Source organism: Oncorhynchus mykiss, chromosome 23, assembly GCF_057628025.1.
Source record: "Oncorhynchus mykiss isolate SJ-2025 chromosome 23, ASM5762802v1, whole genome shotgun sequence".
Taxonomy (NCBI): Eukaryota; Metazoa; Chordata; class Actinopteri; order Salmoniformes; family Salmonidae; genus Oncorhynchus; species Oncorhynchus mykiss.
In genome coordinates, this window is record NC_143044.1 from 5,714,231 (window position 1) to 5,786,319 (window position 72,089).

The following is a 72,089-nucleotide window of genomic DNA, read 5'->3' on the forward strand; positions in this document are numbered from 1 at the left end:
GGTTGTGCCGTGGCGGAGATCTTTGTAGGATATACTCGACCTTGTGTCAGGATGGCAAGTTGGTGGTTGAAGATATCCCTCTATTGGTGTGGGGGCTGTGCTTTGGCAAAGTTGGTGGGGTTATATCCTGCCTGTTTGGCCCTGTCCGGGGGTATCATCGGATGGGGCCACAGTGTCTCCTGACCTCTCCTGTCTCAGCCTCCAGTATTTATGCTGCAGTAGTTTATGTGTCGGGGGGCTAGGGTCAGTCTGTTATATCAGGACTATTTCTCCTGTCTTATCTGGTGTCCTGTGTGAATTTAAGTATGCTCTCTCTCTCTAATTCTCTCTTTCTCTCTTTCTTTCTTTTTCTCTCTCTCGGAGGACCTGAGCCCTAGGACCATGCCTCAGGACTACCTGGCATGATGACTCCTTGTTATCCCCAGTCCACCTGGCCGTGCTGCTGCTCCAGTTTCAACTGTTCTGCCTGCGGCTATGGAACCGTGACCTGTTCACTGTGATAACTATTATTTGACCATGCTGGTCATTTATGAAACATTTGAACATCTTGGCCATGTTCTGTTATAATCTCCACCCGGCACAGCCAGAAGAGGACTGGCCACCCCTCATAGCCTGGTTCCACTCTAGGTTTCTTCCTAGGTTTTGGCCTTTCTAGGGAGTTTTTCCTAGCCACCGTGCTTTTACACCTGCATTGCTTGCTGTTTGGGGTTTTAGGCTGGGTTTCTGTACAGCACTTTGACATATCAGCTGATGTAAGAAGGGCTATATAAATACACTTGATTTGATTCAGTATCCTCTGTCTCTGTACAACCCTGTGTGGATGAACCAGTGAGAGCTGGTCAAAGCTTTTTGCCATTCTCAGTGCAGGAGGTACATAAAACCCTGAAATCCTAGATCAGAGAAAGCCTGCAGGTCCTGTTCTTCTTGAGCCCTACTTTTTAAAACTGGCAGCTGATTTCATAGCTGAACCACTTATATATCTGTTCAATCTAACCCTGGAATGTAATGAAATTCCAATGATCTGGAAATCAGCATTTGTCCTTCCACTTTCAAAAGGGGGAGACTCTTTTAAATAATTATAGGCCAATCTCAAAGCTGTCACCTCTGGACAAAATACTTCAAACTGCTAGTGAAAATAGTTTTTATGTGTCTCACTTTTTATTGATCTCTCTAAGGTTTTGATACAGTTGATCATGCTATACTGAGGCAGAGATTGTCGAGCGTAGGTCTTTCGGAGCATGCAGTTGCATGGTTTGCTAACTATCTGTCTGATAGAACTCAGTACACTCAATTCGATGGGCTCATGACTGTAAAATTGTCTGTCTGTAATGGTGTGCCCCAGGACTCGGTACTCTTATTCACTATTTCTATAAATAATTTTGACAAAAATGTGCAAAATGCGCAACTTCACTTTTATGCTTATGATACTGTTATTTATTGTTGTGCCTCGTCTCTCACAAAAGCTTTCCAGAACTTGCAAGCTGCTTTTTATACTGTTCAACATACCTTGCGTCAATTGAAGCTTATCCTCAATACTGACAAAACTAAAACTAATGGTGTTTTCTTATGCAAGAAATAGAACAAAAAAAAACTGTACCGGGTTACCTTCAAATGAGGCATGTGACAATTGTGGGGGTCATAGAGCAAAACAGACAATACCATGGTGTTCGTGAGAATCTTGCCTTTCTATAGTGCTTTGTAGCCCAAACGGTTCAGACACCAAATACCGAAGTTGGCACATTAACGATATAGACTTCAGCCAGGCTTGTGGGGGTCAAAGAGAAAAACGGAGAACACCATCATATTTATGAGAGTCTTCATTGCTGCGGGAGGGAGGGGTGCTGAGGGTGCTGCAGCATCCCCTGGTAAAGCACGATAAAAAGTATACATTTGCACTAGGCCTTTATTTCTCATGAATGAGTGGAGAAAACAGCTTTCCGACCAACATTGTTTTCCTCAGAACCCCCTGTACAACACTTCCACTGTTGGTTGGCACAAATACATAACATTTGGTAACTTTTAGTTGACTGCAACCAGTAGCCTGAAGTGTACTGTAAAAATACAGATTTTTTTTAAGTGTAGCATTTCGTGGCATAAAGGAAAACATGGAAAGGCAAAGAACATGATTGTTCTTCACAACCATTACAGGAGTAAACCATTACAGGAGTTAAAAAAAACTCCTGAGCAGTAAAGAACCCAACCTAAAAAATTGTTACACATATCACCCCTGACAAAGAAACCCTCAAGAACCTTTTTTGAGAGTGTAGGTGCAATGACATTCCATCAGACATCAGAAAAATGAGACATTGACGATTATAATAAATACTGCTTTGATGTCATACAAGCAAGCCAAATACCCGCAGGTCCAAATGTGCACTTTACATTTCCATATCATAAAACTCATGTCATATAGTGTCAACATTTATGATCACTATGGTTGAGGTACAGTTACAAGATGACATGGCGTCATACCCCTGGTTGTGTTTGTCTATTGTGAAGAACATTTACCTCGGCACACGCACCTGAATGCACTTATGACTCCTTTCTATACCACCAAAACTATTATCTATTTCCTTGAATGGTATTGTGAAAGCCTAACACCGAATATCATATTTTATAACTTAGCTAGTCATGTTGGCAATAGAACAGGCTTTCAAATGATTCCCAATCGACCCAGATTGTGATTTATAATGGAACTGTGCACACTTTAGAGAGGTGTGGCCACTTGGAGACACCAGTTAGTCCTCTCACTCAAACTCTTCAGTCTTGTGCCAGGTGAACTGTTGTGTCCTCACCTTTAGTCTAATACATGATCATAATATCAAAACTGTTCCCTTTGAATTCATATTTCATATGTAAGAAACAATTACATTTAGCCCTTGCCAATTTCCACGAGTGTAAAGAGTTAATTGCAGGGTACTTTGGATTGAGTTTAACAGGTATCATTATAATTGTCAATGGAACAGTACTTTAATTGAGCACTTGAACAACACTCTCCTGAGCAATCTGTGTGTGTGCGTGGCAGGAAGCAGATACAGCGTAAATGTTGTGTTTCTAATTAGAGTTTGAAGTACATAGGCCACATTTGATTGAAGTGGGCTGTGTGCAGACTGCCACTAAGTAACAGTCTTTAGTCACAGCTGGCCTAGTTTTTTTCTTCTCTCTCTCTCTCTCTCTCTCTCTCTCTCTCTCTCTCTCTCTCTCTCTCTCTCTCTCTCTTGCTCTTGCTCTCTCTCGCTCTAAATATTTTGAAAAATGAGTCGTTGAGGATTATGAAAAAATACAGAGTCCAATGGCGGCGAGCTTTACACCACTTAAGCCGACGCTTGGCATTGCGCATGGTAAACATAGGCTTGTGTGCTTTGCCATGGAAACCCCTTTCATGATGCCCCAGGCAGTTATTGTGCTGATGTTGTTTCCAGAGGCAGTTTGAAACTCGGTTGTAAGTGCTGCAACCTAGGACAGACGATTTTTACGTTCTACGCGCTTCAGCACTCGCCGGTCCCGTTCTGTGGCCTTGTGTGGCCTACCACTTTGCGGCTGAACATTTCCACTTCACAATAACAGCACTTACAGTTGACCGGGGAAGCTCTAGCAGGGCAGAAGAGACTTGTTGGAAAGGTGACATCCTATGACGGTGCCACGTTGAAAGTCACTGAGCTCATCAGTAAGGCCGTTTTACTGTCAGTGTTTGTCTATGGAGATTGCATGGCTGTGTTCTCAGCAACTGGTGTTGCTGAAATAACCAAATCCACTATTATGAAGGGGTGTCCACATACTTTTGTAAATATAGTGCATATTAAAGTTAGAACTATTAGAACTATTAGAAAATACAAAGTTGTTTCAGCCTTGAATACGAGTGGCCAAAATGGCGAGAGTAGTCTAGTGTACTATGGAAGCAAACATGAACCACAGTAGTCAAAAAAATCGCAGAGGGCAATATGCCCACTAGATGACAGCAAAGGAACCACTAAGACCCCACAGGAATGGTGAGAAATCCATATCTTTAAACCAGGGTACTTAGTGGCCTGTAGTTTGGTAATTCCAAAACTTTCCCTTTCTTAGTGGCCTGTAGTTTGGTAATTCCAAAACTTTCCCTTTGGTTTAGCTGTTTAAGGCGGTCCCCTTTTCTAATTGAGGCTGGAACATGGTCGAGACCCATATCTTTTAGGGATTCAGGGATGGCATGATGTAAGGACTTGTAGTTCCTTGTCATGGGGTCGTCTTCATTGCCTGCCCATATTGCATACTTGTGTTCGCTAAACTGTCCTAAAGGCGTCTCTTTGTCTGTCCAATGTAAAATACCTTGCACTGTGGACATTCCAATCTGTAGACGACATGATTGGTTTTACATTTAATGAAATGCTTGATTTGATACTCTGTGTTAGAAGCTGTGTCAACAAAACACTTTTTCTGTGCAATATTTCTGCAATAATTGCACTGGTTGCATTTGAAAGAGCCCCTGGGTTTGTGTTCTAGCCAAGTATTTTTTATGTATTTTTTTAACCCCTCCACCACCACCCCTCTTCAGAGGACAAATATCTTCATTTTTTTTTACAGCTTTTTTGATACATATGCATACATTTGACATATACATTTGACATATACATTTTACATACATGGCACTATTATATATAACAACAATACATTACCAAACAAACTCTTTAATCCCAACCCTCACCCACTCTCAACCCATCCCACCGATCACCATGGACCGCCCTTGTTTGGTTTCCATGTGCCATATATTTTTCAATTGTGCTGTGATGTTTTACAACATGTTTTAATCTTTCCAATCGTATATTATCCACAGACTGTGAACTGAAGATGAAAACCTTTCCTATGAGTATTATTATCTTTATTATTGATTGGCCATGGCTTTCCAGATCGCCCAACACTGCTATTTGTAAGGTTAATTTTAAGTGCACGTTGTGATTGTTTAACCATTCCTGAACCTGTGACCAGATTCAAGCTACATAGGGGCAATACCAGAATAAGTGATCTATTTATTATGTCGCTTCGCAACAAAATCTACAGAGCTGAGATTGTTGTATTCCCCATATATAATATAATATAGTGCCGCCACCATATAAACACCGTATCTGTGTACTCCCTGATGAAGGCCATGCAGCCGAAACGCGTAAGATTTTTAACATTTTGGTTCCATTAAACATGCCTTACAAATAAAAGCATTTTAATAAATCATATGAAGAGTGCTTTGGTCCTGCTTTCTTTTTGATGACCAATTAACCCCTTTTACAAAAAAGCACCTTCTACCTACAAAGACCTACTAAAAAAGGAAATAGTGTCTCAACTCTGATTCCCGGCAGTACTGTGGGCATGGAAGGGAACACAGAGAATGGAGTTCACAAGCGCTGATGAAGCCCTGAACAGGCCGCAGGAAACCTTTCCAGGTGAAAGAGAGCCCAGTACCCCAAGCAGAGGCAGAAGCGGAAAAACAGATAAGCACACTAGGCTACATACAGTGATGCCCAAGGCCAGTTTATCACAAACTGAGAAAATATTCCTTCCCTCTACCCCCAATACAATCTAGACTCTATTGTCCCCCAAGTAACTGTCATTCACTAGGAAGTAGCGATAGAATTAGCCAATGCCAATGAGATACATGGACATTGAAAAGAAAATATAAAAGTCAATAATTGTCATATGGGCGAGAGGTGTGTGTGGGCGAGAGGGTGTGAGTGGGTCTATGTGTGGGTATGTGTCTGTACATATGAACGGGAGAGTGATTATGAATATATGTAGGAAGGCAGGAGTGAATGGGTTTACGGAGGCTTAGGGTATAAGTTGAGTGTGAATGAAGGAGAATGGATGAGTAAGCAGATGCTTAGAGGGGTGTAAATGTGTTTGAGAGAAAGGGAGGGGGGAAAGACAAAGGTTGGGAGGAACTTGGCCTGGATGAGTAAGGGAGGGCAAGGAGGGAGGTTTTGATAAGCTTGGTTTGGGGGGGGAGGGGGGGGGGTAAAGATGGGAGGTGGGGATAAGCTTGCCTTGGGCATTGTAAAGGGTGGAGAACAGGGTGGGGGTGGTGGAGAGAAATAAGGAAGGACTTAATTATACTACAATGCAATTGCATTTCATTTTTTATGACTTGCCCCATTGTAAAATGAGTAAGAGTTCTAGACAGATTAGGAAAGGATGTTGAATCGTTATCATTCCTTGTTTACCATTGTTTACCATTGCTCACCCTCCGATCCAACAGGTCCCAGACGTGCTCAATGGGATTGAGATCCCGGCTCTTCGCTGGCCATGGCAGAATACTGACATTCCTGTCTTGCAGGAAATCACACACAGAACAAGCAGTATGGCTGTTGGCATTGTCATGCTGGAGGGTCATGCCAGGATGAGCCTGCAGGAAGGGTACCACATGAGGGAGGAGGATGTTTTCCCTGTAACGCCCAGCGTTGAGATTGCCTGCAGTGACAACAAGCTCAGTCTGATGATGCTGTGACACAACACCCCAGACCATGATGGACCTCCAAGTTGATCCCGCTCCAGAGTACAGGCCTCGTTGTAACGCTCATTCCTTCGACGATAAACGTAAATCCGACCATCACCCCTGGTGAGACAAAACTGCGACTCGTAAGTGAAGATCACTTTTTGCCAGTCCTGTCTGGTCCAGCGATGGTGGGTTTGTGCCCATAGGCAACATTGTTGCCAGTGATGTCTGGTGAGGACCCGTCTTACAACAGGCCTACAAGCCCTCAGTCCAGCCTCTCTCAGCCTATTGTGGACAGTCTGAGCACTGATGGAGGGATTGTGCTTTCCTCGGGCAGTTGTTGCCATCCTGTACCTGTCCCGCGCAGGTGTGATGTTCGGATGTACCAATCCTGTGCAGGTGTTGTTACACGTGGTCTGCCACTGCGAGGATGATCAGCTGTCCGTCCTGTCTCCCTGTAGCGCTGTCTTAGGCGTCACACAGTACGGACATTGCAATTTATTGCCCTGGCCACATCTGCAGTCCTCATGCCTCCTTACAGCATGCCTTAGGCACGTTCACGCAGATGAGCAGGGACCCTGGGCATCTTTCTTTTGGTGTTTTTCAGAGTCAGTAGAAAGGCCTATTTAGTGTCCTACGTTTTCATAACTGTGACCTTAATTGCCTACCGTCTGTAAGCTGTTAGTGTCTTAATGACCGTTCCACAGGTGCATGTTCATGAATTGTTTATGGTTCATTGAACAAGCATGGGAAACAATGTTTAAACCCTTTCCAATGAAGATCTGTGAAGTTATTTGGATTTTTACGAACTATCTTTGAAAGACAGGGTCCTGAAAAAGGGACATTTCTTTTTTGCTGAGTTTATGATTTAATGGGGGTTATTGGTGAGAATGGATAGGGACTACAGTATATCTAAGGGATTTGGATGGGGTGACTGGGAGGGCATCAGACACTTCTCTGAGTGTCACAACTTCCGCCGAAGTCGGCTCCTCTCCTTGTTCGGGCGGCGTTCCGGGGTCGACGTCACCGTTCTTCTAGCCATCGCCGCTCCACTTTTCATTGTTCCATTTGTTTTGTCTTGTTTCCCCGCACACCTGGTTAACATTCCCTAATCACACTACATATATATTCCCTCTGTTCCCCGCCATGTCTTTGTGTGGAATTGTTTAGTTATGTGTTTTGTGTGACGCACCAGGCTGGTTTTTCCCCGGGTTCTGTGTTTAACCCAAAGTATGTTTAATTGTTAAACATTTGCATTGTTGTGACTGTTGTTGCGCTTTTCACTTTTGCGATTGGCTGGAGGTTTTTGACTATAAGACTGCCACTATACCCTAATGTAATGAATAAGTTAATACAAATCAACCATAGTGGCAGTCTTTCAGCAAATGTATGTACACTGTGTGTACAATGTAATATAATATCATAACAACGCTTAAAAGCAATAGAATGGTAAAAGTCTTATCAGGTTTGATACATATCAATCAAACAGCGTTTATTAAAAATAGACACAAACAAATACAAGAACATGTTTTAGTTTAATACAATATGCAAAAAACAAGATATACATTCATCAATAATTGCTGTCGATGCCAAAAAGGCTTTCTACCATCTTAAATCACCTGTTCTATTCAAAACGTTGGAAGCCTTCAACTATCCAGCTGAAATAATACATTTTATAAAAATGTTGTATTAATGTCCTACAACAAAAATATACACAAATAATACATGATCTGATGAAATTGCTTTAGAAAGGGGCACAAGACAGGGATGTCTCCTCTTCCTCCTCCTGTTTGCACTGCCAATTGAATCGCTTGCACAAATAATTAGACAGGACCCAAAGTGTAACGGGTATTAGTATTGGTAACATTAATAGAAAATAAACTTATTTGCAGATTATCTCCTGATATCCCTGACCAATATTGAAAACTCAATGCCCCTTTGCTAAAAATATTTTCAGAATGCTCAAAAGTAACGTGGAAAATACGAAATAGAAAAACCACAAAAAAATATTAAATACTTAGGATGCTTAATAAATGACAACAAACAAAAAAATATATAAATATAACTTTATTCCAATACTCAACAACATGTAAACAGATCTAATTAAATGGTAAAATCAATACCATAAATCTTACAGGTAGAATAAAGCTATTTAGACTGACATGGCTGCTAAAGTTAATTCTTTAAAAAAGTATACTCTGTCATAACTGACTTTATATGGGCAAATACAATTCATAGAATACAAAGGAACGTTTTACATCTTCCTTTGTTGAAGGATGGTTGAAGGTTGGTTTTAACTTTGACAGTACTTCTGACATATAGTTAAATGCACGAAAGAGGAACAATATGTACATATTTAAGATGTGCATGCTCATCCCCAGAATCTTTTTTACGTGTCTGTTTTCAAAGAATAAAGCTAAGAACATGAAGAACTTCATAGTTAAGAACACGATAACAATATGGAAGATAATGAAACGTATTTTACAAGAACCAATATCTCTTCCTAAAAACTCAACCCTTTGGAACAATCCTTAGATAGCTTTTCAGAATTCACAGATAAATTGGTCCACGTGGAAAACTAAAGGCATAGAAACCGTAAATGACTTGGTAACAGGAAATACATTTATTTCCATGACAGAATTAAAAAGTCATTTCAAATACACGCAAGTTACCCTTTGACATATCACAACATTTTGATTTGAAATCTTTTGGACATCAGAGCAACCTTGAGGGAATAGTTTAAATAATGTTTGTAATGAAATACGTAAATCATTTTTCAATATGTTGTATAAATTGTAAAAAAAAGATTTTCAGACCACAATGTTGAGGATAACAAAGCCATAACTAAAGGCCTTATGTAATGTATAATGCATGGTCATGAAGGATTTACTCAAGTGATAATGCCCTCGAAGCCGGTGTTTGGAGGACATATTGACACGGTTTGCAAATCCAATGCCAATATACCCTCCAAACACCGGCTTCTCGCTTGTTAGCGAGTCTATTCTCCACTCACCCTATGTAGATATTGCAACTGTAATATTCTCAAAAGGATGAGGTCAGGTCATGATTGGGAGAAGGTGACCTGTATTCTCTATTCTCTGTGTCGTGTGAACATTGTGTTTGTGTGATCAGCCTTATTTTCTAAAGATGACTGATGCCCAAATCCACACTGAGATTCACCCGGTTCATCTGAATCTGTGTTGTTTGTCCCTCACTCTCAGCCTTACCGCACCTGGACACAATAAACAGAACGGGTGATGGAGAGTACCTGTCAGTGTTTGGACTAAATAAGAGTACAGACCCCTCTGATGATTTATGGAAGGTCAATAAAGATCCCTCAGTTAATTGTTAAATGGGAGTCGAACGGGGGGGGCTGTTTTGTTTTGCTGCATCATTGACCGTATGTACAGGGCTGACAAAATAAACACATACAGTACCAGTCAAATGTTTTAACACACCTACTCATTCAAGGGTTTTTCTTTTCTACATTGTAGAATAATAGTGAAGACATCATAACTATGAAATAATACATATGGAATCATGTAGTAACGAAAAAAGTGTTAAACAAATCAAAATATATTTGAGATTCTTTAAAGTAGCCAACCTTTGCCTTGATGACAGCTTTGCACACTCTGGCATTCTCTCAACCATATTCACTTGGAATGCTTTTCCAACAGTCTTGAAGGAGCTCCCGCGTATGCTGAGCACTTGTTTGCTGCTTTCCTTCACTCTGGGTCCAACTCATCCCAAACCATCTCAATTGGGTTTGGTGATTGTGGATGCCAGGTCATCTGATGCAGAACTCAATCACTCTCCTTCTTGGTCAAATAGCTCTTACACAGTCTGGAGGTGTGTTGGGTCATTGTCCTATTGAAAACAAATGAAAGTCCCACTAAGCGCAAACCAGATGGGATGGCGTATTGCTTCAGAATGCTGTGGTAGCCATGCTGGTTAAGTGTGCCTTGAATTCTAAATGAATCAGTGTCAACAGCAAAGCACCCACACACCATCACACTTCCTCCTCCATGCATCACGGGTGGGAGCCACACATGCGGAGATCATCCGTTCATCTACTCTGCGTCTCACAAATACACAGTGGTTGGAACCAAAAATCTCAAATTTGGACTCACCAGACCGGTCTAATGTCCATTGCTTGTGTTTCTTGGCCCAAGCAAGTCTCTTATTCTTATCGGTGTCCTTTAATAATGGTTTCTTTGCAACAATGTGTTGCTGCCTTGCTATTTGTTGTCTTAGGTCTCTCTTTATGTAGTGTTGTGTTGTCTCTCTTGTTGTGATGTGTGTTTTGTCCTATATTTATATTGTATTATTTATTTATTTTTATCCAAGGCCCCCGTCTCCACAGAATACCTTTTGCCTTTTGGTAGGCCGTCATTGTAAATAAGAATTTGTTCTTAACTGTCACGACTTCCTCTCCTTGTTCGGGCGGCGTTCGATGTCATCAGCCTTCTAGCCATCGCCGATCCACTTTTCATTTTCCATTTGTTTTGTCCTTGTCTTACACACCTGGTTTCAATCCCCCAATTACTTGTTCATTATTTAACCCTCTGTTCCCCCATGTTTCTTTGTGAGTGATTGTTTATTGTATTGCGGTCTGTTATTGTGGCCTTGTTTTCATTTGACATGTATTGTGTTTATTGTTGAGTAAAATTGAGTACATTACTCATATCTGCTGTCCTGCGTCTGACTCCTTTACACCAGCTACACACAGACGCTTTACATTAACTGACTTGCCGAGTTAAATAAAGGTTAAATAAAAATAAATTAGACCATGAAGGCCTGATTCACGCAGTCTCCTCTGAACAGTTAATGTTGAGATGCGTCTGTTCCTTGAACTCTGTGAAGCATTTATTTGGGCTGCAATTTCTGAGATGCAGTTAACTCTAATGAGCTCTGGGTTTTCCTTTCCTGTGGCAGTACTCATGAGAGCCAGTTTCATCGTAGCGCTTGATGGTTTTTGCGTATTGACTGACCTTCATGTCTTAAAGTAATGATGGACTGTCATTTCTCTTTGCTTATTTGAGCTGTTCTTGCAATAATATGGACTTGGTCTTTTACCAAATACGGCTATATTCTGTATACCACCCTTACCTTGTCACAACACAACTGATTGGCTTAAATGCATTAAGGAATGAAAGTCCACTATTTAACTTAACAAGGCACACCTGTTAATTGAAATGCATTCCAGGTGACTACCTCATGAAGCTGGTTGAGATAATGAGAAGAGTTTGCAAAGATGTCATCAAGGCAAAGGGTGGTTACTTTGAAGAATCTCAAAAATAAAATATATTTTGATGTGTTTAACACTTTTCTGTTTACTACATGATTCCATATGCGTTATTTCATAGTTTTGATGTCTCCACTATTATTCTACAATGTAGAAAATAGTAAAAATAAAGAAAAACCCTGGAATGAGTAGGCGTTTCCAAACTTTTGACTGGTACTGTAGATATAATCAGCATTGTTGTCAAACCCGCCTCTGTCTGTTTGGATCATGTTGTAGCTATTGCAAGCCCCATTTGTCTCAGCGCAAGGTGTAAAGGACTATAGAAGTAAGAACAGAATAAAGTCTGTGTCTAATGTAATGGTGTGTATTATTTCTTAGCGTGTATTAATGTTGGTATTGTTCCCTAACATCCCTTATTGATCTACTGTATCAGTGTATGTCACCTCCTCCCACTACACAGCTTCTATCATGTGACCCAGAACAGTGACCTAATGTTAAAATGTCTTCCTGAAAGCAACATTTATCCAAGCAGTTGTCTTGAATGAGTCACTACTAAACAAGGCTAGCATTCAGTCTCAATCTAAATCAATAGCCTGGGGACTCGTTGTTGTTATACTGTTTGCAGTATTTCGTGGGGAGTTTACACTCCACTTGATCTCACACTTGTTGCTGTGTCTCTGGTGAACAGCAGTGGAGAGCTGATCGAGACCATGTTCCATTGAACTGGTGCAGAGATTGAAAGTGACGTTGACCATGGCAGTCTGGCTCCCCTCCCTTCTGGTTCACAGTAACTTGAGAGAAGTGAGAGCCGAGAGGGAAAGAGGGAGATGTGTTGCAGGAGTGGAGGGGGGGAGAGGGGAGGGTTGTCTCTCTCGCTGTCTCCCTCTCTCTCTCTACCCTTTCAGTGAATCTAATTCATCAAGGTCTAGTGTGACCCAGGTGTCCCTGATGTCTATTCAGGCCACTTTAATCCACAGCAATTTGTCCAAAGTGTCAAGTTAAAGCATAAATGCAATATGGCATAGGGGACACGCTCTGTAATATCGTCATAATGAAGGAGGTAATGGGACCATGCGTGATCTCATATTGTCCATAATAGCTAGTTCAATGTAACCCGGGTTAATGGAGATGGGATTGGCTCACAGAGACGACATGCATGGAGAAATGTACTCACACATATCAACACGCACAACAAAGGACATTTTCTTTTGAAAGTGTATGCAATAAGAAAGAATAGAGACAGGATTAACCTGTCTAGGACTGAGCGGAACCCCGTTCCGCTAGCAGAACCCCTCGCCAACAGCCAATAGAATTGCAGGGCGCCAAATACAAATCAACAGAAATCTCATAAATCTAATTTCTCAAACATACAAGTATTAGGCACCATTTTAAAGATACAATTCTCGTTAATCCAGCCACAGTGTCTGATTTCAAAAATGCTTTACAGCGAAAGCTCCACAAACAATTATGTTAGGTCACCACCAACTCAAAGAAAAACTCAGCCATTTTTCCAGCCAAAGAGAGGAGTCACAAAAAGCACAAATAGAGATAAAAATAATCACTAACCTTTGATGATCTTCATCAGATGACACTCATAGGACTTCATGTTACACAACACATGTATGTTTTGTTCGGTAAAGTTCATATTTATATAAAAAAAATCGTATTTTACATTGGCGTGTTAGATTCAGTAGTTCCAAAACATGCCGTGATATTGCAGAGAGCCACATGAATTCACAGAAATACTCATAATAAATGTTGATGGAAAATACAGCTATTATACATGAAACTTTAGATACACTTCTCCATAATGCAACCGCTGTGTCAGATTTCAAAAAAACTTTACGGAAAAAGCCTAATCTGAGAACCGCGCTCAGAGCCCAAACCAGCCAGAGAAATATCTGCCATGTTGGGTAGTTAACATTATTCATAAAAAGCATTATAAATATTCACTTACCTTTGATGATCATCAGAATGCACTCCCAGGAATTGCAGTTCCACAATAAATGCTTGTTTTGTTCAATAATGTCTATTTATGTCCAATAGCTTATTTTGTTAGGGAGGTTGGTGAACAATCCAAAAGCGCGATCTGGTCCATTCGGACTAAACGTTCAAAAAGTTATATTACAGGTCGAAGAAACTTGTCAAACTAAGTATAGAATCAATCTTTAGGATGTTTTTATCATAAAAGTTCAATAATTTCCATTGTCTGTAGAATTGCACCAGAACGAGAGCAACCTCTCAAGTGAAAGCGCGTGACTGAGAACGAGGCTGTAGGCAGATCCCTTAGTAAAACATCTCCCATCCGGTCCCCCTTCACATGAGCAGCCTGAAACCACGTTCTAAAGACGGTTGACATCTAGTGGAAGCCTTAGGAAGTGAAAAATAATCCATATCCCACTGTGTATTCGATAGGGGTGAGTTCAAAAACTACAAACCTCAGATTTTCCACTTCCTGTTTGGATTTTTTCCGGTTTTGCCTGCCATATGAGTTCTGTTATACTCACAGACATCATTCAAACAGTTTTAGAAACTTCAGCGTGTTTTCTATCCAATACTACTAATAATATGCATATATTAGCATCTGGGACTGAGTAGGAGGCAGTTCACTGTGGGCACGCTGTTCATCCAAAAGTGAAAATGCTGCCCCCTATCCCAAACAAGTTTAAGATGGAAGACTTTGGTAGAAATGTTGTACACCATAAGCACAATTGTAAATGTTTTCCTTGTTATTGTCTGTGTATGTACTATGGTATATGTTATCTTACAAAGGATGGTGCTTGTTGAGTTGTTTCTGTTCTTGATTCATGATTCATAAATCTAGACAGCAACACAACCAATCATTGCTTTTAAAAAATATATTTTAATCCAATACACATTTTTTTTCTAATAACTAGTGTTCATGACCTTGAACTCTTGTAAATAGCTGAAGACAAAATAGTTGCATTAAAAACAGCAGAACAACACTCAACATGCCATGGTAAGTATAATACAAGACACACTGTTGCAGGAGCATGATAGTCAGGGCAAGAGTGACATAATTCTAATTGGGGAGAATGGGCTCGTGGTAATGACTGGGGCAGAATAAGTGGAATGGTATCAAATATACAGTATCAAAACACATGGTTTCCAGGTGTTTGTGATGCCATTCCATTTGCTCCGTTCCGGCAATTATTATGAGCCGTTCTCCTCAGCAGCCTCCACTGAGATGGAGCTGTAGATGCAAATGCTGTAGTCCATGAGATTGATGTGGTAGTTGTAAACATATTTTGAAGCTATACACTGTTTGTGTACAAAGACTCAATGACAACAAAAACATGAACAATGTAGTATTACATAAGATTTGACAGTGCATAAGTTATATATCTCAATAATCAATGAGTATGAACAGCAGGAAATCTTACAGATTGTGCCTTTAAGCATCTTATGGTCAACATACACTACTGTTCAATAGTTTGGGGTCACTTTTTTTTCACCATTAAAAAAACATCAAATTGATCAGAAATACAGTGTAGATATTGTTAATGTTGTAAATGACTATTGTAGCTAGAAACGTCAGATTCTTTATGGAATATCTACATAGGTAAACAGAGGCCCATTATCAGCAACCATCGCCCCTGTGTTCTAATGGCACGTTGTGTTAGTTAATCCAAGTTTATAATTTTAAAAGGCTAATTGGTCATTAGAAAACCCCTTTGCAATTATGTTAACACAGCTGAAAACTCTTGTTCGGGATAAAGAAGCAATAAAACTGGCCTTCTTTAGACTAGTTGAGTATCTGGAGCGTCGGCATTTGTGGGTTCGATTACAGGCTCAAAATGACCAGAAACAAAGACCTTTCTTCTGAAACTCGTCAGTCTATTCTTGTTCTGAGAAAGGAAGGCTATTCCATGTGAGAAATTGCCAAGAAACTGAAGATCTCGTATAACGCTGTGTACTACTCCCTTCACAGAACAGAGCAAACTGGCTCTAACCAGAATATAAAGAGGAGTGGGAGGCCCAGGTGCACAACTGAGCAAGAGGACAAGTACATTAGAGTGTCTAGTTTGAGAAACAGACGCCTCACAAGTCCTCAACTGGAAGCTTAATTAAATAGTACCCGCAAAACACCAGTCTCAACGTCAGCGAGGTGAAGAGGTGACTCCAGGATGCCAGTTGAGGACTTGTGAGGCTTCAGGGTCCTGACAAGTGAGCACATCTTCTATGCGAGGCAAAATTGCGCCTCATTAGCTCATTGTTTTGGATGTAGCCAAATAAATGTCACTAGAAAACGGCTTACAAAAATGCATCTACTTTGCTGTTATTCTGGCTGTTATTCCGTAGCTGGCTAGCTAGCAATCAAGGGATAAGAACGTTAACAGCCATTATGGCAATGGAACATTTAGAACGAATGAACATATAGAACGAACGTCCATATCTACAGAACAAAAAGACTGAACGACTGGGTCATGTCTCTGGCAACAGAAGCGATAGAGCGAATGACCAGCCGGCTTGGGTAGGAGACCTAGATTTATGCTGGGACTATATCTTGTGGAAGGATGAAATTAATCCAAATAATGTTAATGAAAATACGTCAATAATTTTTGGAATATGTTGGTGACCTGTTGTATTAAAGTGATAATGTGCTCGAAGCCGGTGTTGAGGATATATTGGCACGGTTTGTCGCCAATACATCTTCCAAACTCTGGCTTGTCAGGCATTATCATTTAATTGTTACATTCAAGGATGGTGCAGCACAGAATGGTAAACAAGAGACGCTGTCATATGTGTACAGGAGTTAGTTAAAGAGAAATGAACACAAGTTCAAATACATCTGAAATACACTATTGCTGACTGTAGGCCCATGCTTTGTGATGTGATCCTCATTGTACAATGGTTTTGTGCACATTGCTACAGCAGTTATCTACGCTAATGATAAGCCGAGAAACTTGGATTTACTGGACCCAGTCACAGTGCCCATATACAGTATTTCTTGACAATGTACAGTAATAGAGTGAAGAAAGTATTCTTTGTGGAATCATGATAAATATACAGTCCCTCTATTTCCCAGCAGAGCCAGCATGGGGTCAACTGTACTAAGTCTCATTGACTGTCTTTGTTTGGAATGAAAGCTTTCCCATCGAGTCTGCTCAATAAGAGAACAAAAAAAAGGTAGTGAAACAGCATGGAAAAACAATAATCCCTCAGCAGTTGCCATCGCAGGGGCGTCAAAGGGGAAAAGAGCTAAAGATGAGTCTGGCTCGTCTGGATTAGAGCGAGATTCAACAGACGCCCCCTCCGACAACCTTGATGATGCAGGTGGTGGAGTCACAGGACCAGTACACACTCAAGTTGTACAACTGATGTACAATGCATTTGGCACAACCGAGAGTACATCAGTTGTACAAGCTGAGTGTACTGTTAGGTAGTTAATGACAATAGGCCTACCAGAACACAAACAACTCACAACTCAAGTAAAGGGGGATGGAATCAGACAAGTAAATTGTCTATTTACAACCGTAACTTCTAGCTTATTGAATTGCTCCTATTTAATCACTGTCAACAAACATTTAATGTCCTTGTCATAATGATACGTAATGATGGAGGGGGGTTAAAGCCCCGGTGGAGTCAAAAGTGTGATTTTTCTGTTTAATACTTATTTCCACACTAAGGTTGGATTAATACTGTGAAATGTAGAAAATTATGATCATTTACTTTTAGTACTAGAGCTGTTTGAAAAGATGGCCTGATATTTCAGCCTGTTTTGGTGCGATGGAGTTTTGGCTTGCCTGGTGACATCTCCAGGCGGTAAATTAGTCGATAGACCAATAAGAAAGAGGGATTTCAATAACAGGTATTTTTTAGTTTTCCAATCCCCACTCAGACCACTCTCAAACAGTCCTAGAAAAATTATTGCTTGAGAAATTGCTCTTTGCAAAGAAGCTATTTGGGTGTTTTTCTTCAGAAATGATTTGATATTGAGATCAAAACTGCTGAATTGAACCTTTAAAGTATAGCACTTTTCGAAGTGCTGAAATAATCTTGTATTGTATTGGGAAGGGGCTAACAAGGGAGGATTAGGGGGCCATAATTGTATGAGAGGCCATGGAATCTAGGGATTACAGAATCAGGACCTTGGTTTAACCCTCATCCTACCGACTGGGGTCCTTTTGAACCCCGGAGGCATATTTTTGATCATAGTCCGAATGTGGTTTATTCAGTTTTTCAAATGTTTCATGACTTTGTCAAATGTACGCCTTTCCTACGCACTTCTCAGGAGTTCGTTTTCAGACTTACCTTATGCAGGTGCGTAATGGACTTTGCAGGCGTGGTTCCCTTCCGCATGCTGAATACATTTAATTCAACCTCTGAACACAGTCCCACTTGCTGGCTAATATATTTATTTATGGAGTTTTGATTCAATAGGGTTTCAGTACATTTATCTTAAGCCATCCCTTTAAATAGGGGGTACCTTTAATTAGATTTTTTTTCGGCAGACTCACTAGAATACATAGAGAAAACTGGTTCAGAATATAGATATCAATGAAAGAAAATCCATCTACATATATGCATATTCGTCTCCGTTTCAGCACCAACTGGTAGATTTAAAAATACTCTGATCTTGTAGATTATTTCGGCACATATTTGGGTTAGGAAAATATGCTTCATTTAGGGGTTTGATTCATCCTGCAAGTTGTCATATTAAAGTTCAATCCATTAAATATTGGAAGGTGGAAAAAAGTGTATAATGGGGTTTGAACAATAGTCCTATAAATCTACCCTAATCCTCACTAATCTTGGAACTGTATGACAACGGTCCAGTCGCCGTAAGCCAGGCTCCAGGTTTAACCTGGTACATATAGTCCGAGTCCCATAATGATATAAATACATGTCCCCAATTATTGCACAATGTTAGCCTAAAATTATCCACTAATGCGGACGTGACAGAGGAAAGAAAGGTATAAACGGAATGGAATGTAATGAAGCCAAAATCACCTAATGATCCAAAATCACATAATTTGCCTATACAGTCGTTGCCAAAAGTTTTGAGAATGACACAAATATTAATTTCCACAAAGTTTGCTGCTTCAGTGTCTTTAGATATATATACAGTGGGGCAAAAAAGTATTTAGTCAGCCACCAATTGTGCAAGTTCTCCCACTTAAAAAGATGAGAGAGGCCTGTAATTTTCATCATAGGTACACTTCAACTATGACAGACAAAATTAGAAAAAAATCCAGAAAATCACATTGTAGGATTTTTAATGAATTTATTTACAAATTATGATGGAAAATAAGTATTTGGTCAATAAGAAATCAACTGTGGGAGCAAGTGGGAGCAATTATTAGGAAATGGAAGACATACAAGACCACTGATAATCTCCCTCGATTTGGGGCTCCACGCAAGATCTCACCCCGTGGGGTCAAAATGATGACAAGAACGGTGAGCAAAAATCCCAGAACCACACGGGGGGACCTAGTGAATGACCTGCAGAGAGCTGGGAACAAAGTAACAAAGCAACACACTACGCCGCCAGGGACTCATATCCTGCAGTGCCAGACGTGTCCCCCTGCTTAAGCAAGTACATGTCCAGGCCCGTCTGAAGTTTGCTAGAGAGCATTTGGATGATCCAGAAGAAGATTGAGAGAATGTCATATGGTCAGATGAAACCAAAATATAACTTTTTGGTAAAAACTCAACTTGTCGTGTTTGGAGGACAAAGAATGCTGTGTTGCATCCAAAGAACACCATACCTACTGTGAAGCATGGGGGTGGAAACATCATGCTTTGGGGCTGTTTTTCTTCAAAGGGACCAGGACGACTGATCCGTGTAAAGGAAAGAATGAATGGGAGCATGTATCGTGAGATTTTGAGTGAAAACCTCCTTCCATCAGCAAGGGCATTGAAGATGAAACGTGGCTGGGTCTTTCAGCATGACAATGATCCCAAACACACCGCCCGGGCAAGGAAGTGGCTTCGTAAGAAGCATTTCAAGGTCCTGGAGTGGCCTAGCCAGTCTCCAGATCTCAACCCCATAGAAAATCTTTGGAGGGAGTTGAAAGTCCGTGTTGCCCAGCAACAGCCCCAAAACATCACTGCTCTAGAGGAGATCTGCATGGAGGAATGGGCCAAAATACCAGCAACAGTGTGTGAAAACCTTGTGAAGACTTACAGAAAACGTTTGACCTCTGTCATTGCCAACAAAGGGTATATAACAAAGTATTGAGATAAACTTTTGTTATTGACCAAATAAGTATTTTCCACCATAATTTGCAAATAAATTCATAAAAAATCCTACAATGTGATTTTCTGGATTTTTTTTCTTCTCATTTTGTCTGTCATAGTTGAAGTGTACCTATGATGAACATTACAGGCCTCTCCCATCTTTTTAAGTGGGAGAACTTGCACAATTGGTGGCTGACTAAATACTTTTTTGCCCCACTGTATATGCTTAGTTGCAGTCAAAACAGCTCATTAAAAGTATGTCAGTATGAATACTTGGTAGAACTGTAATACAGAAACCAGCTACCCTCTAAATGTACATATAGTGTTGTATTGCTGTGTATTCTTCGAAAAATAGTAATTCTACGGGAAGTGTTATATAAATACATTAATTCCTATAAAATCCTCCAATATTCTAGATGTGCAACTTGTTATGGTATTTGGGTTGCTATAACATTTGGTTTGAAGTGACTGAAGATTTGAGCATGCTTTCTGAAGCCTACAGCCATAGGCCCTACCACTGCCATTGTTTCAATTAGCAACTATGCTCATGCTGGCTTTGGGGTAAGAAAATAAAGAAAACGAAGCCATATTGTTGGTCATTGTCTCACAGGTTCAATGGATTAATCACTTTTTAAAATTAAGTATATTTCAAATGTTGGTGTACTGCCCCTTTAAAATGCCAGTCATTTTTACCAAATAAGACTAAATGTATATTTACATCAACATTCTAAAAACGAAATGATAACACAATCAAATGATGGTAAATTGGCTTAATAGTACTTGTGGATTGTATTTTGGAAAAGAGCTGCACATTATTTAAGTGACATGTATATTCTTGTTTTCTAGAATATGCAAATGACCTGTAATTTTGTGAAAAGTATTTATTTTATTTACATATCTAATGATGTTTTGATAATAATTAATTAGATATTTTGCTATGATTGTTGCTTTTTCCAATAGTTTCTTCTTGGGGTCAAAATTACCCCAGTTGGTAATCCATGTCTGTGAAATATATTGGTGGTATGAGGGATAAGGGAATCCTTTGTGGAGCAGTGTCCACAGAAAACATGGACTAAGGTATTGAGGAGGGAAGAATGCCCCCTACTGGCACTCTAACACAATTTCCAAAAGCATCTGGTCTCCTACCCTAGAGATCAACCAGGCCTGACCCTACTTAGCCTCAGATGACTTTCAGCAGATAGATGCAGTCAGGGTGATCTGGCTGCTTGACATACATGAAAGCATTATGTCCCTCTTTTGGGCTACGGTTTCCCTCCATGTCTACTAATACATAACAAGTCAACCAGGGAACCCTTGTGGTTACACCTGGCATCTTTAAACTAACACATACCACAAGAAGTTGGTGGGTAAGAGAAGATGCATCTGCATAGCAATGGAAGGGGAGGATGAAAAGGCAGTGAGGACTGGAGGAGAGTTCAGGGGTGGGATAGTCTTCTGTTGGTCTACATGGGGCAGACTTTGTTCTCTGGGATTGGCAGCTGGACGAAGGAGCTGCACTTGCTGGGGGATGCCTCCTCATTCTTAGGCTGGGTGTTGCCGCAGACTGTGATGCGTGCTGCTATGGCTGACATCTCGCCCCCCGTGCAGCTCTCCCCCGTCATTCCTAGTCGCTCCGACGTTGCATTCATGTTCTCTGGCGCAGGCTTGCCGGTAAAGAGCTGAATCAGGCACTTCCTGAACTGGAAAAAGGTCAAAGGGTATTAGAACAGCCAACCGAAAAAGAAAATACAGGCAGTGAAGGCATTGGCAATGAAATAAACTTTATTTTGGAGTTCAAAAAGCATATTATTTGTATCTTAATGTGTAGTCTTCTGTTTGGTGCCATTTGAACAGGACCCAGGTGATATCACACTGCCAGGCAATGTGGATATCGGAACTGTCAGGATACTTTAGCTGTGCAGGTAGGAGATATTTATCATACTTATCAAGAGATGCCCAGCACATAACTGCAACACTGCCATAGCTCCACTCAGGAGAATGTTGCACCACCTAGAGCATCCGGACTGGTTGCATCACTGCCTGGTATGGCAACAGTGTTGTTACCTACCCTTACCACGTAGGGGCGGCCCGTCAGGAAGTCCAGGATCCAGTTGCAAAGGGAGGTGTTTAGTCCCAGGTTCCTTAGCTTATTGATTAGCTTTGAGGGCACTATGGTGTTGAACGCTGAGCTGTAGTCAATGAATAGCATTCTCACATAGGTGTTCCTTTTGTCCATGTGTGAAAGGGCAGTGTGGAGTGCAATAGAGATTGCATCATCTGTGGATCTGTTAGGGCGGTATGCAAATTGGAGTGGGTCTAGGGTTTCTGGGATAATGGTGTTGATGTGAGCCATGACCAGCCTTTCAAAGCACTTCATGGCTACAGACGTGAGTGCTACGGGTCGGTAGTCATTTAGGCAGGTTACCTTAGTGCTCTTGGGCACAGGGACTATGGTGGTCTATTTAAAACATGTTGGTATTACAGACTCGGACATGGAGAGGTTGAAAATGTCAGTGAAGACACTTGCCAGTTGGTTAGCGCATGCTTGCAGTACACATCCTGGTAATCCATCTGGCCCTGCGGCCTTGTGAATGTTGACCTGTTCAAAGGCCTACTCAAATCGCCTGCGGAGAGCGTGATCACACAGTCGTCTGGAACAGCTGGTGCTCTCATGCAGGTTTCAGTGTTATTTGCATCGAAGCGAGCATAGAAGTCCGTTAGCTCGTCTGGTAGGCTCATGTCACTGGGCAGCTCTCGGCTGGGCTTCCCTTTGTGGTCTGTAATGGTTTGCAAGCCCTGCCACATCCGACGAGCGTTGGAGCCGGTGTAGTACGATTCAATCTTCGTCTTGTACTGACGCTTTGCTTGTTTTATGGTTCGTCGGAGAGCATAGCGAGATTTCTTATAAGTTTCCGGGTTAGAGTCCTGCTCCTTGAAAGTGGAAGCTCTAGCCTTTAGCTCAGTGCGGATGTTGCCATGGCTTCTATACGTACGGTAACTGTAGGGACGGCGTCATCGATGCACTTATTGATGAAGCCAATGACCGATGTGGTGTACTCTTCAATGAAATTGGAGAATCCCGGAACATATTTCAGTCTGTGCTAGCAAAACAGTCCAGTATCTTAGCATCTGCTGGTGCTTCCTGCTTTACATTTTTGCTTGTAAGCAGGAATCAGGAGGATAGAATTATGGTCAGATTTGCCAAATGGAGGGTGAGGGAGAGCGTTGTACGACTCTCTGTGTGTGGAGTAAAGGTGGTCTAGAGTTTTTTCCCCTCCAATTGCACGTTTAACATGTTGATAGAAATTTGGTAAAACGGATTTAATTTTCTCTGCTTTAAAGTCCCCGGCCATTAAGAGCGTCGCCTCTGGATGAGCATTTTCCTGTTTGCTTAGGGCGGAATACAGCTCATTGAGTGCGGTCTTAGTGCCAGCATCGGTCTTATTATCTAAAATAAATCATGGATTTATTGTGAAGGTCTGCATCAGTGGCTTGTAGTCTATGCGTGGAAGCCAGGAGATGCTAAATGTGTTTATGTTAATTAACGGTTAATTACAGTGAGACCGACAGTTATTTGTTTGACAATCACCGGCTGACAAAACTTTGTGACTGTCACAGCTCTACTCATATCTTATCAATAGATCTTATCAACTTATACATTACAGTGCATGGCGAATGCTGTTAGTTCTATTAGAAAAGAGAAAGTAGATTATTTTTCCACTTGGAACCGGCAAGTTCGATCAACATTATTCATGGTTCCCTCACACGTAAAGGTGGTGTAATTATGAGAGAATTAAGTCAAGGTCAGAATACGGTGTATCTGTAGGCATTTTGGTCCGCCTCTCCTTCGACGGAAGAAAACCGTAACACTCACAGCAACAGTCGCTTTCAAACTAGGGATTTTGTGGCTAATTAAGGTAATTCCGCTCATAGATTATGTATGAACTACACATTGACACATCCAGCCTAAAGAGAGAGTTAAAAAAAATATGAATCACCAAAGTACAGGAGTGTGTCTTTAAATCAGCCATGGGGGGCAATTTAATGCAAGATTCATCTTCTTTTTTATTTTATTGTTGACATTTCTATCCTGTCTATCTATGGATAACAGGGTTGACGTTATGCTTGTCCCACTCAGTTTTACACCACAAAACACCTGCTTTTACGCTATTATTTCATTACGCTGGTATTTCATTTGTAAGAGAAAATGAAATACTAATCACATGCAATAAATAATAATGTTCAGAAATAACTGTCAAAACAATAAAATAACTAGTGCTTTATAATAATGGTGAAATAATAGAGTATTTTTGTGGGTTAATCTTCATAGAAGTCACAGAGGGTGCATGGAGGGACATGTTAAAATGCAGAATTTTGACACTTCAACCAACTTTATTCTTATTGAAAATTGGTGCATAAATTGGTGCATATTGTGGGATTCTGTGTTTTACATTATATCCATTACCATATATATGATTAAATGTTGGCTGTGTGAAGTATCTGCATTTGTGCACTTGAGCATCATCATGAGATTAAACAACTGCTTGCTACATCTGCTTGCCTGTTTGTGTGTGACAAGAACTGAGCAACATGCTGAGACTGCTGCATGTTGCAAAACTGTAGATAACAGCCCAGCAGATACTTTGTCCTTGTGTTTGTATGTGACAATATTGAGCACATGGTGTGACTTGCTGTATCTTACAAAGTTGTGGTTAAATCGGGAGGGGTGGTCATCACGTGGTTTAACTGAGATGGAAAAATACTGAACAACACAATAGCAGGAACTGAGCAACTGTTATAACTAGGGGGTGATACCAGAACAGTGAGAATCTATACATCGACAGAGGGTGGACTCCAAGAAGCGCCAAGAGGCGGGGACCAGCCTGAGCGCCTGAGATAGGCTGAGCAAGTATAAACCACGCTCAGCCTCTACTCTGATAGACATAGTTCCAACCCTTCTGTTGGCTTATCACAGTATATGAACAGCTGTTTTCTTACATCCTGTCAGTTCCCTGTTCTGCCCTGCGTGGTATTACAGTGAGCCCGTATATACAAAAGTTGCATTTGCCATTTATTGCTTAGCTAATAAAAATACAGAGTACAATCAGTGACTCAGTGTTATAACTTGTTCTGATACCAGATTCGAATTGACGCGACCCTAACAATATTTTTTTTTAAAGTGGAACTGACAGTGTTTTGAACAGACAATCATAAATATCAAATTCCCATTTTATGCTACAAAACCAACTTCATAAAAGGGATTTTAAAAATAGGTTATACTTGACTCAAAATTCCATGACGTACAGTAAGGCATTGTTGGCAGAATAGATGGATGCAGATCAATGCATGATCAATATAATTCACCAATACATTTCTTGGTAGTCCAAAAAATGTTGCTATGAGGTTGTCAATCACAGCTGGCCTCGTACATTGTTTGCTGTCTCCACTCATTCGGGATGCACTGTTTCAGTTTCGATGACTCAACATTTTGGACAAAAACGGACGTAGGCTGCGAATGTCAATACAATCAAACTAGCAAGGGCAATGACCACAAGTCAGTCATAACGTGGCTAATAGGCTAGCACATCTTTTTATGTAGCTCTTTATTTAGTAACCTAAAAACCTGGAGCCTAATGTTAGCTAGCTAGCTGCTGGGAAGATGTCATGTGATTAGAAGAATGGGTGAGTAACTGACTTTTTCCCCTCATATCGTTTTTTCAGTGGCTACAGCTAGATGCAGGTGTAAAGAAATATCTAATCGCTTTGCTAGCTAGCTAGCTAGCTAGTTAGCTATGCTGAACTTGAACGACTGTTATTCACTTAGCATATCTCTTGCATTTGTAAATTCCCTCTGGCTATCTGCTATGATTTCAGAATACTCTCATCTGAGTGTGCCAGAGCGCATAATATAATAATGGATGAATTTACGAACGCGCAACACCCGCTGAATATGACCAGTGTAAATGTATTAATGGTGGATTTGGAACTGCCTTCATACACAAGTTGGTGCTTTCAAGGAGAAACCTAATTGAATCAATATGCCTACAGAAATGCATACCAGGGTTAGTTCGACTGATAGCCTTGTTTGCAAAAGCCAAGTGAGAAAGTGCATAGACCTTGGAATTGGTATTTTCTTTTTTCATTTTTTAAATCTGTGAGTGTTATTTGAAATGATATTTTCACTAAAAGCATCTGGTTTCCCATTCTTAGCTACTCTTGGCAACTTGGGTGCCTGATTTTTTTTTTTACTTTAGCATGCACCAAAAGTGAATTTTCCTTATCACACAGTTTAGTGACAAACTGTAATAATACTTGTATTGCATGTTTACCTCTGCTTTCAGTGTTTCTTCAAGGCTGGCTCACTGACTTTTAAGGTGATTATTCATCTCTAGTATATTTTTCTATACAATTTTCAAACTTCAAAAGTAGGCTCTGGTCTTCTGTGACTGACTGTAGCTGGGTAAATTGACCTTGATTACATCCTCTAGTTTGGCAGAAATCTTACATTTCATATTCTCACTCTCATTCAGTGAGTTAACAGCTATCAAGAGGTTTTTGCCAGTCATATCTTTAACTGAGGGCCATATTCAAATTTACAGAATAACTCAAACATGATTATTTTGCTAAAAGAAAATACTAATGTTTATGGTTGACAAACCAACGCTTACAGTGTGAAACCAAAATAAACAGCATGTTAACGCTGTTTTAAACATATCGCTCAAACTGTAAGTGGTTTTGATTGATTAAAGCCCTGAGATTTTGTCTGGAGTCAATTAGAATGGATGAGTAAAGTATTTGATTGAACACTTCTAAGCTACACATATACAGTGCCTTGCGAAAGTATTCGGCCCCCTTGAACTTTGCGACCTTTTGCCACATTTTAGGCTTCAAACATAAAGATATAAAACAGTATTTTTTTGTGAAGAATCAACAACAAGTGGGACACAATCATGAAGTGGAACGACATTTATTGGATATTTCAAACTTTTTTAACAAATCAAAAACTGAAAAATTGGGCGTGCAAAATTATTCAGCCCCTTTACTTTCAGTGCAGCAAACTCTCTCCAGAAGTTCAGTGAGGATCTCTGAATGATCCAATGTTGACTTAAATTACTAATGATGATAAATACAATCCACCTGTGTGTAATCAAGTCTCCGTATAAATGCACCTGCACTGTGATAGTCTCAGAGGTCCGTTAAAAGCGCAGAGAGCATCATGAAGAACAAGGAACACACCAGGCAGGTCCGAGATACTGTTGTGAAGAAGTTTAAAACCGGATTTGGATACAAAAAGATTTCCCAAGCTTTAAACATCCCAAGGAGCACTGTGCAAGCGATAATATTGAAATGGAAGGAGTATCAGACCACTGCAAATCTACCAAGACCTGGCCGTCCCTCTAAACTTTCAGCTCATACAAGGAGAAGACTGATCAGAGATGCAGCCAAGAGGCCCATGATCACTCTGGATGAACTGCAGAGATCTACAGCTGAGGTGGGAGACTCTGTCCATAGGACAACAATCAGTCGTATATTGCACAAATCTGGCCTTTATGGAAGAGTGGCAAGAAGAAAGCCATTTCTTAAAGATATCCATAAAAAGTGTTGTTTAAAGTTTGCCACAAGCCACCTGGGAGACACACCAAACATGTGGAAGAAGGTGCTCTGGTCAGATGAAACCAAAATTGATATTTTTGGCAACAATGCAAAACGTTATGTTTGGCGTAAAAGCAACACAGCTCATCACCCTGAACACACCATCCCCACTGTCAAACATGGTGGTGGCAGCATCATGGTTTGGGCCTGCTTTTCTTCAGCAAGGACAGGGAAGATGGTTAAAATTGATGGGAAGATGGATGGAGCCAAATACAGGACCATTCTGGAAGAAAACCTGCCTGGATCCTGGTCTTCCTGACCAGGTGGTGAGGGTAGGCAACAACACCTCCGCAACACTGACCCTCAACAAGGGGCCCCTCGGAGATGTGTGCTTAGTCCCCTCCTGTAATCCCTGTTCACCCATGACTGCGTGGCCACACACAACTCCAAAACCATCATCAAGTGTGCTGAAGACAACAGTAGTAGGCCTGATCACAGACAGTGATGAGACAGCCTACAGGGAGGAGGTCAGAGACCTAGCAGTGTGGTGCCAAGGACCAAGGAACTGATCGTGTACTACAGGAAAAAGGGGGGAAAGCACAACCCCATCCAAATCGACGGGGCTGTAGTGGAGCGGTTCGAGAGCTAAAAGTTCCTTGGTGTCCACATCCCTAAGGACTTAACATGGTCCACACACCCGCACAGTTGTGAAGAGGGAATAAAAGTGCCTCATCCCCCTCAGGAGGCTGAAAGGATTTGGGCATGGCCCTTGGATCCTCAAAAAGTTGCACCATCTAGCGCATCTTGACTGACTGCATCACCGCTTGGTATGGTAAATGCACCGCCATTGACCACAAAACGCTACAGAGGTTGGTGTGGACGGCCAAGTACATCACTGAGGCTGAGCTCCCAGCCATCGAGGTCCTCTATATCAGGCGTTGTCAGAGGAAGAAGGCCTGAAAAATTACCAAAGACTTCAGCCACCGGAGCCATAGACTATTCACTCTGCTACCGTCCGGCAAATGGTACCAAAGCATCGGTTCTCGAACCAAAAGGCTCCAGAACAGCTTCTCCCTCAAGCCATAAGACTGCTAAATAGTCTGGGTAACCATTTAATTATGCATTATTATTATTTAATCTGCATTGACACTATCTTGCAATGACTCTGTGCACCCTTACAAGACTATATTTACACTATATATACACTGCTCAAAAAAATAAAGGGAACATTAAAATAACACATCCTAGATCTGAATGAATGAAATATTCTTATTAGATACTTTTTTCTTTACATAGTTGAATGTGCTGACAACAAAATCACACAAAAATTATCAATGGAAATCAAATTTATCAACCCATGGAGGTCTGGATTTGGAGTCACACTCAAAATTAAAGTGGAAAACCACACTACAGGCTGATCCAACTTTGATGTAATGTCCTTAAAACAAGTCAAAATGAGGCTCAGTAGTGTGTGTAGCCTCCACGTGCCTGTATGACCTCCCTACAACGCCTGGGCATGCTCCTGATGAGGTGGCGGATGATCTCCTGAGGGATCCCCTCCCAGACCTGGACTAAAGCATCCGCCAACTCCTGGACAGTCTGTGGTGCAACGTGGCGTTGGTGGATGGAGCGAGACATCATGTCCCAGATGTGCTTAATTGGATTCAGGTCTGGGGAACGGGCGGGCCAGTCCATAGCATCAATGCCTTCCTCTTGCAGGAACTGCTGACATACTCCAGCCACATGAGGTTTAGCATTGTCTTGCATTAGGAGGAACCCAGGGCCAACCACACCAGCATATGGTCTCACAAGGGGTACCTAATGGCAGTCAGGCTACCTCTGGCGAGCACATGGAGGGCTGTGCGGCCCCAAAAAGATATGCCACCCCACACCATGACTGACCCACCGCCAAACCAGTCATTCTGAAGGATGTTGCAGGCAGCAGAACGTTCTCCACGGCGTCTCCAGACTATCACGTCTGTCACATGTGGGCTGTAAGCACAACACCCACCTGTGGACGTCGGGCCCTCATACCACCCTCATGGAGTCTGTTTCTGACCGTTTGAGCAGACACATGCACATTTGTGGCCTGCTGGAGGTCATTTTGCAGGGCTCTGGCAGTGCTCCTCCTTCTCATCCTTGCACAAAGGCGGAGGTAGCGGTCCTGCTGCTGGGTTGTTGCCCTCCTATGGCCTCCTCCACGTCTCCTGATGTACTGGCCTTTCTCCTGGTAGCGCCTCCATGCTCTGGACACTACGCTGACAGACACAGCAAACCTTCTTGCCACATCTCGCATTGATGTGCCATCCTGGATGAGCTGCACTACCTGAGCCAGTTGTGTGGGTTGTAGACTCCGTCTCATGCTACCACTAGAGTGAAAGCACCGCCAGCATTCAAAAGTGACCAAAACATCAGCCAGGAAGCATAGGAACTGAGACGTGGTCTGTGGTCCCACCTGCAGAACCACTCCTTTATTGGGGGTTTCTTGCTAAATGCCTATAATTTCCACCTGTTGTCTATTCCATTTGCACAACAGCATGTGAAATGTATTGTCAATCAGTGTTGCTTCCTATGTGCGCAGTTTGATTTCACAGAAGTGTGATTGACTTGGAGTTACATTGTGTTATTTAAGTGTTCCCTTTATTTTTTTGAGCAGTGTACATTCACACTACACTTACACTCTCACACAAACCCAGACACATTCACATGTAGCCTCAAAACTACTACATACATACAGTGGGGCAAAAAAGTATTTAGTCAGCCACCAATTGTGCAAGTTCTCCCACTTAAAAAGATGAGAGAGGCCTGTAATTTTCATCATAGGTACACTTCAACTCTGACAGACAAAATTAGAAGAAAAAAATCCAGAAAATCACATTGTAGGATTTTATTTGCAAATTATGGTGGAACATAAGTATTTGGTCAATAACAAAAGTTTATCTCAATACTTTGTTATATACCCTTTGTTGGCAATGACAGAGGTCAAACGTTTTCTGTAAGTCTTCACAAGGTTTTCACACACTGTTGCTGCTATTTTGGCCCATTCCTCCATGCAGATCTCCTCTAGAGCAGTGATGTTTTGGGGCTGTCACTAGGCAACACAGACTTTCACCTCCCTCCAAAGATTTTCTTTGGGGTTGAGATCTGGAGACTGGCTAGGCCACTCCAGGACCTTGAAATGCTTCTTACGAAGCCACTCCTTCGTTGCCCGGGCGGTGTGTTTGGGATCATTGTCATGCTGAAAGACCCAGCCACGTTTCATCTTCAATGCCCTTGCTGGTGGAAGGAGGTTTTAACTCAAAATCTCACGATACATGGCCCCATTCATTCTTTCCTTTACACGGATCAGTCGTCCTGGTCCCTTTGCAGAAAAACAGCCCCAAAGCATGATGTTTCTATCCCCATGCTTCACAGTAGGTATGGTGTTCTTTGGATGCAACTCAGGATTCTTTGTCCTCCAAACACGACGAGTTGAGTTTTTACCAAAAAGTTATATTTTGGTTTCATCTGACCATATGACATTCTCCCAATCTTCTTCTGGATCATCCAAATGCTCTCTAGCAAACTTCAGACGGGCCTGGACATGTACTGGCTTAAGCAGGGGGACACGTCTGGCACTGCAGGATTTGAGTCCCTGGCGGCGTAGTGTGTTACTGATGGTAGGCTTTGTTACTTTGGTCCCAGCTCTCTGCAGGTCATTCACTAGGTCCCCCCGTGTGGTTCTGGGATTTTTGCTCACCGTTCTTGTCATCATTTTGACCCCACAGGGTGAGATCTTGCGTGGAGCCCCAGATCAAGGGAGATTATCAGTGGTCTTGTATGTCTTCCATTTCCTAATAATTGCTCCCACAGTTGATTTCTTCAAACCAAGCTGCTTATCTATTGCAGATTCAGTCTTCCCAGCCTGGTGCAGGTCTACAATTTTGTTTCTGGTGTCCTTTGACAGCTCTTTGGTCTTGGCCATAGTGGAGTTTGGAGTGTGACTGTTTGAGGTTGTGGACAGGTGTCTTTTATACTGATAACAAGTTCAAACAGGTGCCATTAATACAGGTAACGAGTGGAGGACAGAGGAGCCTCTTAAAGAAGAAGTTACAGGTCTGTGAGAGCCAGAAATCTTGCTTGTTTGTAGGTGACCAAATACTTATTTTCCACCATAATTAGCTAATAAATTCATTAAAAATCCTACAATGTGATTGTCTGGATTTTTTTCCTTCTCATTTTGTCTGTCATAGTTGAAGTGTACCTATGATGAACATTACAGGCCACTCTCATCTTTTTAAGTGGGAGAACTTGCACAATTGGTGGCTGACTAAATAATTTTTTGCCCCACTGTACATAACACTTACATGCGTACCGATGCTACACACACACACTTTCACACTCATCATATGCTGCTGCTACTCTGTTCTTTGTTTTACTCTTATTATTATATATCCTAATGCCTAATCACTTTACCCTGCTTTTATGTACATTTCTACCTCAAATATCCAGTACCCCTTTTTTTTAAAACTCTGCATCATTGGGAAGGGCTCATAAGCAAGCATTTGACATTAAAGTCTACACCTGTTGTATTCGGCGGATGTGAGAAATAAAATGTGATTTCGTGATGCCTCTAAGCAATGTGTCAGTTGAGTGAGACTCCTCACAACTTGTCAGAGAACTGGTGGGCATTTTTCCTGCTGAACAGTGCCAAATTGTATTTCGTCTTCGCCGACAAACGCATAAATTATCATTGCTTTTGTTTGGGCGGTGTCAGCCGTGTAATTGCGTTAAAGCTGTCCAATCAGTAAGCGGCTGTTCTTGTGGTAGTTGTAATGAAACCACACCCTTCCTTAAATCTGACCCGCGTTAGAAGTTCCAAACAAGAAAGTGTAGGCTATATCGAAATAATGAAACTCAAATGCAATTTCAGTAAACAAAATAATAGGGATTTATATCAGCCTAATCAAGGTGTAGATTACATCACACATTCCAGTATTTGAACTTGTAACATGGCTCCATTGTAACGTGGCTTTAATTAAGTGCATCCAATGGCATGTCCACGATAGGTAACGCCAGGAACCGCTTGTGGATCTGACAGCTCTAACACAGTTACACATCTGACACTGGCCAAACAAAAGCAATGACAAACGATGTGTTTGTCGGCTAACCCGTGTTACTGCTGATCTGATTGCATCCTGGCCTTATTCCCAGTACACCTGGGAATGGCTGTCTAAACCATTGGACAACATTAGCAGAAATATAGCCTATCCATAATCTGTTTATTTTCCAGTGAAATGAATAAACAGAGAATATAAAGAGAATATCATCAGTAGCAATGTGTTCAGGAGGAAAAGAGTGAGATACCTGTTTGTTCATGAAGACGTAGATGACTGGGTTGTAGACTGCGGCCGTCTTGGAGAAGAAAGCGGGTGCAGCAGCAAGTCTGGGGTCCAGGTAGATGGTGGGACAGGCTGTGACAATGATGGAGAAGGCGGCGTAGGGCGTCCAGCCCACCATGAAAGCCACAATCATCACCACCACCATGCGTGTCACCTGACGCTCCGGTTTCTTGGCGTTACCCAGCCTGCCATGGGACACCTGAGGGTTACGTGAAAACAAACACCTTCGGTTATTGAGCTAGAAAGTAGGCCGTGTGAGTTTATTTAAAGTATTATAAGAACTTAACTGAAAGGCTTGAATACACCAGGACGTTGCATCCACTCCCAATAGTTCCAGTATTTTATAAATGGGAACTGACCTTTCTCAGCTTCTGTAGGAGCTTCCCATAGCAGTAAATGATCACCCCCAGGGGCATTATGAAGCAGGTCACAAAGAAGGTGATTATGTAGGTGTGATTTGAAATGTTGTTGGAGTACCTGAGGAAAGTAGAACATAAACATTTTAATGACATTTCCAGCATTTGCTACATGGCCTGGTCTTATGGCTGAGTCTGTATTTAAAGTGATAGTTCACTCTTATTAAGCTCAAGTTGATTTTCAAACTGTTTTTATATAGCAATGTCCAGTATCTAGCATTTTTTGAGCCAGACAAGAAATTTATAAAATGGTTTGTAAAAACACCCCAGGAATGTCAAAAACAAACTAAATCTCTAATCTTTCAAGTTAACTGCTACTTTAAGAAGGGGCCATCTGTAGTTGTTGCATCCATTTTTGAGCTGAGTGTACAAAACATTAAGGACACCTTCCTGACATCAATAAGGGATCATAGATTTCACCTGGATGCACCTGGTCAGTCTATGTCCTGGAAAGAGTCCTTAATGTTTTGTACACTCAGTGTATACCCATTATTAACTTATAAATGCCTCATGAGCTTAGTTCAACTGTCACACCCCATGAGAACCCAACATATAAGCTTGTTTTTCTCCAATGTTTGTAAACATTGTAAATGTAAACAACCCCTGTTTAGCCTCAAAACATGGTTAAAACAATCATTTTTGATATCATGGGCGGTCAGTCCTTGCATCCATAGCTCTGTGTATTAATCTGAGAGTGGCTACATTTATCCAGGCCAATGCCTCAGCCTTTTACCAAAACATAGGCGGGGTGTCTCTTTATTATTGTTTCAACCTTAGATTCAGCCTTTAAGGACACCGTAAAGGTGCGTGACATAATGTTGACAGAGGCGGAGGGTCGTATTGGACCGTTCAGATAGGCTTATTCTGCTTTGTACCTCATTTGAGATTAAATTAAAGTGGGAATTCTACAGCTGAAGCAAATCTATGGGACAAAATTGGGGTCCCAGGGGCCAGTTGATGGAAGACTAATTGTGTAATTTCCATTATAAATACCTGTTACCGATACCAAAGGTGACAAGCTGGGGATTCATTCACACAGAACCAGAGACAAAGTCTAAATCAGAGTTTAGGGAGGTGCACCTAACTAAAATGTCCCCACCCACAGTCCTCCAGGCACCCTACTAGTTTAGATTCCCAGCCTAACACATGCCTTATCGGCCTGTCACAGCCCATAGGTTTTAAGGATTTGAGGGGATTTGAATGGAAGTCAACGCAATACTGCGTTGTAAGGTGGAACACTGAAAGCAATTCTATCACGGGTCAACATAACATACTGTACACTCTAATCAGCATAATTTTTCATAAAATTCATAACTTTCACAATGCCTAGAATTGAAAAGTGTACCTCTTTTTAATATTCTGAATCATGTGAATAGTGTGCATTCAAATGCTACTTGGGTTGAATAAACAAATGAGTGGATGCATGTGGACCCCTAGATCTGTTTCCTCAGTCCCTGCTGGGAAGTCAACATGACCCAAATGTTTTCTGACAGAACACAAGCTGTGTATTCGCAGAGGGACAAGTTAGGACACGGATATATTATGTATATCCTTGAATGTGGCTAATAATTGCATTGTTGACTGTATTTCACTGCCTTAGCGTTGGCTCTCTCAATGGACCAGAGGCAGTGCCCATCAGCCCCCCTACCTGCCTCCCTTTGATTAGCAATGCTTAACATCATTACCATGATCTCTAGGAGGGTACCCCGTAGGGCCAAATTAGCTTGGCTCCTTGACTTGAAAGTGTTTTTCCATTGTAAAGGTGAGATAATTTCGCAAGGTGCAATCAACCAAGTTACATACACAAGGCTTAGTCTTAACCTTAAGCTAGTAGTTATATGAAGAGTTTAATTTCAAAATGCTATATATCCACTTTCAGAAATGTTGGTAAATTAGCTTTTATTATTTAAAGAAATTATGAAAGAGGTTGGTCTGTTTTTTCACTGTCTAATCCGGGCATGGGGTTGTTGATGACAGACGTGTTTGTTTAAAATATATCACTTGATGGTTTCATTTCAGAGAGACAATCTTTTAATTTGCAAAATGCTATACAGTGGAGTCCAAAACCTGAAAATGAATAAATTAAATAAATAATTTTAAATATTGAGCATTATTGTATGCTCCAAAACATTTGAAAAGTATGTTATTTTATACTAATACCATTGCACTGAAAAAACGACTTAATTCTCAAAAAGGTAGGGATCAAAATGATTGACACCCCTGTTTTCAATACCTCGCAATAGCTCACCTTGCGAGGATTACAGTCATACTTGAATTGTGGTGGCATTTGCATCCCTTGGCTTTGCAACCATGAAAAACACTTTAAAATGACAAATAGTTACACATCATTCATATTTTATTTTAAACAGTATTGCAACTCCTTCATACTGCAAAACTTTACCTGAAGGCATTGTTCAAAGTACTAATATATGTAATAAGTATGTAATATATTGTATAGAGCGGGTATTCCCAAACTGAGGTGCACGCGCAATGCTGTCGGGGCTACGGCAAATAAAAAATTTAAAAAAAAAATATATATATATATATATATATTTTAAAGGTTTTATTATCTTCACATTTTCAAACAGTCCATTTATATTTTCCAACAGGGCTATGGTTTCATTCTCGCCTGGTTGGCCTCATTTCACTGCCAAAAATAAAATTAAACCATCTAGTGTTCAGCGAAATAACAACACAATGTCAAATACAGGTAGCCTAGTCAAATAATGAACATCCATTTACATTAACCGTTACTCTCTCGCGGGAATTTCACTATGTAGCCAAAAGTAGCTGCAGCTCATGTTGGTATCTGTACTGGTGGCGCAAAAGCCATGACAGGGAGACATAGTGGAGTGGTAACGCGCGTGCAAGCAGTTGCTCCCGACGCCACTCGAGTACACTGCAGCATCCACCGAGAGACTCTTGCTGCCAAGGGAACGCCTGAGAGCTTGAAAGACGTTTTGGACACTACGGTGAAAATGGTTAACTTTGTTAAAGCAACTGCACCATGCAATGATATGGGCAGCGGCCATGTAATGCTTTTACGACATACAGAAGTACGCTGGTTATCAAGAGGCAAAGTATTAACACATTTTTTTTAAATTGAGAGATGAGCTTAGAGTTTTCTTTACTGACCATCATTTTCACTTGTCTGACCGCTTGCATGATGACGAGTTTCTCACACGACTGGCCTGGGTGACGTTTATTTCTCACCTGAATGATCTGAATCTAGGATTACAGGGACTCTCTGCAACTATAATCAATCTATTAAGAAGTTTATTCCTACATTAACGAGGACAACACACAGGTCTTTCCATCATTGTATGATTTTTTTTGTGTGTGTGCAAATGAACTCAAGCTTACGGACAATGTCAAATGTGATATAGCGAAGCACCGGAGTGAGTTGGGTGTGCAATTACGCAGGTACTTTCCCGAAACGGATGACACAAACAACTGGATTCGTTATCCCCTCAATGCCTTGACTCCAGTCCACTTACCGATATCTGAACAAGGGAGCCTCATCGAAATTGCAACAAGCGGTTCTGTGAAACTGTAATTTAATCAGAAGCCACTGCCAGATTTCTGGATTGGGGGTGCGCTCAGAGCATCCTGCCTTGGCAAATCGCGCTGTTAAGACACTGATTCCCTTTGCAACCATGTACCTATGTGAGAGTGGATTCTCAGCCCTCACTAGCATGAAAACTAAATACAGACACAGACTGTGTGTGGAAAATTATTTAAGAATGAAACTCTCTCTAATACAACCCAACATTGCAGAGTTATGTGCATCCTTTCAAGCACACATTTCTAATTAACCTGTGGTGAGTTATTCACAATTTTCTATTAACAAATAAAGGTTTTATATGTAAGATGATTAAATAAAGAGCAAAATTATTTATTATTATTATAATTTGTGCACTGGTCCTATAAAAGCTCCTTGTCACTTCCCAGGAGCTGGGTTGTGACAAACTCACACTCATTCTTATGTTTAATAAATGTATCGTATAGTGTGTGTGTGTGGCAGGCTTTCAATGATGGCAAAAAACAACATTTGAGAGTGCGCTGACACTGGTGCTAGAGCCAAGTTTGGCATTACTTCCTATGCACTGAACGGTGCTGTATGAATGCTACAGAGTGATGCTGAAGTAAATGCTTTCTAATCAACATTACCTTGCTCTTGTATAGAATTAACACCATACAAAACAATAATGTGTATCCCTTCACTTCTTACAAAGAAATACATGGACCTTGAGCATTTCCTCCAGTGACAAACTCTTATCGGGGAGGGGTCTGTATTAAAGAAAATAATTTGCTAATCACACCCTTCTAGTATGTCATGAATTTGAGGATTCCATTGATAATTGTGTGTGTATACATTTTTTTTAAATGGTATTGGTGTTACTTGATTTAAATGAAGGGAAATTACAATGTGAGCAAAATGATTATGATAATACGTTTGTCAATTCTTTTTTTATGGGTTGATGAATTCCATTTAAGAAAATCCAAAATGACCTAAAATGTGTCATTGGGGTTCCTACCGCTACTGTTGGTAAATTACAACGTTATCATTATAGTAAAAAATGATTTAAAGTCATTAAACTGCCATATTAGTTGATTAAGAATGGGCAGACTTACCCAAAGGCATTTAAATAAATACAAAATGCCATGCCCAAATGCCACTGCAATTCAAAAATGACCCGTTTGTGCCTGCGTGCGTTTATGATACAAACAGGAGGTCGAAGTTGCTGCCTCTCACCAGTTTGGCTCGCAGGTGGTGCCGATCTTGCTGACTGTGTAGCTGCACCAGCCGAACACAGGAGGGATCGTCCAGATGAAGGAGAAGGTCCAGACAAACAGCAGGCCCATTGCCGCATGCTTCCCCCTAAGACGAACATTCCCCAGAGGCCGGCAGATCACAAAGAAACGCTCGAAGGACAGAACTGCCAGGGACCACAGAGCCACAATCCCTAAGAGGAGACACAGACAGTCTGTAGGGCCCAGAAGAAACATGTCTACCCATTTGGCTGTGACTATATTCATTAAAATAACAATGAATTACACACATCTTCATTAAAAACATGATCTTGATAAGTAAATTAATACAATTTCATTCTTCCACCAGAATATATAATCCGGACAAAAAAATCTGTGTTAGTTATTTTGGTCATGTTTCCACAGACACGCACCAGACGTAAATCATGTTTGCATAGTTGCTACGTAAAATGACTGCTCGTCCGTTATCAAAAATGGTTGCTATGCAGGCAGACTATAGTTGTTGTCGCTAGCTAGCTAGACAACTTCAGCTAACTCAGTCACGCTTATATTAACCCCGCTTTACCAAACTAAATGCAAAGCTAGAAGCAAGGGGAAATAGTGTGTAAATTCAGATAAATGCAAGAGATGATTTGGACAGCAACCTGAATATGATTATATTCTTATGGAGGGTGACAAATAACTCAGATGAACCTGTTAGCAGGCATAGGTGTGCCTGTTGGTGAATACAGCACGGCTTGGAATGCTGCTCGTCCAATCAGCATCTATGATCGAAACAACCCGTTTCATAAAATATGCTAAACACTACTATTCTACACTTCACTCTACCTAAAATGGCTTACCTTGACTTTGAAGTCAACCTAGGCTGGACTAGGTTGACTAGCTGAAATTTGCCCCCTAATTTTAAATCCCAGTGGAAACGGTGTTTTAGTCTCCTAGTCTTTAGACCATAAACCACATTTAGTGTCCTTATTGGCCAAGGTCACGCCAGACGTTCTTATATTAGCCAATCAGCAGCCTATATTCCTGAGACTTCAGGTTCATTCTTGTAGGACCCCTGCCCTGTCAGCGCAGAAATCAGATAACATTGCTTTCCATCCTGACGAACTACACTTTTCCTCTTGTGTACAATATCCTTGGTGTCTGACATTTTACTGTGCGTGCGTCTAAAACATAAGTGTTTTAAGATTTTTTATGTCCCGTTGGTTTTGTTGCTAAGTATTGTCTGTTGTTGTATTTTTCCATATATGTTTGGCTAGCTCGCGTTGCCGCTAGCATTTACACAAAGAATGCATTAGTAGTGTATGTTAGCATGCCTAGTAGCTTTAGCCGTTTGTTAGCATTTGTCATTTGAGGTGATAGGCTATTTCCTTTGTATATGTAAATCGCTCATGCTCTGGTGTTGGTATTATGTAGACTGTCCAGTATTGCTGTTGTTGATGTACAGGTCCACTAGCCTGTTTAGTAGAAACTAGCCCTGCAGAAGGAAAATATGCCTACATTTATATTACCTCCCTTACAGAACCAGAATCTGTCAGTTTCAAGGGTGGCGTGAGTTTGTCTGTGTGGATCCTTTCTGTCCATTAAAACCCCCTTAACTAGAAATACTGTCTCGTTGTTCTGGATGGACATTGCTGTAGTGGCTACTACCAGCCTGGAAATCAGCACCTGAGTTCTATTTTAATGGTCCTTCGATTTTGTAACCAACATATTTCACAACCATAAAATTATATTTGGCTGTTCCAGGTAGAACACTCAAAGTACCCTTTGGTGAAAAGGTTATACCTGGAACCAAAAAGGATTTGGTTTTACTACAGGGACAGCGGAAGAACACTTTGTTCTAGGTAGACCTTTTTTTCTAAGAGTATGTACAGAAAGTATTCACACCACTTGACTTTTTCCACATTTTGTACTGTTAGTGGGATTAAAATTGATTAAATTGTAAAACAAAAAAAAATACTCTGTCAAAGCGGGAGAAATTCGGACATTTGTAAAAATAAAAAAACTAATATGTTGATTAGATAAGAATTCAACCTTTGGCAGCGATTACACCTGTAAGTCTTTGGATAAGTCTCCAAGAGCTTTCCCCACCTGGATTGTGCAACATGTGCCCATTATTATTTTCAAAATTCTTCAAGCTCTGTCAAATTGGTTGTTGATCATTGCTAGACAACCATTTTCAGGTCTTGCCATATATTTTTAAGTAGGTTTAAGTCAAAACTGTAACTCGGCCACTGTTTTAGGATATTGTCCTGCTGAAAGGTGAATTAATCTCTGTGTCTGGAGGAAAACAGACTGAACCAGGTTTTCCTTTAGGATTTTGGCTGTGCTTAGCTCCATTCAGTTTATATTTTATCCTAAAGAACTCCCCAGTCCTTAAACAATTACAAGATACTCATAACATGATGCAGCCACCACTATGCTTGAAAATATGGAGTGGTACTCAGTAATGTGTTGTATTGCATTTGCCCCAAACATTTTGTTTTCAGAACAACAAGTTAAATTGCTTTGCCACATTTTTTGCAGTATTACTTTATTGCCTTGTTGCAAACATGATGCATGTTTTGGAATATATTCTGTACAGGCTTCCATCTTTTCACTCTGTCAATTAGGTTAGTATTGTGGGGTAATTACAATGTTGATCCGTCCTCAGTTCTCTCCTATCACAGTCATTCAATTCTGTAACTGTTTTAAAGTCACCATTGACCTCATGGTGAAATCTACCGCAACCCAGTTAGGAAGGAAGCCTGTATCTTTGTAGTGACAAGGTGTGTTGATACACCATCCAAAATGTAATTAATAACCTCACCATGCTCAAAGGGATAATCAATGTCTGCTTTTTAATTTAACCATCTAACAATAGGTGCCCTTCTTCGCAAGGCGTTGGAAAACTTCCATGGTTTTTGCGGTTTAATCTGTGTTTGAAATTCAGTGCTTGACTGAGGGACCTTACGTATGTGTGGGGTACAGAAGTGAGGTAGTCATTATTGCACACAGTGAGTCCCTGCAACTTGTGACTTGTTAAGCACATTTTTATTCCTGAACTTATTAAGGCCATTTCAGCTTTTCATTTTTTATTAATTTGTAGAAATGTCGACACCCTTGTGTGCAAAAAAACCCATTTGTTTACTAAATTAGATCAGTTATTATAATTTTAAACAATGATGATCATATCTATTTGTCTGTGTAATTTTGCCATCAGTTTTATGTACATTTTTCAGCACCACAAAATGCACTACAAAACTGCCAAATGCACTACAAAAGATGGATGGATTCCTTTCTGCAATGTATTATCTGTCTTTAAAAAACTGTCCAAGAAACCAAATGAATCAAACAATCAATCAGTCTGACTTTCAAACGCTATTATTTTGCTACATTTCAGAATCTAAACAGCTCCAACACTGACACCTGCAGCAACTGTGCGGTTACACCAGCATCCCAGGTTACTTATTCAAAAACATTACCATAATCCATGCTGAACTTACCGAAATAGGTGACAGCAAAACCTTCCAATATGCAAGCCCAATTTCCAAGAAAAAAATACCCTTTGGCATTTGTTAGAAAACTTATTGTTCCACCGGTGAGTGACACAAGGAAATCAGCGACAGATAAATTAACAATGATATAATTTAAGGGCTGTCTCAGCTGTTTGAACTTGTAAGTGGCCAACATAACAGTAAAATTTTCAAAGAGAGACAGAGACGTCACAACAAACATTAACGTAGCCAAAACTGCGAAATTCCAAGGTGCAAGATGTGTTATTGGACCAGTGAACGGATCAGCGTGTGGTTTGTAGATCTCGCCTGTCTCGTTAAAAGAAACACCATTTACTGCAATTCTTATATTATCCATTGTCCATGTCAAAATAATTGCACTTGACTATAGAGTAAAATTCCTATTGCACTCGTGGGTTATGTAAAGGGTCAGCGATCTTGTGGTCCATTACACATTTTCACAACTTAATTTGTACTCTCCTCCTCGAAACTGCAGCATGCCCAGAGTCGCGCGTAAAGAGCATTCGTTTGAAATAATTACTGGATCAACAGCCATTCCTTCATTTTTTTGCATACTTTTCTTTGAGTAGGCTGTACTTAAGATCTTGATATCCGCATTTTGCATGAAAGCACATATTTTAGACCAAAGCGACGAATCCACAGTTATTCAGAATTCAAGGCTGTTTAAAGAGTGAGTCTGTATCTTAAAAAAAACAGCAACGGTAAACAAAACCGCAAAAGCACTGCTGCAAATAAACAAACACTTTCTTAATTAATATGTACGGACCGAATCTGAGCCTTGAGAAGGCTTACCAGCAACTGAATTGGTAGGTGACTTATGTTGCCTGTAGTCGACTCGCTCGTAACAATTCGAGCGTCACTCCTGACCTGGAGGAAATGTAGCCCCAAAGGCCAATAGATGGCGATATTGAGTCGTGTCATCTTACCATCCAAATGCATTGTATGCAGCCGGCAATACACTTGTATCCCTCGTGGACCGATTCGTACCTACAACATTCTCCATTCGGACTGCATAGGTGTCGATTTCCTCAACTCTATTTAATGGAGAGAAGGCGAAAAAACGAACAAATACTTTTATAAAAAAATTAAGGAGAAGCGAGAGAGAGTGAGAGCTAGCTATAATTCATTATATTTTTGTTCACTTTCACTTGTAAAAGAGGGTGGGGGGCAATGCAAATGGTCTGGGTAGTCATTTGATTAGGTATTCAGGAGTCTTATGGCTTGGGGGTAGAAGCTGTTTATAAGCCTCTTGGACCTAGACTTGGCGCTCCAGTCTTCTGGAGTCTTTGGGGGGGTGCGGCAGGGTAGCCTAGTGGTTAGAGCGTTGGACTAGTAACCGGAAGGTTGCAAGTTCAAACCCCTGAGCTGACAAGGTACAAATCTGTCGTTCTGCCCCTGAACAGGCAGTTCCTAGGCCGTCATTGAAAATAAGAATTTGTTCTTAACTGACTTGCCTGGTTAAATAAAAGTAAAAAAAAAAATAATTGGCAGTTTTTAGGGCCTTCCTCTGACACCGCATGGTAAAGAGGGCTGTCTCAGCTGTCCTGAATGGCAGGAAGCTTGGCCCCAGCTGGGCCATTCACACTATCCTCTGTAGTGCCTTGCGGTTGGAGGCCGAGCAGTTGCCATACCAGGCAGTGATGCAACCAGTCAGGATACTCTCGATTGTGCAGCTGCAGAACCGTTTGAGGATCTGAGGACCTTTTCAGTCTCAGCTAAAGGTTTTGTCGTGACCTCTTCACAACTGCACAGTTGTGCTTGGACCATGTTAGTTTGTTAGTGACTTGAACCTTCTCTACCACAGCTCTTTTTCCTGTAGTCCACAATCATCTCCTTTGTCTTGATCATGTTGAGGGAGAGGTTATTGTCCTGGCACCACACGGCCAGGTCTCTGACCTCCCTATAGGCTGTCCTGTCGTTGTCGGTGATCAGGCCACAACCACTGTTGTGTCATCGGCAATCCTAATGATGTTGTTGGAATTGTGCCTGGCTGTGCAGTCATGAGTGAAGAGGGAGTAAAGGAGGGGACTGAGCACGCACCCCTGAGGGGCCCCTGTGTTGAGAATCAGCGTGGCGGATGGGGGCAGCCTGTCAGGAAGTCCAGGATCCAGTTGCAGAGGGAGGTGTTTAGTCCCAGCTTCCTTAGCTTATTGATGAGCTTTGAGGGCACTATGGTGTTGAATACTGAGCTGTAGTCAATGAATAGCATTCTCACATAAGTGTTTATTTTGTCCAGGTGGAAAAGGGCAGTGTGGAGTGCAAGAGATTGCATCATCTGTGGAGCTGTTGGGGTGGTATGCAAATTGGAGTGGGTCTAGGGTTTCTGGGATAATGGTGTTGATGTGAGCCATGACCAGCCTTTCAAAGCACTTCATGGCTACAGATGTGAGTGCTATGGGTCGGTAGTCATTTTGGCAGGTTACCTTAGTGTTCTTGGGCACAGGCACTATGGTGGTCTGCTTGAAACATGTTGGTATTACAGACTCGGACAGGGAGAGGTTGAAAATGTCAGTGAAGACACTTGCCAGTTGGTCAGCGCATGCTCGCGGTACACATCCTGGTAATCCATCTGGCCCTGCGGCCTTGTGAATGTTGACTTGTTTTAAGGTCTTACTCACATCGGCTGCGGAGAGCGTGATCGCAAAGTCTTCTAGAACAGCTGGTGCTCTCATACACGTTTCAGTGTTATTTGCCTCAAAGCGAGCATGGAAGTAGTTTAGCCCGTCTGGTAGGCTTGTGTCACTGGGCAGCTCTCGGCTGTGCTTCCCTTTGAGGTCTGTAATGGTTTGCAAGCTCTGCCACATCCGACGAGCGTCAGAGCCGGTGTAGTACGATTCAATCTTAGTCCTGTATTGACGCTTTGCCTGTTTGATGGTTCGTCGGAGGGCATAGCGGGATTTCTTATAAGCTTCCGGGTTAGAGTCCTGATCTTTGAAAGCGCAGCTCTGGCCTTTAACTCACTGAGGATGTTGCCTGTAATCCATGGCTTCTGGTTGGGTTATGTACGTACGGTCACTGTGGGGACAACGTCATCGATGCACTTATTGATGAAGCCAATGACTGATGTGGTTTACTCCTCAATGAAATTGGAGGAATCCAGGAACATATTCCAGTCTGTGCTAGCAAACAGTCCTGTAGCTTAGCATCTGCTTCATCTGACCACTTTTTATTGATCTAGTCACTGGTGCGCCCTGCTTTGATTTTTGCTTGTAATTAGGGATCAGGAGGATATAATTATGGTCAGATTTGCCAAATGGAGGGCGGGGGAGAGCTTTGTATGCGTCTTTGTGTGTGGAGTAAATGTGGTCCAGAGTATTTTTTTCTCCTCTGGTTGCACATTTAACATGCTGATAGAAATTTGGTAAAATGGATTTAAGTTTCCCTTCCTTAAAGTCCCCGGCTACAAGGAGCACCACCTCTGGGTGAGCATTTTCTTGTTTGCTTATGGCGGAATACAGCTCATTCAATGCTGTCTTAGTGCCAGCCTCTGACAGGGGTGGTATGTAAAACAGCCACAAAAAAATACAGATGAAAACTCTCTAGGTTGATAGTGTGGTCTATAGCTTATTATGCGATACTCTACCTCAGACGAGCAATAGCTTGAGACTTCCTTAGTTATCGTGTACCAGCTGTTATTTACAGAAATACATACTCCACTGCCCCTTGTCTTACCAGACGGCGCTGTTCTATTCTGCAGGTACAGAGTATAACCAGCCCGCTGTGTGTTGATAGTGTCATCGTTCAGCCACGACTCCTTGAGCATAAGATATTATAGTTTTGAATGTCCCGTTGGTAGTTTAGTCTTCTGCGTAGGTCATCTATTTTGTTCTCCAAATATTGCACATTTGCTAGCAGAATGGAAGTAAGTGGGGGTTCATTAGATCGCCTACGAATTCTCAGAAGGCAGCCCATCCTCCGGCCCCTTTTTTGCCGCCTCCTCTTCACGCAAATCACAGGGATCTCTTCCTGTTCCCGAGAAAGCAGTATATTGTTTGCGTCTGCCAGTACATGGTGAGTAATCGCAGTCCTGATGTCCAGAAGTTATATCGGTCATAAGAGACGGTAGCTAGCGAATGCAATTGGCTAGTTTAGCCTACTTAAACACCCGGCTCAAACAGAGAGGGACGTTATGTTAGCTAGCTGGCTATGGCTATCCAACACTGGAACTTTTCCAAGTCAATGTAAGCATTTGGTTTTATTAATTTATTGCCACCGGGGCCCGCCAGTGTAACTGCTAAACTGATTGCTGACTGTACACTGTACTGCTAATGTGTTAGTTTACTAATATTTTAGTTCTATTAGCTATGCTGACTATGATGTTAGCTAATTAATATTGTGACATCGATGTAGGCTGTCTGTGCCGGTTAGGAATTACAACAAGCAAAGTGATCATGCTGTTTGTATGTGGCTGCTATGAAAGTGAACTGTGTTCGCTTGTAATCAGGGGTGTATTCATTCTACTGATTATGTTGAAAAACGTTTCTTAAACGGAAGCAAACGAAACGGAGATAAACATACCTGAATTTGTCCAATAGAAACTCTATTTTGCAACTGTTGGACTAATTATTACACCCTAGATCAGTTAGATGCAGGCAAGAGTGCAAGGCGGTATTGGCACTGTGTGTCACCTTGATTACAAAAACAAATATTCCTACCTGTGCACCTACGTTGTAAACTTTCATTCATAGGCTAGGTTGTAGCAACCTCGTGATGGGTAATGGGAAAATATGAGTATCATGTAGTAGCCTAAACCTATCGATGTTACTTTGAGCTCGGTTAATGGAATATTAATGACAGTCATCCAATTTGCTGTAAAAGAAATGGCCATGCTCATCAAAAAATCATCGTTCTCCCTCATCTTAAACGGCACCAGCCTCCACTGATCTGGCCATTTGAGAAGTGTATGATGATAAGGGTTACGTGCAATGTGTGTATTATGTTGAGTGTGTACTGTACAGTGTTTACTTTGTATACAGCATGACTGTGTGTCTAAGACAATTTTCCCCTTGGGACATATCCTATCAGACCAACAGCGACATTGCGTTTTGATACACCTGAAGTAGGGCTACATTGATTTCCAGTGGAACTCTGCATTTGCCTTGCAGCATTGCATTGCAGAGGCAGTTGCAGTGCGTTCTGTGTGGTACATATTGTACAGTACATTGTATAAACCCAACATATGCATCGAATAGTATGGTAGATGGTAGATACATGTGTTCAGTATAGTTGTGTAGCGATGCAAATGGTACACAATGATGCTGTCGGTTTGATCAGCCATAGTCTACAGTATATGCATCATTCGTGAAGCACGACAAATACACTGCCTTTCACTTTCAGATTTTGAATAGGGCAATATTTAATATATACACTGAACTAAAATATAAACCCAATATGTAAAGTGTTGGTCCCATGTTTCGTTAGCAGAAATGTTCCATACTCACAAAAAGTTTTTGGCTCTAAAATGTTGTGCACAAATTTGTTTATTTCCCTTTTACTGATCATTTCTCCTATGCCAAGATAATCCATCCACCTGACAGCTTTGGCATATCAAGAAGCTGATTAAACAGCATGATTAATACACAGGTGCTCGGGACAAAAAAGGCCACTTTAAAATGTGCATTTGTCTTACACAGCACAAACCCACATATGTCTCAAGTTTTGAGGGAGTGTGAAATTGGCATGCTGACTACAGGAATGTCCACCAGAGCTGTTGCCAGATAATTGAATGTTATTTTCTGTAGTATACGCTGCCTTCAATGCCGTTTTAGAGAATTTGGCAGTACATCCAACCGGCCTCACAACCACAGACTACGTGTAACCACGCTAGCCCAGGGCCTCTCCATCCTGCTTCTTCACCCGCGGGATCGTCATGAGGGGGGAGTATTTGTGTAATAAAGCCATTTGGTGGGGAAAGACTCATTCTGATTTGCTGGGCCTGGCTGCCAAATGGGTGGGCCTTTGCTCTCCCAGGCCCAACCATGGCTGCACCCCTGCCCGTTCATGTGAAATTCATAGATTAGAGCAAAATTAATTTACAGTTGAAGTCGGAAGTTTACATACACCTTAGCCCAACACATTTAATCTCAATTCCTGACATTTAATCCTAGTAAAAATTCCCTGTTTTAGGTCAGTTAGGATCACCACTTTATTTTAAGAATGTGGAATGTCAGAATAATAGTAGAGAGAATTATTTATTTATCCGTTATTTCACCAGGTAAGTTGACTGAGAACACATTCTCATTTGCAGCAACGACCTGGGGAATAGTTACAGGGGAGAGGAGGGGGATGAATGAGCCAATTGTAAACTGGGGATTATTAGGTGACCGTGATGGTTTGAGGGCCAGATTGGGAACTTAGCCAGGACACCAGGGTTAACACCCCTACTCTTACAATAAGTGCCATGGGATCTTTAATGACCTCAGAGAGTCAGGACACCCGTTTAACGTCCCATCTGAAAGACGGCACCCAACACAGGGCAATGTCCCCAATCACTGCCCTGGGACCAGAGGAAAGAGTGCCTCCTACTGGCCCTCCAACACCACTTCCAGCAACGTCTGGTCTCCCATCCAGGAACTGACCAAGACCAACCCTGCTTAGCTTCAGAAGCAAGCCAGCAGTGGTATGCAGGGTGGTATTTCAGCTTTTATATCTTTCATCACATTCCCAGTGGGTCAGACGTTTACATACACTCAATTAGTATTTGGTAGCATTGCCTTTAAATTGTTTAACTAGGGTCAAATGTTTCGGGTAGCCTTCTACAAGCTTCCCACAATAAGTTGGATGGATTTTGGGCCATTCTTCCTGACAGAGCTGGTGTAACTGAGCCAGGTTTGTAGGCCTCCTTGCTCGCACACGCTTTTTCAGTTCTGCCCACACATTTTCTATAGGATTGAGGTCAGGGCTTTGTGATGGCAACTCCAATACCTTGACTTTGTTGTCCTTAAGCCATTTTTCCACAACTTTGGAAGTATACTTGGTGTCATTGTCCATTTGGAAGACCCATTTGTGACCAAGCTTTAACTTCCTGACTGATGTCTTGAGATGTTGCTTCAATATATCCACATAATTTTCCTACCTCATGATGCCATCTATTTTGTGAAGTGCACCAGTCCCTCCTGCAGCAAAGCACCCCCACAACATGATGCTGCCACCCCGTGCTTCACGGTTGGGATTGTGATCTTCGGCTTGCAAGCCGCCCCCTTTTTCCTTCAAACATAGCGATGGTCATTATGGCCAAACAGTTCTATTTTTGTTTCATCAGACCAGAGGACATTTCTCCAAAAAGTAAGATCTTTGTCCCCATGTGCAGTTGCAAACCATAGTCTGGCTTTTTTATGGTGGTTTTGGAGCGGTGGCTTCTTCATTGCTGAGCGGCCTTTCAGGTTATGTCGATATAGGACTCGTTTTACTGTGGATATAGATACTTTTGTACCGATTTCCTCCAGCAACTTCACAAGGTCCTTTGCTGTTGTTCTGGGATTGATTTGCACTTTCATCTCTAGGAGACAGAATGCATCTCCTTCCTGAGTGGTATGACGTCTGCGTGGTCCCATGGTGCTTATACTTGCGTACTATTGTTTGTACAGATGGATGTGGTACCTTTAGGCATTTGGAAATTGCTCCCAATGATGAACCAGACTTGTGGAGGTCTACAATTGTTTTCTGAGGTCTTGGCTGATTTCTTTTGATTTTCCCCTGATGTCAAGCAAAGAGGCACTGAGTTTGAAGGTAGGCCTTGAAATACATCCAAAAGTACACCTCCAATTGACTCAAAGTATGTCAATTAGCCTATCAGAAGCTTCTAAAGTCATGACATAATTTTCTGGAATTTTCCAAGCTGTTTAAAGGCACAGTCAATTTAGTGTATGTAAACTTCTGACCCACTGGATTTTTCATACAGTGAATTATAAGTGAAATAATCTGTCTGTAAACAATTGTTGGAAAAATTACTTGCCATGCACAAAGTAGATGTCCTAACCGACTTGCCAAAACTATAGTTTGTTAACAAGAAATTTGTGGAGTGGTTGAAAAACAAGTTTTAATGACTCCAACCTAAGTGTATGTAAACTTCTGACTTCAACTGTATTTCAATTGACTGATTTCCTTATATGAACTGCAACTCAGTAAAATCTTTGAAATTGTTGCGTCTATTTTTGTTCAGTGTATATATAAATATATGATGATATAACATTAATCAAAGACTACCAGTGAAGGCTACATGTGTTGACTATTTATCAATATGCAGTTAGCCTATGTAGCGTTTCATATCGGACTTCTAAAACTCTAGGCTAACATTATTAGGATAAGCTATATAACATTTTATGTTAGTAGGTCTATTGCATGAGGAGTTCAAACCTTTGGCAATTGTTGAATGCTTAAAGGTAGACTCAGTGAAATTACGTTGCCACAGGCAGCACCACAGATATCGGTCTCGTTCAACATTGCAGCCGATGGTGCAGGCGACTGCCAACTGACTGATCTGCAAAGAACCTTGCATCATAAATAACAACTCGGTATTATTTGTAGATCAATTTACCTATGATACATTACAGTTTTGATCCTCTTGAATACGTGCATTGAGATGAGCAACATGCAAGGCTCTCACACAGTCACAAACAGTGTCTGCACATGTGCACGGGTTTGCTGTTCACAGCATGGTAGCCAGGGCACCAAAACAGCAGAAGTTGACCCTCAAATTGACCCCTTATGCTAGTGGTCACCAACCTTTTCCGAGTCAAGATCACTTTCGTAGTCGAAATAGATCATTTGGTGTATCACTTGCCAGGCAGCACAGCTGAGCATGCATTTAAATAATTTGCTAATAATTTGCCTTTTTATTTTACTGGACGGATGAAACCTGCATCTGATGGTTATGGTGCTTTTAAAACAACTGGGATTTTTTTTTAAAATCATGACGTCAGTGATCTTCAGGTCGGAAAATTGTAGCGCTGGAAAGATGCCCTAGTTTACGACTTGGAATCCCGAGTTGGATGACCGTTCAAAAGATTTTTCCCAGTCGGATCTCATTTTTTTCCCAAGTTCCCAGTAGTCTTGTACCCACTGACGTCAGTAATTTCAGAGTTTCCAGTTGTTTTGAACAAGGTATTAGTCTCAGCAGAGGGAGGGAAAGAGTGGTAGAGGGTCCACGTGGCACGGTCCCTGCTCTCTCTTTTCTTTCCTCCGGTGAGCCTGGTCAGGGAGAGTGGACACCTTCTTCCACCTGATGGCGAAACTCGAGTCGCACAGCATCTGCCTCATGCCCAAATTCATTTTGTTCCTATGACCAGAGAAAGGGAAATATTCCTTGGTATTAAAATAGAGATGACGATCTGCTACTGCTAATTCATTGCAGCATGAGTGGAAGTAGGGACAAGCCATTTTATGTTTTGTAATAGTGTTAAATTAAAAAAAAATGTTGACATGAACTCACTCATAAAAACAATCTATTTACTGTATTCTTTGAGTCTGTCTGGTAATGTTTTGAAAAGTTATGAAATCTCACATAGGCTAGTATCAAACCTTGCTGTGGTCAGGGTTGTGGAAGTTGTAGGCACAGTGATTTGAGCTATCCGATTGGCCAGCATAGTACACACACTTGATTTAGCCACAGATCTACCAGTCTGCCCGGTAGGCGGAGTTGTCTTTTCAGACAAATAAAATGGTTAAAGATGGGAACACTTTGCCTACCCGGTGCGCAGGGCTTTAGAATCAAGTGCACCTACCGCCAACAGCACAACATGAAAAAAAAGAGTGCAAGCCTTTATAGTTGGCTTTTCTACAGAAATGTTTGTTGATCGATCGACCGGTTGGTGACCACTGTACTATGCTGTTTACATTTTACATCTAAGTCATATCGCTGAGTCTACCTTTAATAGCCTAACCCAAACTATTTGTGTTCTTTTACTGAGGGGAGACTGCCAAGCAAACAAAACAGTAGGCAAATGTATTTATCTTTTCCTGTGGTAATGCATACAGACGCATTGTGAGGTCATTTTTTAAGTCTAAATAGATTTTCTATAGATTTAATGATTGTATCATTGTTTGTCATAATGACTTTCTTAACTAGCCTGACAACATTAAACAGACGTAGGATATGTTGTATAAATTTGGGTCCCTTCATTTAGTTTGATATTATGTTACAAATGGAATAGTGTTCTGGTGACTTAAGACATAAACTAAAGTCAGGAGGTTGGTCAGGGAGTATAGGTGAGTGTATACCATGACCGTCTAGCAATCCAAAGGTTGTTTGTTTGAGTCGCGTCGGGTATAACTGTAGCATTTTAGCTAACCCTTTCACTAAACTTAACCTGTAAGCGGTGATAGCCTATGGCATGGTTTGAATTATTCATATAGGATTCTGTCAGAATTTTTACTTATTAAAGTAGGCTACTGTTGTCGGAACCTGCTGTCAATATTTTGTAATCATACCATTGAGGTCAACGGAGTTGTTATTTGTTTCGATATCACTGGAATCTCAGAAGCCCGAAGAACCTATCACACACGTCTGTCAGAGACAGAATGAGTGTCGAATGAGGTGAGCTGCGGGTAAGAATGAGCTTTTTCTTCCCTTTGACTACTGTGGTAGCTAGTGTCACATGGCTAGCTACTGAGACTTTGCTAGCTTAGCTGTAAGGCTTAGCGAACCTGGCTAGCTCGCTGCAAGGCTAGCTATCCTACTGACTAGCTTTTCTACCTAGAAGTGTAGAAATTCTAGCTCACGCTCTTGTTTAGCTCAACCCACTACTGCGCCACGTTGACCAGATGAACCGTCCTAGCTTCACTGCTTATCGGTCGAGAGCCATGTTTTTGTTTTTTCCCAAGACTAATAAAGCGCTAGCTTCCCGTGGATAACATTGTGCTATCTAGCTCAGCTAGCCACGTTCACATTGTTAAAGGAATCGCTTTCTCTGACTAGCACTGTGCTAACTAGCTAAGCTGTTAGCCTACGTGGCGAAATGACGTTTCACTTTGTTCTCAGATTAACTGTTTTTTTGGAGCCATGGAGCCTGTGAGTTTGACCCAAGGGGCACCGAGCAAGGCCCTCGCCCCTGCCCAAGCACTGGATCCGTGTCCATGCTGGACAACCATATCATGCAAGGACAGTTATGCTCCCATTGTATGGAGTGCACGGAGCAAGTCCAGTGTGGTTTGTCTCCGGCACTGCCTTCGAGCAGGTAGACTTCTGGCACCAGGGCCTTCCATGCGAACCCCTCAAAGATGCTGCAGGCATCAACCCCGCTGTTCGCATCCCCAAACGGGCCAAAAGTAGTGAAAACGCCAGCCACATCAAGGTCCCGACCAGCTGATTCCCCTACGTGGAAGGGGTGCCTGACCTAGGGGTACGCCCCCTGTGGCAAAGAGGGGCAGCCAACAATTCACCCCGTGTTCTGGCCTACCACCTCTCGGGTCGAGCACAGAGGCACATCTATTCTCCTAGAACGCTTCCTTTTGTGCAGCGATCCATCTCCATGTGTTCGCTCTCAAGGAAGACTGAGGGAATTGAACCCTGTGTGCCCTCCGTATCACGGCTCTACTCCCGGATTTTGTTCAAGCAGCCGGGACAGGGAGGCAAATTGCCAGTCACCACCAAGCACTGTTCCATTTTACAGTGTGTTAACACTGCCCTTTTCAGTAAAAACAGTCTTTGCTGTATCCAGGTGTCATGCTAAAAAATACGAAATGGCAACTCGAGCGCCACCAGAGGGCGCTCCGTTCAACGTGCTGTTTCGCTCTATTCGTCGAGGTGACTGGTTTCTAATGTTTTCTTTTCAAGTCCTACGAATTCCTTCCTGTCCCATTTGGGCTAGCACTAGTTCCATGAACGTTGAGCAAATGTGTAGAGGCAGCACTCACACATTGAAAAACAAGGGGCTGAGTGTCTCCACTTCATAGAAAATGACCTGTTTTGCTCCCCATCCCGGGACCAAGCGGACCAAGGATGCCTTGGCTGTGTGGTTAGGGTCGTTGTCCAGTTGGAAGGTAAACATATTCCCCAGTCTGAGGTCCTGAGTGCTCTAGAGCAGGTTTTCATCAAGGATCTCACTGTACTTTGCTCTGTTCATCTTTGCCTTGATCCTGACTAGTCTCCCAGCCCCTGCAACTAAAAAACATCCCCACGGCATAATGCTGCCACCACCATGGTTCACCGCAGTGATGGTGCCAGGTTTCCTCCAGACGTGACGCTTGGAATTCCGGACAAAGATTTCAATCTTGGTTTCATCCGACCAGAGAATCTTGTTTATCATGGTCTGAGAGTCTTTAGGTGCTTTTTACTGAGGAGTGGCTTCCATCTGGCCACTCTACCATAGAGGCCTGATTGGTGGAGTGCTGCAGAGATGGTTGTACTTCTGGAAGGTTCTCCAATCTCCACAAAAACTCTGGAGCTCTGTCAGAGTGATCATTGGGTTCTTGGTCACCTACCTGACCAAGGCCCTTCTCCCCGATTACTCAGTTTGGCCGGCCAGCCATCTCTAGGAAGAGTCTTGGTGGTTCCAAACTCCTTCCATTAAATAATGATGGAGGCCACCATATTCTTGGGGACCTTCAATGCTGCAGAAATGTTTTGGTACCCTTCCCCAGATCTGTTCCTCGACACAATCCTGTCTCGGAGATCTACAGACAATTCCTTCAACGACATGGCTTGGTTCTTGCTCTGACATGCACTGTTAACTGTGGGACCTTATATAGACAGATGTGAGCCTTTCCAAATCATGTCCAATCAATTTAATTTATGACAGGTGGACTCCAAGTTGTAGAAACATCTCAAGGATGATCAATGGAAACAGGATGGACCTGAGCTCAATTTCAAGTCTCGTAGCAAAGGGTCTGAATGCTTCTGTGAATAAGGTATTTCTGTTTTCACTTTGTCATTATGGGGTATTGTGTGTAGATTGATGAGGGGGAAAATTATTTGATCAATTTTAGAATAAGGCTGTAATGTTACAAATTCAAGGGGTCTGAATACTTTCTGAATGCACTGTAAATAGACATCTATGAAAAGTATAGATAAACGCTCTTGGTAAATACTCTGGTCTGCAGCTTATCATAACTCAGGGGAGCAGAAACTTAAGACTTCCTTAACATTAGAGATTGCGCACCAGCTCTTATTAACAAAGAGAAACATCCCTCCTCCCTTCGTCTTACCCAAGTCTGCCATCCAGTCTTGACGATGCTCATTAAGTTTGTTCTCCATTGATTGCATGTTCGACAATAGAACAAAGGGCAATGGCGGTCTATTTGCTCGCCGACGCAGTCTTGTCAGGGTTCCGGCTCGCCTGCCACTATTTCTCCTCTGTTTCCTCTTTCAAGTCCCGGGCATTATGGCCTGGTCCAGAGTAACCGGAAAGTCCAGAGCTGCCGACTAAATTAAGTACACATTTTCGTCCAAATTGAGGTTAGTGATCGCTGTTCTAATGTTCAGAAGCTGTTTTCGGTCATTTGTCGTTCATGGGAAATGATGGCGGAGACATTATGTAAAAAAAAGTTACGATCCACATAAATAAAACACACAAAATAATTGGTCAGTAGCCCGTAAGACGGCTGCTATCCACTGCAGTGCCATCTTCAAATGCCATGCATTGTTAGGCATGAATTAAAATTCAAACTGTAGATATACACTACATGACCAAAAGTATGTGAACACCTTCTCGTCGAACATCTCATTCCAAAATCATGGGCATTAATAGTCCCCCCTTCACTGCTATAACAGCCTCCACTCTTCTAGGAAGGCTTTCCACTAGATGTTGGAACATTGCTACAGGGACTTGCTTCCATTTAGCCACAAGCATTAGTGAGGTCCGGCACTGATGTTGGGCGATTAGGCCTGGCACGCAGTGGGCGTTCCATTTCATCCCAAAATTGTTCATTGGGGTTGAGGTCAGGGCTCTGTGCACCCCAGTCAAGTTCTTCCACACCGATCTCGACAAACCCTTTCTGTATTTCTGTAAGGTCCTGGGAGGAGTGTCATCAAAACAAGTCAAACCTTATCCTCCTACACCACACACATGCAGGAGCAGACACACACGTAGACAGACGCACACAAATCCTCACACACGCACACTTACTCACTGATTTCCTCTCTCACTGTGACAATTACATTGAGATTGTTTTACTGGCATGACAACCATGCAATTACACTGGCTTGTGATTTTGAGACCTGTTCTGAAAAGGAAAAGATGGTCAAGAGGTGGTGATGGTGTTATGTGCAACAATTTAAAGACCTTAAACCTCCTTGGAGACACTGTTGGAGATTGTATTTGAATCAAAACCCTATGATATTCCTACCCATCCTGACTCCATTTCAGGTTGCTCATGACTTAGTATAATTTTCTGAAAAGAAACGGGTGTTTGGCATCGAGGTTACAGTGGTTACTGCCGCTGCCTTCTGAGCACACGTATGCCAGTACAGGCGTGGGTTTGAATCTGGCCTACGCCCTTCAAGCACACCATCGCTCTTCCTTACTTTCCCGTCTCTTCGACTTTCTCTGTCCAATAAACAAACAAACCAAAAAAGAGGCACCAATTAAAATACCTAGTAGTCATTACAGACTGCCTCCTCCCTTCCCCCACCACCAGATCTTCCACTGTCATCTTCTTACTCCCTCGGGGACACACCGGTCGGACAGATGTCATGTTGATTCATTTGTACTGGAATCCAAAAAGTTGATCAATATTTCTCACCAGGCACAGCACCACAGACTGAAATGCCCCTGTCAACCTTTTCCCTGGTTTGCACCGTTCCACGAGAAACAGTGGTGAGTGTTGAGTAATGACAGGAGGGCAGGCTGCTGTTGAATAGGGTAGGAGAGGAGAGGCCCAGGGGGACTCGGATGGGAAATGTATTACACCCTGAGGCATAGCAAAATGTTTATTACTGGCAAGTACCCTTCAACAGAGTCTTCCAGCACTACCTAATTTCTTTACACAGCATAGTGATTGAGTCCAAACGGTGATTTCTTAGTTTTTTTGGAAAGAGGGGCAAGTTTCCATAATTTCCCCAGGATTGCGCTATTATTAGATGAGATCCTTGGGAAAACATATCTAACTTAAAGGACATTTGCAACAACAACATTATGATTCAGTAAACACCCAAGTGATGGAAAAGAGGTCAGTCAGAATTATTTTTATTACAGAGTACTGTCATAATAGATTTTGAGGTTTGTTTTTTTACTGATTCATTCATGTTCAGTACGTGAGGATCCATTGGTCCATCAGCAGCTGTTACTTGAATCTGTCTTATGAGGCTGCAGCATCGTCACTATCATGTGGTGAGAATAACATAACTAGCAAATTCTTCATCTTAAAGATTTCTGTGAGTAAAATTGTGCTAGACAACATGGCCATTTTATGAACATGAAACTGCAAATTAATTTACTCATTCAGAAATATCTAAGCTGCTAGAAAAGGAACGTGTCATGGTTAGATAGATACTTGGGTCTGATGCCTTCGGGTCTATTTTTCTCCAACAAAACAATTTGTCAGTAGTAATTCACAAATGTTTTGTTGTGCGTCTGCACTTTAAACAGATATCTGTTGCCTGTTGGTATTATTGAAGCAATACAAGTCTGTAGGTTCATGGCAAAAAGACAAGAGCACTGATTTAAAAGACCATAGGCCAAAAAAGCCAGCCTGAAACCGGCCTCGTCTCAGTCTCCTGTACAGACAGACACACATTTGATTTATTTTTATTCAACCCTTATTTTACCAGATAAGTTGACTGAGAATACATTCTCATTTACAGCAACGACTTGGGGAATAGTTGGAGGGGGAATTAATCAGCCAATTGGAAGCTGGGGGTGACTAGGTGGCCATGATGGTATGAGGGCCAGATTGGGAATTTAGCAAGGACAACGGGGTTAACACCCCCACCCCTACGAGTGCCAAGGGCTCCTTAGTGACCACAGAGAGTCAGAACACCCGTTTAATTTCCCATATGAAAGACCGCAATCTACACAGGGCAATCACATCCAAGGACCAACCCTGCTTAGCTTCAGAGTCAAGCCAGCAATGGGATTGAGGGTGTTATGCTGCTGACAACAATGGTGGTGATGTATGGCCTATTCAGCACCCATCTGTGGTAAGAGGAAACTACAACATAATTTACATTAAATACATGGCAAGTCACCAATAACATGGATACAGCACTGGAAAAGAATAATGGACAAAAAGTGCACAGAACATGAAGAAAACTGATCAAGCGTAGAATGGAGTATCCTGGAATTCTCACATCGGTATTCATTTGTTTAGTTTTTGTTGTCATTTAGCAGATGCTCTTATCAAGAGCAACTTACAGTAGTGAGAGCATATATTTTCATACTGGTCCCCCATGGTAATCAAACCCACCACAACCCTGGCATTGTAAGCACAGTACTCTACCAACGGAGCCACACGAGTTTGTCTTGGCCCAATAAATTAAATAGAGTTGTACATCCTGACAGCATCTTCATTTCATATCTGGGGCTCAGGGGTTGCTGACACGATAATAAATGTAGCCGTAGGAATTTTTGAACATGAAAAGTGTGTGTGTGAGTCTGGCGTGCATGTCTGCCTGCGTAGGTGCGTGCGCGTGTGTGTGGGCTCCTTTTGTGTGCATCTCTTTGTTTCTCATCATACCGACTGGAGTCATCTCAATGGGCCTTTAACCCAGATAGAGTTGATGTCAATTTAGACTTTCTTCCTTCATGTTGTTTAATAAACTGAAATAGTGTCTCTCTGTTTATGCTTGGTGCATTAGTAAAATTGGATTTGGAATTGAGTTTGTGCTGAGGCAAAGCAGTCTAACTTTCCTTTTTGAATAAATGCCTGTTGAATTCCATCCTTCAGGTGTGTAACAGAGAGATGACCTATGACAGAACATCAACGTCCTCCCTCCACCTCTAACCCTAGCAAATTTTCTCCTGCTCTGTGGACCTTTGAAAATCAAACCGCCTGGGGGAGGCTGTGGGTGTGTGTGTGCATGTGCGTTCCCTCACGTGTGTGTGTGTGTGTGTTTGTGTCAATGGAGGCTGGTGAGAGGAGCTATAAGAGGACACACTCATTGTAATGCCTGGAATGGAATCAATGGAACCGAGTCAAACATGTGGTTTCCATATGTATGATACCATTCCAGCCATTACAATGAACCCGTCCTCCTATAGCTCCTCTCACCAGCCGCCACTGGTGTGTGTGCACCCGTGTGTGGGTGGCATTGGAGGATAAGGTTTGTGTTAGTAGTTTGGTTGATACTCATCCCAGAACCTTTTTATGCCAATCTCTAGTTGGCATTAAACATCTCCCTTTCTCTGGGCAGCAGATGCTTGTTCAGCTTATTTGCATTTCTGTTATCTGCCACATTAGTTGTCTGCCCAGACTTACACCCCCCCCCATCATGAGATAGAGATAATCATCAGCAACATCTTTCAAGGAAGCACAGGAAGGGAAATGGACTGGCATTTGTTTAATGGTAGTGCCAGAGAAGGAAGCATAATCAGGGCCTGGGTGGTAATAGGATAGTAACAAAACCCTCTGATGGTACCATTACTATAGACTACAAGAGTGCACCATTACCCTTTCATTTTTTGTAAACTATTTTATGAATATAATCGGAAAAGTCACAAAAGCAGGAAAGTAGGAGAAAAAAAATCCCTGCCATTACTTCCTATTTATTCCTATGTATCTTATCATGCTCCCTAACATATCCGATTATTTTCAAATGAGCGATCTTGGACAAAATGGATGATAATGACAAAGTGAAAACATGATTTTATAAATTTGTGCAAATGTATTTTAAATGAGAAATACAGAAATGTCTCATTTACATAACTTTCACAGCCCTACGTCAAAACATTAGAATACCCTTTGGCAGCGATTACAGCTTTTTGGGTAAGTCTCTAAGAGCTTTCCACACATGGATTGTGCAGTATTTGCCCATTTATTATTTTCAAAATTGGTTGTTGATCATTGCTAGACAACAATTTTCAGGTTTCTTCAAGTAGATTTAAGTCAAAACTGTAACTCGGCCACTCCAGCGTGGATTTGGTCTTGGTTTTTAGGTTATTGTCCTGCTGAAAGGTGAATTCATCTCCCATTGTTTGGTGGAAAGAAGACTGAACCAGGTTTTTCTTAGGATTTTACCTGTGCTTAGCTCCAATCCGTTTATTCTTATCCTGAAAAACTCCCCAGTCCTTAACGATTACAAGCATTCCCATAACATGGAAAACTTCCCTGGTCTTTGTGGTTGAATCTGTGTTTGAAATGCACTGCTCGACTGAGGGACCTTAAAATTATCTGTATGTGTGGGGTACAGAAATGCTGTGGTCATAAAACATTTTTAAACACTATTAATGCGCACAGAGTCCATGCAACTTATTATGTGACTTGTTAAGCATATATTTACTCCTTTGGGCTTTCCATAACAAAGGGGTCGAGTACTTATTGACTCAAGACATTTCAACTTTGAACTTTTAATTCATTAGTAAAAATGTCTAAAAACATTATTCCACTTTGACATTATGGGACATTGTGTGTAGGCCAATGACAAACAAAACTCAATTTAATCCATTTTGAACTCAGGCTGTAACACAAAAAAATGTGGAAGGTCAAGGGGTGTGAATACTTTTTGAAGGCATTGTACATGGCCTATACAGTGCCTTGCGAAAGTATTCGGCCCCCTTGAACTTTGCGACCTTTTGCCACATTTCAGGCTTCAAACATAAAGATATAAAACTGTATTTTTTTGTGAAGAATCAACAACAAGTGGGACACAATCATGAAGTGGTATATTGCACAAATCTGGAGTGGCAAGAAGAAAGCCATTTCTTAAAGATATCAATAAAAAGTGTTGTTTAAAGTTTGCCACAAGCCACCTGGGAGACACACCAAACATGTGGAAGAAGGTGCTCTGGTCAGATGAAACCAAAATTGAACTTTTTGGCAACAATGCAAAACGTTATGTTTGGCGTAAAAGCAACACAGCTCATCATCCTGAACACACCATCCCCACTGTCAAACATGGTGGTGGCAGCATCATGGTTTGGGCCTGCTTTTCTTCAGCAGGGACAGGGAAGATGGTTAAAATTGATGGGAAGATGGATGGAGCCAAATACAGGACCATTCTGGAAGATAACCTGATGGAGTCTGCAAAAGACCTGAGACTGGGACGGAGATTTGTCTTCCAACAAGACAATGATCCAAAACATAAAGCAAAATCTACAATGGAATGGTTCAAAAATAAACATATCCAGGTGTTAGAATGGCCAAGTCAAAGTCCAGACCTGAATCCAATCGAGAATCTGTGGAAAGAACTGAAAACTGCTGTTCACAAATGCTCTCCATCCATCCTCACTGAGCTCGAGCTGTTTTGCAAGGAGGAATGGGAAAAAAATTCAGTCTCTCGATGTGCAAAACTGATAGAGACATACCCCAAGCGACTTACAGCTGTAATCGCAGCAAAAGGTGGTCGCTACAAAGTATTAACTTAATTAAGGGGGCTGAATAATTTTGCACGCCCAATTTTTCAGTTTTTGATTTGTTAAAAAAGTTTGAAATATCCAATAAATGTCGTTCCACTTCATGATTGTGTCCCACTTGTTGATTCTTCACAAAAAAATACAGTTTTAAATCTTTATGTTTGAAGCCTGAAATGTGGCAAAAGGTCGCAAAGTTCAAGGGGGCCGAATACTTTCGCAAGGCACTGTATGTATGCTAATTACTTATTTCTAATCACATATAACTCTACATGCCTTGACATACTGATAACATGCCAACATCCCGTAGAAGCTGAAGTAACCTTTATGAGCACACTGGACTGGAGCATTGGTGTTAAACTGTTCATTTATTGTAACCTTTAATGATCATGCTGGAATGGATCCTTCGGTGTTAAACTGTTCATTTGGTATAAAATGTCAATCGTGCAGCCTTTCTCATGGGAATGCAGCTCTGACATCCGCAGTGGCTTAACCTTTCCAAAGAGCTCTGTGCTGCTTGTACCACAGCAAATGTCGCCAACGGTTCCTTTTATGAGGAAGAAAGTATCTTATTCATCTCTACCATCTATTTCATTGCATTTCGGAAATTAGTTTTATATCACACATTGTTGCAGACTTGGCTTAATCTTGCACCTTTATTGAACTTTTTGTCTGTGTTAGTTGCAGTAGTGTAAAGTAACTTGTAAAAATACTTTGAAGGACATTTGAAGTACTACATTCCTAAATAAAATATGTACTTTTTACTCCCATACGTTGTCCCTGACACCCAAAAGTACTCATTACATTTTGAATGCTCAGGCAAGACAGCAATATAATCCAATTCACACACCTATCCATATAGCGCATTGTCATCCCTACTGACTCGTATCTGGCGAACTCACTAAACACACAAACTGCATTTTGTAAATGATGCCCCTGGTTGTCTGTAAAAAACAATAAAACGATTGCGCCTTCTGGTTTGCTTAATAGAAGGGATTTGATGTATAGCATTTACATTTAAGTTTTTAGTATACCAATGTAGTTATTTTTGCACTACTTCACTTAAGTTCACTTACAACCAGATACTTCTGGACTTTTACTCAAGTAGTATTTTACTGGGTGACTTTCATTTTTACTTGAGTCATTTTCTATTAAGATATCTTTACTTTTACTCAAGTATGACGATTTAGTACTTTTTTCACCCATGGTTAGTTTAACTTTTTGGAGTTTGTGAGAGTTGCTCAAAAAGAGAATATGTTCTCAGTCACTTACCTGGTAAAATAAGGGTAAAGAAAGAGCTCCGATTGACAGGTAAATATTCAGTAGAAAATTATCTTGTAATCTAGGTGACCTGGATCCCAGATCTAGTCAGAGCCATGGGCCATGTACAGCCCTTTGGTGGGACAGGTGCTCAAAATAAGAGAAAAGAAAATCAACCACAATTCCATTCATACTTTTCTACTGTTCCTGTAGCCATATTATCCCTACTTTTTTTAAACATAGGCCTGAAGGGGGTTGAAGGGGAGTTGGATATCTTTACTTAAACCACTTCTAGGGTGGGCTATTGGGCTATTGTCATTGCTAATATAGGCTAAATGAATCAGCTAGTTAGCGAGGCCATTCTGTCAAAACAAGCTAACTAGTCTTTACTTGATTTGACTTTATTCTGCTACTGACAGTTGAACTGCAGTTGGCTCATTCCCTGTTCCTGACTGTGAGACAACACGTGCTAGCAACTCCAAAGTAACCAACTGGCAATATTCATTTCAAACTCTCCACCCGGGCCTTGCGCCGATGGGTAGGTCGTGCATGCGAAAAGCGGGAAAGGGGACTTTTTTCAAGATTCATAAATTTATGAGAAATTATCTAGTTTGATAGGCAATTAGTTGCATTTAAAGTTACAAGAGAGAAAAGAGACAAAACACTTAAGAAAAAGTCATTTGTTTAAAAAAACACCAACAATCAAAAGGGCACTTTTTTCATTAGATGGCAAAAGGGCAGGTGCTCCAGCATCCGGGCTCTGTCTGTGCACGTGCCTGGGTCTAGGTGACCCATCACAATCCCATTGAGGATGCATAAGTGTCAGTATAGATATTGAAGTTCTGTCTGTCGTTTCATAATGGCCTTATTTTTGGTTGGGAGGCGTCTGGGTCAGCTCTAATTGTTGGTAAATGAGAATTGCCTTGGGTGAGGCTGAGGAGCAGATGGCTGTCTGTGGGGACCTTCACCGCCGCTGGAAACACAGCCATATGTCCTCGGATGCATATACAGCCCACAAACATTTCCCTGAAAGAGATTTGTGTGTGTGTGTGCGCGTGCATGCGTGCGTGTGGCGTGTGTGTACTGTTTGTGCTATTAAGGACACAATCCACTGAAATGCCTATTATTGTACTTTGCCTGTGACTTTGAATAGCAGCAAACACATCATATGCTTCTACTTGATGACATATTTTAACTTCTGATACATATTGATGCTGCGTTGTGTACCATTCAACTTCAGAAACTGAACGTTATTCTAAAATGCATTCGGTTGACAAACTATATAGAAAACACAACTTGAGATTCTACACAAGCGATGTCACAGAGGGAATAGGAGGGGGAAAGTGGAGACAGATTCCAGAAAATCGGGGCAGTCCCAGCTGTTAGCCTGGAGACTTTAAAGGGGGACTGAACTTCCTGATATGGCCTCGTTTTGATGCTTGGTCATTAAGAAATGCTAGCGGCCATGACATCCTCAGATCCTCAAAAGATCCAAAAGTTCTACAGCTGCACCATTTGAGAGCATCTTGACTGGATGCATCACCGCTTGGTATGGCAACTGCTTTGGCATCCGACCGCAAGTCGTAGACTGTTCTCTCTGTTACCACAGCTTCTACCCCCAAACTATAAGACTACTAAATAGTTAGTAGCTATTTGGTTAACTGTTGAACTATCTTCATTGACCCTTTTTGCACAAACATTGTTTGACTCATCACTACGCTGCTGCTACTGTTCATTATCTATCCTGCTGCCTTGTCACTGCATTCCTAGTTATATGTACATACTGTATATACAAATGTATGTGGACACCTGCTTGTCGAAAATCTCATTCCAAAATCATGGGCATTAACATGGAGTTGGACGATTTTAACGTGCTATGCGCTTCAACACTCGGCGGTCCCTTTCTGTGAGCTTATGTGGGCTACTACTTCGCGGCTGAGCCGTTGTTGTTGCTCCGAGACGTTTCCACTTCACAATAACAGCACTTACAGTTAACCATTCGGAAAATATTGAGAGCTCTTCCCTTTTTTCGAAATGTTGGTATGTTACAGCCTTATCCTAAAATGGATTAAATAAATAAATAATCCTCATCAATCTACACACACTACCCCATAATGACAAAAGCGAAAACAGGTTTTTAGACATTTTTGCAAATGTATTACATTTTTAAAAACTATATACCTTATTTGCATAAGTATTCAGACCCTTTGGTATGAAACTCGAAATTGAGCTCAGATGCATCCTGTTTCTATCATCCTTGACATGTTTCTTCAACTTGGTAAATTCAATTGATTGGACATGATTGGAAAGGCACACACCTGTCTATATAAGTTCTGAAAGTTGACAGTGAATGTCAGAGAAAAAAAAACAAGCCATGAGGTTGAAGGAATTGTTCGTAGAGCTCCAAGACAGGATTATGTTGAGGCACAGATCTGGGGAAGGGTACCAAAACATTTCTGCATCGTTGAAGGTCCCCAAGAACACAGTGGCCTCCTTAATTATTAAATGGAAGAAGTTTGGAACCACCAAGTGTATATATAGTGTAACTTTAGAAGAAGTTGTCTCTGCAGTGCGTTCCTTCCCTAACGGAAAAACGACTGGCCCTGATGGATTTGGTATACTTTTACAAAGCATGTTCAGAAAATGTTACTTCTCTTATGTTGAGGATGTTTAAACATTGTATTGAAACTCGCAGACTCCCGGAGTCTTTATACTCTGCCAAAAGCTTTAACTTTTGCTTTTAACTGATGTCTTGATGTTGCTTCAATATATCCACATAATTTTCCTTCCTCATGATGCCATCTATTTTGTGATGTGCACCAGTCCCTCCTGCAGCAAAGCACCCCCACAACATGATGCTGCCACCCCCGTGCTTCATGATTGGGATGGTATTCTTCGGCTTGCAAGCCTCCCCCTTTTTCCTCCAAACATAACAATGGTCATTTTGGCCAAACAGTTCTATTTTTATTTTATCAGACCAGAGGACATTTCTACAAAAAAGTACGATCTTTGTCCCCATGTGCAGTTGCAAACCGTAGTCTTGCTTTTTATGGCGGTTTTGGAGCAGTGGCTTCTTCCTTGCTGAGCGGCCTTTCAGGTTACGTCGATATAGGACTCGTTTTACTGTGGATATAGATACTTTTGTACCTTCTTCCTCCAGCATCTTCACAGGGTCCTTTGCTGTTGTTCTGGGATTGAGTTGCACTTTTCGCACCAAAGTACGTTCATCTCTAGGAGACAGAAAGCGTCTCCTTCCTGAGCGGTTTGACGGCTGCGTGGACCCATGGTGTTTATACTTGTGTACTATTGTTTGTACAGATGAACGTGGTACCTTCAGGCGTTCGGAAATTGCTCCCAAGGATGAACCAGACTTGTGGAGGTCTACAATATTTTTTCTGAGGTCTTGGCTGACTTCTTTTGATTTTCCCATGATGTCAAGCTAAGAGGCACTGAGTTTGAAGGTAGGCCTTGAAATACATCCGCAGGTACCCCTCCAATTGACTCAAATTATGTCAATTAGCCTATCAGAAGCTTCAAAAGCCATGATATCATTTTCTGGAATTTTCCAAGCTGTTTAAAGGCACAGTCAACTTAGTGTATGTAAACGTCTGACCCACTGGACGTGTGATACAGTGAAATAATCTGTCTGTAAACAATTGTTGGAAAATGACCTGTGTCATGCACAAGGTATATGTCATAACCGACTTGCCAAAACTATAGTTTGTTAACAAGAAATTTGTGGAGTGGTTGAAAAACGAGTTTTAATGACTCCAACCTAAGTGTATGTAAACTTCCAACTTCAACTGTAGATATCCCTAATTCCTAAAAACATGTCACAATAAATCTACTAAAATAACCACATGTAAGATATGGATTTGCATTAGTATACGCATAAAAAGTACCCATGCAAAGTTACAACTCACTTTTAAATGTTTTGAGTTATTACATAAAACCGATCAGAATGCCCGAAGTCATGCCGGAAAAAGTTTCAGTAGTTTCAATATAGCGAAGTAAAGACAAAGTAGATAGATTCTAAAGACATTAATGCAGAGACAATAATGCAGAGACAATTATACTTCTTTGATGACAGAGTCAAACGGTCCTAAACCACGCATCGGCTGTTGCGTGGCTTAGGATGTAGCACACGTACACAACGGTTGTAAATATCGATAGCAGGAACCACATTAGAAGAAACGTCAGTTGCGTCGTTTCAAAGAAACATTTGCCAAAACAAACAGTCACTCATATAGTGGTGGAATAAATTCAACCACACAACTACTCACATTGTTTCAAGACCACAGACAGTAAATGCTGTCAGAGAGAAAAAAAGTTGAGCTGTATTCTCAAGCATGCAACAATAAAAGAATGCACCACAGCACGAAATGTCATGTACCTATTGCAACGTCATTACCTTTGTTTTTACCACACAACCAGTGATCTAAAGTTGAAATAATATTTTACACATTGTATTCAAAATTATATGAACGAGAGAGCAACAAAAGGGAGGAACAGCGCAAAAGGGAGGAACAGCGAGGAGGGATACAGGAGAATGGAGGAACGGCGACGATATAAGGGTACACGACTAGCACGGAAGCCCGAGGGGCAGCCCCAAGATTTTTTGGGGGGTGGCACACAAGGAGTTTGGCTGAGTCAGGTAGGAGACCTGAGCCAACTCCTCGTGCTTACCGTGGGGAGCGTGTAACTGGTCAGGCACCGTGTTATGCAGAGATGCGCAAGGTGTCTCCAGTGCGCTATTCTAGCCCTGTGCGTTCCATTCCAGCTCCTCGCATTGGCCGGGCTAGAATGGGCATCCAGCCAGGAAGGAGGGTTCCGGTTCAGCGCTCCTGGTCTCCAGTACACCTCCTTGGACCAGGATATCCTGCACCGGCTCTGCGTACTGTGTCTCCAGTGAGTCTGCACAGCCCAGTGTGTCCTGTGCCAGTGCCCCGAAAATAAACATCCAGCCAGGACAGGTTGTGTCAGCTCCACACTCCAGACCTTCAGTGCGCCTCCACAGTCCAGTACGTCCTGTGCCTGCTCCCCGCACTTGCCCTGAGGTGCGTGCCCCCAGCCCAGTACCACCAGTGCCAACACCACGCACCAGGCTTCCTGTGCATCTCCAGAGCCCAGTACACCCTGTTCCTCCTCCCCGCACTCGCCCTGAGGTGCGTGTCCCCGGCACCATGCACCAGGCCTCCAGTGCGCCTCCAGGGTCCAGTACTTCCTGTTCCTGCTCCTCGCACTCGCCCTGAGGTGTGTGTACCCAGCCCGGTACCACCAGTGCCGGCACCACGCACCAGGCCTATAGTGCGCCTTGGCAGTCCAGTACGCCCTGTTCCTCCTCCCTGCACTCGCCCTGAGGTGCGTGTCCCCAGCCTGGTACCACCAGTGCCAGCACCACGCACCAGGCCTAAAGTGCGCCTTGCCAGTCCAGAGCGTCCGGCGACAGTGCACATGGCAATAAATGAACAGAGCTTGCTGCATAGTTTCTTTCACCTTGGCCTGTACTCCATTCATACCAGAGGCCATGACTGCGGCCCCATCTTAACACTGTGCCACAACTTTGGCCTTGCATTCACACTCCTCTAAAAAGCTGATAATTCGGTCAGCAACCACTTCTGCCCTGTTTATCCTCAAATTTGAAAAAACCTTTCCTTCACACCACCATTGGTAGTGTGACGCAACACATAAGACATTTGGGCTACATTGCTGATGTATGTTGTCTCGTCAACCATGATGGTTACAAAGGGGGTTTTCTTCCTTCATGACATCTGTCATTACATTCGCGACCGCGTGTATCAGGTCATTTTGGATTTGGCTGGAAGGGCCTGTGAACACGGTAGCCGTAGCCAAATGGCAGTTTAACGGGCTGTCATACTCAGCCAAGAAATCCAGTATTTCCAAGTAGTTTCCCTTATTAGCTGATTCTTTACCCTCATCACGTCCTCTGAATGTTTTCTTGCTTGCCTAAAAACACAACCAAATGAATAAGGCGCTTCAGAATCTCCCTGTTGTGCCTGACTTTGTCATTGTGAGCAAGTTTCTCATTGCGCCGCTGGTCATTAAGAAGAAGGTCTACTCTTGTAGTCCCTGAATGTTTTTAAAGTCGCTGTAGCTCGTAGGTGTGAAGTTGAGTTTTGGTGTCGAAATGCTGACTTTGTCAAACAGGCTAAATATTTGAAACCAGTTGTCCAGGTTGAGCTATTATCGGTGCTGAAGAGTAGGCAATTCCAACGGTAAAGCTTTTTTGTCAGCTCACAGCCGGTTATCCACGGATAGAAATCATAATTATTAACTTGAAAATGCCTTTCAAAACTCTTTCCTCGTTCCACCAAATCAGGCAGTGCAGGAGTTGGTCTCCCGGTCTGTAAAATATTTAACTTTTCATTAAAAGTTAGTCTTGCAAAGGGCAATACTAACGCCATCGTTACGTACACTCACTGCAAAAAGCTAGCCAGCTAGCTAGGCTAAAGTGTGAGAAAACAAGATAAGGCTCGCTATTGGCTCTGAATTACTGACGTATACTTAGGCATTTTGAGGCATCATACAATTGTCCCACCTATTACAATACAATTTGTGATTGGTTGATTCTACCGTCATTCCAAAATGATGCTCTAACTGAAGTCAATGTCAATGAAGTTGGTTGGTGACTTCTATTCAAAGCCTGAGGGCCTAGCCAATGAGTGTGGAGCCCAGAGATTATTTCTACCAAGAGACTACCAAAGAAAAATTCTGATTTGGATATTTTTTTCTCTTGGATATTTACCCTTTTTCCAACACAAACTGAAGAAATTCAATAGGAACATCACTACAATTAAGACAAAGATTAAATCAATGAAAACAAAATGACAAATTATAATATATTAAAATATATACAGATTTGTATCTATCTTTAGGCCCTCTCTGAGGGTGTAGAGGGCCCTGACGGTTCCCCACTGCTTGTTGTTATAGGTAACCAAATCGTGACCACAGATAAGTTACTATGTCTTTGACCACACTGCATTGTTACTTTGGTGAGGAAAAGCTTCTATCCTTTAAGTGTTTTTCATGGTTGCAAAGACGAGGGACGCAAATGCCACCGCAATTCAAGAACAGCCCTTATGGAAAACGTCTCCACACCTTGCAATTGGATTTTCAGCATTGCAGCATCAATTTGATTTGTGTAAAGTAAATTTACAATGTGAATTTGGAAAATAAAGACATGTCATGGACAAAATTATTTGCACCCCAGAGCTAGTACTTGGTTGCACAGCCGTTGGCCAAGATAACTGCAGACAAATGGATCTTGTAGTCATCAATGAGCTTGCCCTCCATTGAAGATAGTGGGTCTTTCAGCAGGACAACGACCCCAAAACACACATCAAAAGCATCCTGGAAGGGTTCCAGAAGAATCACATCCAAAACCTATGGCGAGATCTGAAAACAACTGTTGGTGGAGGGAACCCCTAAAACATTGAAGATAGAGACGTTTGCTGCTGGAGAGTGGGCCAAATTGCCAGTAGAAATGTGCAGCAAGCGGTTATCTTGGCCAAAGGCTGTATAAACAAGTACGAGCTCCGGGGTGCCAATCATTTTGTCCATGCCTTTTATTTTCTCAATTAAAATCGTAAAATTAAGTTTACAAAAATGTAATTGGTTCTGCAATGTTGAAAATCCAGTTATAAGGTGTGGAGACCAAAGCCAGGATTCAATCAGATCAAGCGTTAACCGGCGATAGCTGACACCAGCATAGCTGATGTTTTGGCAGTGTTGGGAGGTGCAACTGCTTAAGAAGTTCAGAATGAGAAAGTGTAGGCTATATAAAAATAATGATGCTCAAAACAATCGCTATATATGCGGATGTCGGCTAAAGCATATCTGATCTGAATCAAGCCCCAAACGTTTTTTTATTTCAGCTTATTTGATAAGAAATAAGGAAGAAAAGTACAAGGGTGTCAATATATTTGGCCCCCTGTATGTTGCTTTAGTTACACATTTTCACCATCAAGTCAAATCTACTCAGCACACTTTATAGTATGTTAACGTAACATCGAATCAAACTTTATTTGCCACATGCGCCGAATACAAGTGTAGACTTTACCGTGAAATGCTTACAAGCCCTTAACCAACAGTGCAGTTCAAGGAGAAGAAAATATTTACCAAGCAGGCAAAAAAATAAAAAGTAACACAACAAGGCTATATACATGGGGCACCGGTACCGAGTCAGTGTGCAGGGGTACAGGCTAGTTGAGGTAATCTGTACATGTAAGTGGGGGCGAAGTGACTATGCATAGGTAACAAACAAACAGCAAGTAGCAGCAGTGTACAAGAGGGGGGGGGGGGGGGGTGTCAATGTAAATTGTCCGGTGGCGATTTTTATGAATTGTTCAGCAGTCTAATGGCTTGGGGGTAGAAACCTTTTGGTCCTAGACTTGGCGCTCCGGTACCGCTTTCCATGCGGGTGACTTGGAGGGGACTAAGTACACACCCCTGAGGGGCCCCAGTGTTAAGGATCAGCGTGGCGGACATGTTGTTGCCTACTCTTACCACATGGGGGCAGCCTGTCAGGAAGTCCAGGATCCAGTTGCAGACGGAGTTGTTTAGTCCCAGAGTCCTTAGCTTTGTGATGAGGTTTGTGGGCACTATAGTGTTGAACGCTGAGCTGTAGTCGATGAACAGCATTCTCACATAGGTGTTCCTTTTGTCCAGGTGAGAAAGGGCGGTTTGAAGTGCGATTGAGATTGCATCATCTGTGGATCTGTTGGGGCGGTATGCGAATTGGAGTGAGTCTAGGGTTTCCGGGAGGATGCTGTTATGTGAGCCATGACTAGCCTTTCAAAGCACTTCATGGCTACTGAAGTGAGTGCCACGGGGCAGTAATAATTTAGGCAGGTTACCTTCACTTCCTTGGGCACAGGGACTATGGTGGTCTGCTTGAAACATGTAGGTATTACAGACTCGGTCAGGGGAGGTTGAAAATGTCAGTGAAAGACTTGACAGTTGGTCCGTGAATGCTTTGAGTACACGTCCTGGTAATCCGTCTGGCCAAGCGGCTTTGTGAACGTTGACCTGTTTTAAAGGTTTTGTTCACATCGGCTACCAGTCATCCAGAACAGCTGGTGCTCTCGTGCATGCTTCAGTATTGCTTGCCTCGAAGCGGGCATAAAAGGCATTTAGCTCGTCTGTTGGGCTCGCGTCACTGGGCAGCTCGTGTCTGGGTTTCCCTTTGTAGTCCGTAATAGTTTTAAAGCCCTGCCACATCCGATGAGCATCAGAGCCGGTGTAGTAGGATTCAATCTTAATCCTGTATTGATGCTTTGCTTGTTTGATGGTTCGTCTGAGGGCATGGCAGGATTTCTTATAAGCGTCCGGATTAGTCTCCCGCTCCTTGAAAGTGGCAGCTCTAGCCTTTAGCTCGATGCGGATGTTGTCTGTAATCCATGGCTTCTGGTTGGGATATGTACGTACAGTCACTGTGGGGACGACGTCATCGATGCACTTATTGATGAAGCCGATGACTGAGATGAAGCCTCTGAATGTTTTCTTGCTTGCCTAAAAACACAACCAAATGAATAAGGCGCTTCAGAATCTCCCTGTTGTGCCTGACTTTGTCATTGTGAGCAAGTTTCTCATTGCGCCGCTGGTCATTAAGAAGAAGGTCTACTCTTGTAGTCCCTGAATGTTTTTAAAGTCGCTGTAGCTCGCAGGTGTGAAGTTGAGTTTTGGTGTCGAAATGCTGACTTTGTCAAACAGGCTAAATATTTGAAACCAGTTGTCCAGGTTGAGCTATTATCGGTGCTGAAGAGTAGGCAATTCCAACGGT

General features: G+C 41.9%; 1 protein-coding gene across 2 annotated transcripts; it reads right to left on the bottom strand.

Moving 5' to 3' along the window:
- Positions 1-18,939: 18,939 nt before the first annotated feature.
- On the bottom strand, positions 18,940-42,463 carry valopa (vertebrate ancient long opsin a). Of its 2 annotated transcripts, none has more exons than XM_021580253.3 (5): positions 41,556-42,463; positions 38,054-38,264; positions 33,241-33,358; positions 32,847-33,080; positions 18,940-21,607 (listed from the first exon to the last, which is right to left on the bottom strand). In XM_021580253.3, the coding sequence occupies exons 1-5, from the start codon at positions 41,920-41,922 to the stop codon at positions 21,371-21,373; spliced, it is 1,167 nt and encodes a 388-aa protein (XP_021435928.1). In that variant the 5' UTR covers positions 41,923-42,463; the 3' UTR covers positions 18,940-21,370. The 2 variants fall into 2 exon arrangements, with proteins under 2 accessions (XP_021435928.1, XP_021435929.1); XM_021580254.3 differs by lacking the exon at positions 41,556-42,463 and adding an exon at positions 38,913-39,515.
- Between the last annotated feature and the right edge of the window lie 29,626 nt (positions 42,464-72,089).

What these genes read in the sequence shown, in the direction of transcription:
- valopa (XM_021580253.3), bottom strand. Translation starts at nt 41,922, where the DNA reads ATGGATAATATAAGAATTGCAGTAAATGGTGTTTCTTTTAACGAGACA. An exon ending in TCCTACAGAAGCTGAGAAAG is followed by an intron (nt 33,081 to 33,240) that starts GTCAGTTCCCAT and finishes CGTAACCCTCAG; the next exon opens with GTGTCCCATGGCAGGCTGGG. An exon ending in ACGTCTTCATGAACAAACAG is followed by an intron (nt 21,608 to 32,846) that starts GTATCTCACTCT and finishes ACCTTTTTCCAG; the next exon opens with TTCAGGAAGTGCCTGATTCA.